The sequence below is a fragment of the Pelobates fuscus genome, chromosome 10, assembly GCF_036172605.1.
Source record: "Pelobates fuscus isolate aPelFus1 chromosome 10, aPelFus1.pri, whole genome shotgun sequence".
NCBI lineage: Eukaryota > Metazoa > Chordata > Amphibia > Anura > Pelobatidae > Pelobates > Pelobates fuscus.
Genome location: NC_086326.1, coordinates 30,665,606 through 30,724,208, shown reverse-complemented (window position 1 = coordinate 30,724,208; position 58,603 = coordinate 30,665,606). Strand labels below are relative to the sequence as shown.

The window sequence follows — 58,603 nt, the reverse complement described above, 5'->3', positions numbered from 1 at the left end:
TTTTTGGTTTCAGAACTTTGAAATGATGGTGCTAGTCTAAAGGAAGATTTACCGGTTCTATCTCGAGTATTCTGTCTCTCCCTTAGACGTTCGTCAATACGAGAGATAAAGGAAATTAAGTCCTCCAGATTCTCGGGAAGCTCTCTTGTCGCTACCTCATCAAGTATTACATCAGATAAACCATTTAAGAATACGTCTATATAGGCCTGTTCATTCCATTTTACCTCTGCCGCCAAAGACCTGAACTCTAGTGCGTAATCCACAAGTGTTTGGTTGTCTTGTCTAAGGCGCAACAGTAATCTGGCTGCATTGACCCTCCTGCCAGGAGGATCAAAAGTTCTTTTAAAAGCAGCTACAAAGGAATTATAGTTATAGACTAATGGATTATCATTCTCCCACAACGGATTAGCCCATCTCAGAGCTTTCTCAATGAGTAAGGTAATAATAAATCCCACTTTTGCCCTATCCGTATGTGGCGAAACCAGCTTCGCCACTGTGAACTGGAGAGGCCTGGCTGCTAGCCTCCTGCCCGCTGACTATGGCCCCTGGACATATTGCACTTTAAAGACTATATTTGGGCATGTACTAATTTATATTGCTGCTACTGGCCCTTTAAAATCAGCAATGGACATTTTGGGACTACTGTCCCTTTAAGACTGTGAAGCATATCCTATTGTACTGCCTGTATATTGTATATGTATTTATGTATGCAGTTAACCTGGGTTATATATATATATGCAGCCTTCATCTGATTGTTCGGTAGAATCACTCCATTCATTGTATTGAGGAAACTACCGAACAACCAGACCACCCAGGATTAAGTGTGCCTCCAATTACCGTTTGCAACAATGTTGCAAACGGGTAATTGGCAATCATGTAATGTGTTCTGTGTCCTCTGGGTGGCCGCCATTCAGGAAACAACCACGTGGCGGCGGCCATCTTTAACTACCGAACAGCGGTGTTTTGCCGTCGAGTGTCTGGAACTGAAATCGGACACTTGACTAGGCAAACACCGCTGAGACCTCCATACTTCCAGAAATTCGTATGGAAACTACCGAATGACCCCCCGTTCGGTAGAAAGAACCCCACAAACAAGGGAATTCATTCAAACCCTCTCCAGGCTCTATAACACAGGCAATTCGTCTGTTTTCATTCCCTTGTTTGTGACCGACCGCAGGGCCAAAATGCATGGAACTGATTTCGGATACTTTACCCATGCGGTCGGTCAATACTTTAAAGTTCCATAACTCCTGAACCATTTATCCGAATGGGCTGATTCTTGCATATGTTGTCCCCCTGAATAAGGGCTATCAGGGGATACCTGTTTTGGAGGTGTAGCATATGTATTTGGGGTACATCCAGGAATTGGGGAAAAAGGTGTACAGTATAATTGTGTTAAGTGTTAATCTAAGGGGAGGAAATGTGTGGGAGGTACATCCATGTGATTGGTTAATTTCATCCTCCCCCTGGGAGTGTCCTGTATGTACTTGTTGGTAATAAAAGCCAGACTGGGTGTCCCAGTCTTGAGTTCCTGCTTAACCCTCAAAATGAAGTGTCGTCTCGTTCTTGGGGGGGGATTGGATTGTAAGCTGACTGCCAAGAGTGTAAGCCGATTGTATGCTTTTCTTGTTCAGCTGTTCCAGTTCGGAGTGTTATTTCGCATCCAGCTCGTGAGTTCTGATGTTCTGCAGTAGCTGTGCCTGTCTATGGAAAAGGGGATTATCGCCTAAACGCATTTTTCCCCTTGTATGCTGAAACGGTCCGTTACAATTGGTGGCAAGCGGCGGGATTGTTCCCACAGCCAGAAGGACAGCTACAGAACACCAATTCCTTGGAGTTACAAATTGAGGGCAACGTTAGCATTCGTGCAGCGCCCCTGGCAGCAGAGGTATCCAGCGACTTGGAGCAGACAAGTATGGAAGGCTCTGACGCTGAAGATGATTTTATGGCCAAGGTGAGGCAGCAAGTGGCCCAGTATGGGGGTTATATATCCATGGACACATTCCAGGGGATCTGGAACCAGGTCATGGCTGAGCAAAACTCAAAGATGGACGAAGAGTATGATGAGCAGGAAGAGTGGTACAGCAGCAGAGTAGAGGCTGCATCCGAGGAGGTTAGCCGCCCCCCCCCCGAGGTGGCAGGAAGAACCCGAAGTAGGGGTCCTCATAGATTGGTCCTGTGAGGAACCACAACAGGCAGGTGGAGATGGGACCGAGGTCTCTCTACCGGCCCTACAGGGATGCTGGGCAGTCGGCCCAGATCCCCAGCGGCAGTGTGTAACCCAGGGAGCTGATGGTGTCGTCCATCCTCCCCAGCGGCAGAGTAAGTCCCGGGGAGCTAAAGGTGTCGTCCTTCCTCCCCAGCGGCAGATTGTATATCAGGGAGCTGAAGGTGCCGTCCTTCCTCCCCAGCGGCAGTGTGTGTCCCAGGGAGATGAAGGTGTCGTTCTTCCTCCCCAGCGGCAGGCTGAGTTACAGGGGGCAGAGGTTGTTGTTCCTGCCCCCCAGCAGAAAAGTGATATGCCAAAAAGGCAGTGTGAAGGGAAGGGAGAGGAGAGCAGCGTCCTCCCTCCCCAGCGGCAGTGTGTGTCTCCGGGAGCTGATGGTGTCGTCCATCCTCCCCAGCGGCAGGCTGAGTTACAGGGGGCAGAGGTTGTTGTTCCTGCCCCCCAGCAGCAAAGTGATATGCCAAGAAGGCAGTGTGAAGGGAAGGGAGAGGAGAGCAGCGTCCTCCCTCCCCAGCGGCAGTGTGTGCCCCAGGGAGCAGAAGGTGCAGTCCTTCCTCCCCAGCGGCAGTGTGTGTCTCCGGGAGCTGATGGTGTCGTCCATCCTCCCCAGCGGCAGGCTGAGTTACAGGGGGCAGAGGTTGTTGTTCCTGCCCCCCAGCAACAAAGTGATGTGCCAGGAAGGCAGTGTGAGGTGAAGGGAGAGGAGAGCAGCGTCCTCCCTCCCCAGCGGCAGTGGGTACCTCAGGGAGCAGAAGGTGCAATCCTTCCTCCCCAGCGGCAGTGTGTACCCCAGGGAGCAGAAGGTGCCATCCTTTCTCCCCAGCGGCAGTTTGCCATCCAGAGAGAGGAACTTGTTACACCCTCTCTCCCACGGCAACCTAACCCACCAAGGGGAGATGTTAAGCCCCACAACTGTGCAGATGGGACCGTAGTCTCTGCACTTACAGCACAAGGGATAGGGACGGTCGGTCCTGTTCCCCAGCCTCAGTGTGATGGATCCAAAGGGGAGACAGTCAGTCTCCCCCTCCGGCAGTCGAGCTGCGCACCTAAAGGGGAGACAGCCAGTCTCCAGCAACCAGACGCCCACCAGACTACTCCCGTGGTAGTGCTGGCAACAGGACAGAGTACCGCTGGTCTCTGCCCCCTCAGCAACCCACCAAGGCAGCCTACCCGTCTCCCACCCAGCAGTGGTGAAACACCAGAACTTGGACAAAATCCTTCCTCACCCAGATGTAGTAACCGGTTAGTGTGGGTGGGCTGCTCTGTTATTTCTGTTTTGTGGGTGGGTTGCTGGACTAACCAGGGCACTGACCGGCAGAAAGTCAGGTACCCTGTTAGTCTAATTGGCCAAGGGGAGAAATGTGGCGAAACCAGCTTCGCCACTGTGAACTGGAGAGGCCTGGCTGCTAGCCTCCTGCCCGCTGACTATGGCCCCTGGACATATTGCACTTTAAAGACTATATTTGGGCATGTACTAATTTATATTGCTGCTACTGGCCCTTTAAAATCAGCAATGGACATTTTGGGACTACTGTCCCTTTAAGACTGTGAAGCATATCCTATTGTACTGCCTGTATATTGTATATGTATTTATGTATGCAGTTAACCTGGGTTATATATATATATGCAGCCTTCATCTGATTGTTCGGTAGAATCACTCCATTCATTGTATTGAGGAAACTACCGAACAACCAGACCACCCAGGATTAAGTGTGCCTCCAATTACCGTTTGCAACAATGTTGCAAACGGGTAATTGGCAATCATGTAATGTGTTCTGTGTCCTCTGGGTGGCCGCCATTCAGGAAACAACCACGTGGCGGCGGCCATCTTTAACTACCGAACAGCGGTGTTTTGCCGTCGAGTGTCTGGAACTGAAATCGGACACTTGACTAGGCAAACACCGCTGAGACCTCCATACTTCCAGAAATTCGTATGGAAACTACCGAATGACCCCCCGTTCGGTAGAAAGAACCCCACAAACAAGGGAATTCATTCAAACCCTCTCCAGGCTCTATAACACAGGCAACTCGTCTGTTTTCATTCCCTTGTTTGTGACCGACCGCAGGGCCAAAATGCATGGAACTGATTTCGGATACTTTACCCATGCGGTCGGTCAATACTTTAAAGTTCCATAACTCCTGAACCATTTATCCGAATGGGCTGATTCTTGCATATGTTGTCCCCCTGAATAAGGGCTATCAGGGGATACCTGTTTTGGAGGTGTAGCATATGTATTTGGGGTACATCCAGGAATTGGGGAAAAAGGTGTACAGTATAATTGTGTTAAGTGTTAATCTAAGGGGAGGAAATGTGTGGGAGGTACATCCATGTGATTGGTTAATTTCATCCTCCCCCTGGGAGTGTCCTGTATGTACTTGTTGGTAATAAAAGCCAGACTGGGTGTCCCAGTCTTGAGTTCCTGCTTAACCCTCAAAATGAAGTGTCGTCTCGTTCTTGGGGGGGATTGGATTGTAAGCTGACTGCCAAGAGTGTAAGCCGATTGTATGCTTTTCTTGTTCAGCTGTTCCAGTTCGGAGTGTTATTTCGCATCCAGCTCGTGAGTTCTGATGTTCTGCAGTAGCTGTGCCTGTCTATGGAAAAGGGGATTATCGCCTAAACGCATTTTTCCCCTTGTATGCTGAAACGGTCCGTTACACCGTAGGGTATGAACGGGGCTGTAGCTCGAAATGAATACTGATCTGGTTCAAAAAGCCACGACACCTCTCAGGAGAACCAGCATAACGTACAGGTGGGGTAACTCGGGAAGAAGCACCTACAGTAGCTACCTCTAGCCCTGAACCCACAGAAGAGGCAGACATATTACGCATCTCCTCAGGTGGATTAATAGGGCGGGATAGCAGCGCCTGTAGTGCTAGGGCCATCTGATCCATCCTATGATCCATGGCGTCAAACCTAGGATCAGGAGAACCAAGCTGACAATTTGTACCTGCAGGATCCATGGCCCTGTCGTAATGTCAGGATCGGGTCAGGGATCCAACACGCAGAGTACAAAGAGTAGCTGATACGTATACCGGTCCTTAGAATGGCCGGACTTAAACGTATAACTACGATAGAATGGTCAGAGACAAGCCGAGGTCGAGGGAACGAGAAGACAGGTAAGCGAGAGACAAGCCGGGTCAAGGATAACAGAAAGACAGGAGAGTAAATACCAAAGCCGGGTCGGAACCAAAAGACAAGAGAATAACAAAGCACTGTGTGACTAGGCAGACTAGAACCACGACAGGGCAATGAGTGAATGAGAGAGCCACTGTTAAGTATCCTGGCTAGGGAGAGGAGACACGCCTCCAGCGAGTCCTGATTCGTCTCCCGAGATTTGAGTGACAGGACGTTCCGGGTTGGCGTCATGACGTCTACCTCCGGTCCTCCTGTTATAAAAGGAAGTGACTCCCTCGCGGCCGGCGTTAGCAAGACCGAGTAAACCGCGAGGGGCCGAGGAGACATGCCGTCCGGACGGAGAAACTTCTAAGTCTCTACCTCTCTCAGAGGTAGAGACCTCAGGTACCCTGACAGAAGGGTTGGGTGGGGGTGGCGCGGGCGTGATGGGGGCGCGAGTGGGAGGGGGGCGCCTGAATTTTGTCCTGACAAGGGCAGCACAAAACCAGGATACACCACTGTTAACACTATAGGATCAGGAATACATGTTTGTGTACCTGACCCTATAGTGATCCTTTAATGTATACCCATTTCAGGTAAAATTCATTTTAGAATACGGAATAACGTGTATGTCCATGAAACAATTATGGAAAGTTACTTGTGCTGACTATATACTGGAAAGTGGAAATTTATTGCATTACATAGGATTAGTGCCATATCGTCTAATTTATAATAAGGGTAGACTGCATATGTGGAGACCAGGATATTGGGGGAGGGGTATGTCCCAAAAGGACTAGGGGAAAGGCATCAGATTGTAGGGACTTTTAATCTACTTTCACAACTAAACCAAACTAAAACCATTCAGCTATTTCTCTGACCAGAAGGTATATCCCTTTAAGAGAAAGGGAATATTTTTATTGTATCTTTCTAACCTGACTTGCTTTCCATCCCATACAGTATACACCAGTCGCACACACAGCTCCGATACAGTATACACCAGTCTCACACACAGCTCCCATACAGTATACACCAGTCTCACACACAGCTCCCATACAGTATACACCAGTCGCACACACAGCTCCGATACAGTATACACCAGTCGCACACACAGCTCCGATACAGTATACACCAGTCGCACACACAGCTCCCATACAGTATACACCAGTCGCACACACAGCTCCCATACAGTATACACCAGTCGCACACACAGCTCCGATACAGTATACACCAGTCGCACACACAGCTCCCATACAGTATACACCAGTCGCACACACAGCTCCCATACAGTATACACCAGTCACACACACAGCTCCCATACAGTATACACCAGTCTTACACACAGCTCCCATACAGTATACACCAGTAACACACACAGCTCCCATACAGTATACACCAGTCACACACACAGCTCCCATACAGTATACACCAGTCGCACACACAGCTCCCATACAGTATACACCAGTCACACACACAGCTCCCATACAGTATACACCAGTCTTACACACAGCTCCCATACAGTATACACCAGTCACACACACAGCTCCCATACAGTATACACCAGTCGCACACACAGCTCCCATACAGTATACACCAGTCTTACACACAGCTCCCATACAGTATACACCAGTCACACACACAGCTCCCATACAGTATACACCAGTCGCACACACAGCTCCCATACAGTATACACCAGTCACACACACAGCTCCCATACAGTATACACCAGTCACACACACAGCTCCCATACAGTATACACCAGTCACACACACAGCTCCCATACAGTATACACCAGTCGCACACACAGCTCCCATACAGTATACACCAGTCACACACACAGCTCCCATACAGTATACACCAGTCACACACACAGCTCCCATACAGTATACACCAGTCGCACACACAGCTCCCATACAGTATACACCAGTCGCACACACAGCTCCCATACAGTATACACCAGTCACACACACAGCTCCCATACAGTATACACCAGTCGCACACACAGCTCCGATACAGTATACACCAGTCTCACACACAGCTCCCATAAACTATACACCAGTCTCACACACAGCTCCCATACAGTATACACCAGTCGCACACACAGCTCCCATACAGTATACACCAGTCACACACACAGCTCCCATACAGTATACACCAGTCTCACACACAGCTCCCATACAGTATACACCAGTCTTACACACAGCTCCCATACAGTATACACCAGTCTTACACACAGCTCCCATACAGTATACACCAGTCACACACACAGCTCCCATGCAGTATACACCAGTCACACACACAGCTCCCATACAGTATACACCAGTCACACACACAGCTCCCATACAGTATACACCAGTCGCACACACAGCTCCCATACAGTATACACCAGTCACACACACAGCTCCCATACAGTATACACCAGTCGCACACACAGCTCCCATACAGTATACACCGGTCACACACACAGCTCCCATGCAGTATACACCAGTCGCACACACAGCTCCGATACAGCATACACCAGTCGCACACACAGCTCCCATACAGTATACACCAGTCGCACACACAGCTCCCATACAGTATACACCAGTCGCACACACAGCTCCCATACAGTATACACCAGTCACACACACAGCTCCCATACAGTATACACCAGTCACACACAGCTCCCATACAGTATACACCAGTCGCACACACAGCTCCCATACAGTATACACCAGTCACACACACAGCTCCCATACAGTATACACCAGTCACACACACAGCTCCCATACAGTATACACCAGTCGCACACACAGCTCCCATACAGTATACACCAGTCACACACACAGCTCCCATACAGTATACACCGGTTACACACACAGCTCCCATACAGTATACACCAGTCACACACACAGCTCCCATACAGTATACACCAGTCACACACACAGCTCCCATACAGTATACACCAGTCACACACACAGCTCCCATACAGTATACACCGGTCACACACACAGCTCCCATACAGTATACACCAGTCACACACACAGCTCCCATACAGTATACACCAGTCACACACACAGCTCCCATACAGTATACACCAGTCACACACACAGCTCCCATACAGTATACACCAGTCACACACACAGCTCCCATACAGTATACACCAGTCGCACACACAGCTCCCATACAGTATACACCAGTCACACACACAGCTCCCATACAGTATACACCGGTCACACACACAGCTCCCATACAGTATACACCAGTCACACACACAGCTCCCATACAGTATACACCAGTCTCACACACAGCTCCCATAAACTATACACCAGTCTCACACACAGCTCCCATAAACTATACACCAGTCTCACACACAGCTCCCATAAACTATACACCAGTCTCACACACAGCTCCCATACAGTATACACCAGTCGCACACACAGCTCCCATACAGTATACACCAGTCGCACACACAGCTCCCATACAGTATACACCAGTCTCACACACAGCTCCCATAAACTATACACCAGTCTCACACACAGCTCCCATACAGTATACACCAGTCACACACACAGCTCCCATACAGTATACACCAGTCACACACACAGCTCCCATACAGTATACACCAGTCACACACACAGCTCCCATACAGTATACACCAGTCACACACACAGCTCCCATACAGTATACACCAGTCACACACACAGCTCCCATACAGTATACACCAGTCACACACACAGCTCCCATACAGTATACACCATTCGCACACACAGCTCCCATACAGTATACACCAGTCACACACACAGCTCCCATGCAGTATACACCAGTCACACACACAGCTCCCATACAGTATACACCAGTCTCACACACAGCTCCCATACAGTATACACCAGTCACACACACAGCTCCCATACAGTATACACCAGTCGCAAACACAGCTCCCATACAGTATACACCAGTCGCACACACAGCTCCCATACAGTATACACTAGTCACACACACAGCTCCCATACAGTATACACCAGTCACACACACAGCTCCCATACAGTATACACCAGTCTCACACACAGCTCCCATACAGTATACACCAGTCTTACACACAGCTCCCATACAGTATACACCAGTCGCGCACACAGCTCCCATACAGTATACACCAGTCTCACATAAGCAAGCTCCCATACAGTATACACCAGTCTCACACACAGCTCCCATAAACTATACACCAGTTTCACACACAGCTCCCATACAGTATACACCAGTCTTACACACAGCTCCCATACAGTATACACCAGTCTCACACACAGCTCCCATACAGTATACACCAGTCTTACACACAGCTCCCATACAGTATACACCAGTCTCACATAAGCAAGCTCCCATACAGTATACACCAGTCTCACACACAGCTCCCATAAACTATACACCAGTCTCACATACAGCTCCCATACAGTATACACCAGTCGCACACACAGCTCCCATACAGTATACACCAGTCGCACACACAGCTCCCATACAGTATACACCAGTCTCACACACAGCTCCCATAAACTATACACCAGTCACACACACAGCTCCCATACAGTATACACCAGTCTCACACACAGCTCCCATACAGTATACACCAGTCGCACACACAGCTCCCATACAGTATACACCAGTCACACACACAGCTCCCATACAGTATACACCAGTCTCACACACAGCTCCCATACAGTATACACCAGTCTTACACACAGCTCCCATACAGTATACACCAGTCGCACACACAGCTCCCATACAGTATACACCAGTCTCACACACAGCTCCCATACAGTATACACCAGTCACACACATAGCTCCCATAAACTATACACCAGTCTCACACACAGCTCCCATACAGTATACACCAGTCTCACACACAGCTCCCATACAGTATACACCAGTCACACACATAGCTCACATACAGTATACACCAGTCTCACACACAACTCCCATAAATTATACACCAGTCTCACACACAGCTCCCATACAGTATACACCAGTCTCACACACAGCTCCCATACAGTATACACCAGTCTCACACACAGCTCCCATACAGTATACACCAGTCTCACACACAGCTCCCATACAGTATACACCAGTCTCACAAACAGTATACACCAGTCTCACATACAGTATACACCAGTCTCACACACGGCTATCATGCAGTGCATACCGGTCTTACATCAGCTACCGAACATAGGGCTCTAATGCGGTATGTACTTATCTCCCAGCACTCATTTCACTTATCAACACAGAAGAAGGTGATAAGCAATTAAAAGGTCATCACCAAGCTAATTCACTGCATTTATCAAGACAAGGTCATTTTATATAAAAATACTTGAGAAACACTAATGTGCATAAAACGATTAATGACTAAAATGTATCAAAAACATTTGCAGGGGAATATGTTTTAAATCCTGGTTCTAAACATTAGTCCTAGACCATATGACGTCTGCCTCTAATAATACAGAAGTTCTAGAGTGTAAATAGAGTTTAGGCTGTGAATGGATCTTCTGTCTTCTCTCCTAGGATAGCCTTTTCTTGTAAACCAATAGCCAATAAACTGAAAATCCCATTGCAAAATTTAGGCTAAATTGGACAAGGGGTGACTATAGCGGAGTTGGAGAAATCTGATTTAAAAAGAAAACCCGATAGGTAAATTAAAAAAAAAAACAAAAAAACAACGTAACAAAAAATAGATCCATCTTCACCCCGCCATGGCTCCTATAGCAAGCCTTGAGAGAAGTCGTGATTGTGTCTGTTTTTATGCAATTCAAGTTTTTATTTTTTTATTTTCTCTAGTTGAATCACATTATCATGGATATTAACTTTACCTTTTTTGGAGCAGTAATCCCTCCACCCCCATACCAGTCCTACATTATTATTATTATCATCATCGCCATTTATATAGCGCCAACAAATTCCGTAGCTCTTTACAATATTATGAGAGGGGGGATTTAACTATAAATAGGACAATTATAAGAAAACTTACAGGAACGATAGGTTGAAGAGGATCCTGCTCAAACGAGCTTACAGTCTATAGGAGGTGGGGTGTAAAACACAATAGGACAGGACAGGAAATAATCAAACAAGGTGGGAGTGAAGCAGAGCTGGAGGAGAGAGTAGAGTGCTGCCCTTTAGGAGAGAGCAAGAGACAGATATGTGAGATAGAGGTTAGTCTGTGAGGCCGTATGCTTTCCTAAAGAAATGGGTTTTAAGTAGTGATGTCGCGAACATAAAATTTTCGGTTCACGAATGGCGAACACGAACTTCCGCAAATGTTCGCGAACGGGCGATCCCGGCGAACCGCCATAGACTTCAATAGGCAGGCGAATTTTAAAACCCACAGGGACTCTTTCTGGCCACAATAGTGATGGAAAAGTTGTTTCAAGGTGATTAACACCTGGACTGTGGCATGGCAGAGGGGGATCCATGGCAAAACTCCCATGGAAAATTACATAGTTGATGCAGAGTCTGGTTTTAATCCATAAAGGGCATAAATCACCTAACATTCTTAAATTGTTTGGAATAACGTGCTTTAAAACATCAGGTATGATGTTGTATCGATCAGGTAGTGTAAGGGTTACGCCCGCTTCACAGTGACAGACCAAACTCCCCGTTAAACGCACCGCAAACAACCGCAAACAGTCCATTTGCACAACCGCAAACTCCCCATTTGCACAAGGTTGGATACCAAGCTAGCCATGTCCCGTTCCTTGTCCTCACTGATGTCATTGAAGGTCTCTTCCTCCACCCAGCCACGTACAACACCAAGGGTCCCTGAAAGGTGACAACAAGCCCCCTGTAATTTTTTTTTTTTAAATGTACACGACTGTTACACCAGATATGAGTTGCACTGGTGTGACACTGTGCCCTGGCAGGCCCTGAAACGCACACGTGTGAAGGAAACTGACTGCTATTATATTACAGTCAAAAAAGTTTTTTTTTTTTTTTTAAATGCAAGCTATTGTGACACCAGATATGAGTGGTGGCACTGGGACCACCTTAAAAATATTGGATATCGCTAAAAATCATGATCACTATATACTTTCTCTACAAACTTCTAAAACGAACCAAACTACTCATCCATCCGCTATATCACTTTATCCCACCTAGAACTAGTGCCCAGTTAAAATACTTGACTCTTACTTGTCTACGTGTGGTTGAGAAAGAGAACGGCAAGGTGGGGAGAATTCTTTCCTTAGCTGTTCAATCTTGTCGGCAAAGTAGCATGCAAAGCTATCGGCTGTAAGGTTAGTTTGGGGGTGGCCACAGCAGGGTGAAGAAGCGAGTTTAATGGTGTCAAAGAGAAGCTTAGTATTGTGGGAGCATGAACTAATGAGAGAGGAAAAGTATGACTGTTTGGCGAGGGCATTGTATGAACACAATATGAACCTATAATGAAGAAAGTCTAACTGGGTGCGAGACTTCCTCCAGCAGCATTCAGCACAACGGGAGCATCTTTGCAGGTAGCGTGTTGATTTAGTGTGCCACGGCTGGGGGTGTGTCCTCCTCGAGGTACATGTTTGGAGTGGGGCTGCAGCGTTCAAGGCCGAGGTGAAAGTAGTGTTATATGTGGAGATGGCCAGTGAGGGACAGGAGAGGGAAGGGATGGATAGCAGTTGTGAATCAATATCGGCTGACAGCTGAAGGAGGTCAATAGAATTAAGGTTCCCCCTGAGTTAAGGGGATTAGGCTAAGGTTGTTGGGTGAGGGGGTACTTGAGAGCAAATAATAAGGATAAGAGGTGATGACCAGAGAGAGGAAATGTTGTGTGACAGTCTTTGTGTGTATAACTACCCTTTGGCAACATCACCACGGAGACAGTTCGAGCCCCTGCCTGGTCTGTGTGTGTGTTCTCCCTTCCATCTCTGCTCCTTAATGTCCCTAATGTCCCATCATTGCAGGGGGGCTGGTAATGCCTTTGTTAGCTGGTCTCCTCGAAATTCCTTTTGTCTGCTTCTGACAGTGTCCTTATTACAATTACCCCCCCCCCTTCTCCCCTCATATTCTCCTCCACCCCTTTGTGTTGATGCAGCCAAGCACAAATCATGATATAACGCTAATTATCATAACCTACAAATATTATTTTTAATATTGACAGCTTGTATTAATCACATGTTTAGAGTGTGTTTTTATTTTTGAATATTGCTGTATGCATGTAGGAGTATCCTGGGATCATAAGATGCTTGCAGGACAAAGGGCAGGGAACGACACATATATATCCTCTCACGAACGCAACACTCCGAGCACACAGTAGGTAAGTGTATGCTTTTACATTTTGTATGTAATCAGGCTTATTCTAATATATATTTAAGTAATAAGAATCACTTTTGTATGTGCACTTGACCCTCTGATTTCTCAATACAAGATCTTAATATAATGAAATTTTGTGTTTTTTGACATTTTTATTACGGTATTTTATATTTTGCTGCAAACAAAATGCTTTCCGTTTTATTGCTGGGATTTTATATTAGACTTGTGCATTCAGTTTCAAACTAACTGTGATCCGTCTGAATCTTGGGCCATCAGTGTTTTGTCTGAAACTCAAACTCCAAATCGCCATATGGACAAATCATGAAACATTTGAGAGGGGCATTACAAGAGCCATTTTTTGTTTTATAGCTGAATTCCATGAAATTCCGTGGTGACTTTTTAAAAAAATTTTAAAGCAGCTTGGTGGTAAGGGGACAGCCACTCAATTTTGATTTTATTCACACATTGAGGAGGAGGAGCAAAAAATAAATATCTATATTTATATACATTTATTTCAATGCCCTCTATTTTTTTCCTCTACTCAGGACCGCCATCAGAGGGTGACAACCATGACGGTTGTCACGGGCCTGGCCACCTGGGCCCCACTTGTAGCGGCGGAACTGCCGCCAGTGCAGTTGGACCGGGGCCTGCACACTGATAGGGCCCATCGGCTGGCCCAAGCATTTAGGGCCACCCGATGGGCCCTATATCCTCAGGGGCCCAGTCAGCGCTGCGGCCGTATAATAGCGCGATCGGGCCCCTTTTAAAAAAATTGCAGCCGCATGGGAGGGAGGAGGGAAAAGCCAGCCGACTCCCATCAACTCCTGCAACGAAAAGGTAAGAAACAGGAGGGTGGCTGAAAAATGTGATGTGTGTGTCAATGTATATGTATGTATGTCAGTATGCATGTATGTATGTGTGTATACATGTCAGTATGCATGTCTGTGTGTATGTCAATATGCATGTATGTCTGTCAGTATGTATGTATGCATGTATATCACTATGGATGTATGTCAGTATGTATGTATATCAGGATGTATGTATATGTTCCCTACTTATGCATATTCAGGTAAGTGCAGCCAGCCCCTGTTTTCTCATATACCGGTATATATTTAGGAGTCTAGCCAGCTCTTGGTTTTGCACCCCTCCCTGTCACAGGTGCCTCATCTCAGGGCCCTATTTAGACTTGTACTGCAGAGAACTTGAGATGGAATTTTAGCTCATAAGAGCAAGCATTAGGCTGGTAGAGTAGGACCTGCCAAAGATGGGGTACATTGACGTTGTGCCAGGCTGATGCAATGTATGATCATATAATGTAACTAGACCCCCATTATTTTTTTGCCTGGATTAGGTGTTTTAAAAAAAAAAAAAAAAAACTAAATCTGTCAGCACTGAAGTTGCTGTTTAGGGGATAATGGAGTGCGTGGATTTTCTGTTTTTATTGTATAAACTGGCTCCCAGCAGCACCCTACCTATGCATATTCAGGTGAGTGCAGCCAGCCCCCTGTTTTGTCGTATGCATGTATATATGGCAGTATGTATGTATGATGTCAGTATGTATGTCTGTATGAATGCATGTCTGTGTGTGTGTGTGTGTATGTATGTTAGTGTGTGTCTGTATATGTATGTATGCCTATATGTGTGTATGTCAGTTTCAGTATGTCTGTTAGTATGTTTGTGTGTGTGTGTGCGCGTGTATCTGTGTCCTTTTGTATCAGTGCGTGTGTTTGTGTCTGTGTGTATTCCTGTGGGCGTGCTTGGAGGCAGGCCCCCGGGGGCCCAGACCCTGAGCTCAGCTGTGTTAGGGGCTGCACACTTTCTGATGGCGGCCCTGCCTCTATTGGTTATTACTTCTTTTCACTTGACCTGTGAACCAATGGCATAAAAATGTGCCTGTTTGCGTATTGAAAATATATACATAATATTTATGGTTACGCAGCATGGTATTGTGATCAACAGAAAAACAAGGTGTACTCATATTTAAACTGTAACTGTGGCATGGCGCTGATTGAGGGCATAGGAAGAACCAACAGAACGCTGGCATGTGAAGCATTTTCCCCCTCCATGTGGCACTTAGTCATAGGACTTCCAGCTTCAGCTGTCTGTTGGTACGACATGATGTATCGCAGTGCTATGCCACTGTTACAGCTTTAACATTTATTTCAGTATATTTTGTCTTATCTGCCACGGATAGTATCATGCTGCATTGCTTGTTTTCTATAAGATGGCTTTGTGTTCTCAGACAATTCTTTTAGACAAATCACACTATTCTAGCAAGTAACAAAACTACAGTTTTTGCATAAAAGTGGGCAATCAATAGAAGCAAAACAAATAATAATAACACTTCTATTATTTATAAACGTACATGTCCATTTTACACCATTGAAGCAGAAAACCGAATATTATTAACACATTTCGCCAAACCATTGTCCGCAGCTATTGGTGCACGTTCAGTCAGTGAGTTCCCTCTGTTACTGTTAGAGCCTCCTTTTGTAGGTGGAGTTGGCACAGGGGATTTAGAATCCTGTTTGTCGATTTCTCGGATACAGTGACTGTCACTGTCCAGATAACGTTGATTCATGCCACGTCCAGTTAGGGAACATACACCTAACAGAGGACAGAACGTTTAAAAAAAAAAAAAAAAAAAATACATTTTACTCCATATTTTTTTATTTTATTTTTGCTTCTGTAAAAAACAGCTAATTTTAAGAAGAAAAATGTAGCGTCCCTTTAAGTGGAGTTGCTTTATTGGAGGTGTGTTTTTTTTGTCATGCCGAGTTATATGTGCAGTTAAATCTATACTTATCAGTTGGTTTACCATTACTAGAAAGTCAAAGTTCACCAGCCATACATCGAGTGGGAGGGGATTATGCGAGTAAAGTATAAGGGTATGATTCATCTCTTGTTCTCTTGAAATAGAAGCCTATAGACATTCACTGTAAAGGGCTTTGTAAAAAGAGTCTTGTTCTGTTGCAGCGTCGATGTCTGCGTTACATAAAATGCTTTAAGATTTTCCTAGAAAAAGGCATGCTTGAGAATATATTATCAGCCCAGAAACTACGAGGAGAAGATATCCCTCCGTGCTGAATATTCCTTTGAAAACCAGCCGTAACAAAAAAAGAGAAATCATTGCGTTGAATATTACGCTTGTAATTATCACTCATCTATTAACATGTCAAATCCCAGGTAATTTTTTGCATTTTTTTTAATTATTTACTGTTAATAAATATTTTGTTTCGATCAGTCTGAATAAAATTGAAAATAACAAAAAATCTCCTGATTTAGCTTCTATTTCAGGCTGTTTTTCCAAGATATTGTTTTGTATATTGTCTTAATTCATCTTGCAGTTTTATTCCTTTTTATTGCGTCCCATAAATGTGGTTACTTCACTTGCTCTGTAGAATTAGATTGTTACGATACCACAAATCATTCTCCCCTTCTTTGTGTTGGCTTAAATTTATGTAGATTTTTATTACTATTATAATTTTTTTAAATGTTACATTTTTGTTGTGCAGAGAATAGCACACACGTATGTATACACATGTAAACTTGGATATATACGTCAAGAAAAAGTACCCAACTTGATGTGTTGTCGTGTGCACTTATATTTATTTTACTTTAAACAAGCATTAAAGTATCACGCTGTAGACCTTCGTTATATTTTTGTTTTGTTTCTGCTCGATGTATATTATACAAAGACATCTTGGACATACAAATTCTAAAGACGAAAGGATAGCGTATAGACAGGGCCGGATTAAGAGCCCACTGGGCCTGGTGCTGACAATTATGATGGGCCTAATTACGGAATCTTATTGACCAAAAACACTAAACCAGTCATACGTCCCAAGCGTCATGTATCTGATAGAGATGGTGCTGGAGGGAAACTCATAGGATGCGGCTATAAGAAAACACATACTCTATTCTAATCTCTCTCTAATTTTTGCTTTCATATTTCAAGTAAATCCATAACCCCTAACAGCAGTGTCCAGTGAAGCAGGAAGTCAATGGGCGGGGTAAAAGGTGGGCCACTGGTGCGAATCACGTGACTAGACCTGCCAAAAGGGGAGAACATGCCCACAAAGGGGGCATGTCTGTCCAAAGAATTTGAAGGACAGCCTGGCATGAATGCATGTCAGGCTGCCCGCCAATCCTGCAGGCTGTCCAACTAAGGACATACTATCCAGGCAGTACCCTGAGCTTGACATAAATGCGTCTAATGTTGCGCTCACTCCATGCTTTCTAAGGACTGTCCCCTAGCACTCACATGTCCACTTTTCTCATTATTGTCTTATTAGCACTTATTACCACTCCTTAGATGGCTGCTAGAGGTGCTTCCTTGGGCAGTACTGCCTAGTGTGCAGCACTGTCATTCAGTGTCTCCACCCTCTGCATGCAGACACTGAACTTTCCTCATACAGATGCATTGATTCAATTTATCTTTATGAGGAGATGCTGATTGGAATTGTGCTGGCTCTGCCCCTGATCTGCCTAGTTGACAGTCTCAGCCAATCCTATGGGGAAGTATTGTAATTTGCTCAGACCACCACTTCTGATGATGTCAGCAGACAGTCAGTTCAGAGGCATAGCCAGCAGCTGCAGACTTGAATACAAGTTATATTTTACTATACTTAGGGAGGCAAGAAGGGGCCAACGTGCTGGTTTTAACATAATAGGGTCAGAAATACATGATTGTGTTCCTGATCCTATGGTGCTCCTTTAAGCAAGAGTATGTGAAGAGTAGTTAGGGTTGCCACCTTTATTGGAAAAAAATACCAGTCTTAATCATTTGTTTAATCACAAGGAGTGACATCAGAGAAAATTCTGTAAAATCACTAACAAACTACTCACAGTTTGATTCTGCTGTATAGATGGATTGCTCCCAGTGTCTCAGTCTCGCAAGTCACCCAGTGTCTCAGTGTCCCTATATATAACAGTGTCAGTGTCCCCATGTTGCCCAGTCCCCTAGTCTCTCAGTGTCCCCATTTCTCCCAGTGTCCCAATGTCTCAGTGTGTCCCCATGTCACTAGAATACTGGGGACACTGAGAGACATGGGGACACAGAGACCCGGGGACACAGAGACATGGGGACACTGAAACATTTAGGGAAACTGGGAGAAATGGGGACACTGAGACACTAGGGACACAGACACTGGGAGACATGGGGACACTAAGACATGTGAACACAGACACTGGGAGACTAGGGGACACTGGGAGACTAGGGGACACTGGGAGACTAGGGGACACTGGGAGACTAGGGGACACTGGGAGACTAGGGGACACTGGGAGACTAGGGGACACTGGGACATATAGGGACACTGGGAGACATGGGGACACTAGGCACACTGAGACACTAGGAACACAGACACTGGGAGAAATGGGGACACTGAAAAATGTAGGGACACTAAGACACTAGGGACAAAGTGACATGGGGACACTGGGAGACTATGGGACACTGGGAGACATGGGGACAGTTGTGGACATAGACATGGGGACACTGGGACATAAAGGGACACTGGGACACATGGGGACACTAGGCACACTGAGAGACATGGGACACTGGATGGGGGACATGGGGACACTGGGAGAAATGGGGACATAGTGTCTCTGTGTCCCAATGTCTCAGTGTCTCCCAATGTCCCTATGTTTCACAGCATCCCCATGTGTCCCCTAGTGTCTCAGTGTCCCCATGTTTTCCAGTGTCCCCAAGTGTCTCAGTGTTTCCAGGTCTCCCAGTGTCTGTGTCCCCATGTGTCCTAGTGTCAGTGTCCCCTAGTGTCTGTGTCCCCATTTGTCCCCTAGTGTCTGTGTCCCCTAGTGTCTCAGTGTCCATATATGTCCCCTAGTGTCCCATAGTGTATCAGTGTCCCCATGTGTCCCTGCTGCCTTTCCCCCCATCCCTCTCTTACATGAGCTATAGAGCTGCTGTCTGGACTCTGCTGTGTTGCTGCTCCCTCACGGATCAGTAAGTAGTAGAGAGAGGCAGGGATATGCTGTAACTTCCTATCCCTGCCTCTCTCCACACACAGTGACCCCTACTGGCCGGTGCTGGTATTGCAGAGTAATCTCCATTTATTCTGAGAAAAATACCTGCATTTGTATTGCCGGTATTACTGCAATACTGGCACAGCCAGGCAGCCTCAAATACCAGTCAGGTGGAAAACCAGTAAAATACCAGTCAGGTGGCATACCTAAGAGTAGTGTGTGTGTAAAAAAAAAAAAAAAAATTTTTTTTTTTTTTTTTTTTTTTAAATGGGCCTATTCCATGGGCCTGGGCCTGGAGCTGCAGCTCCATCAGCCCCTATGTTAATCCGGCCCTGCGTATAGAGCGAACTGGATGTAGTGGCAAACGAAAACTAGATAAACACATGTACCACTGGTCGCTCCCCTTTATTAATCAACGCACGCGCTCATTGTTTACATAATTGGCGACCAACATTTTTTATGGCTCTCTTTTCCCATACATGATTTCTATTTAATGCTCTGTCTCTGGTATGGTAAATCATTACATAATTTCATAATTTAAAATGATGTAACTGTGAGGGTCAGTTGAATGTTATTGGGGAAATCTGTGATTGAGGTTTTTTTTTTGTTTCTCAAAATGACAATTTGTACTAATGACAAAATGACAAATAACGCCTCCATTTGCAGATTTTCTAAACTTGGGGCTAACGGCTGGTTAGAACAGTGTAATTGTCACCGCCTTACAACCAATCCGCCATATCTAAAAACTTCATAGATTGTGAGCTCATAGCTCATGTCCTCTTTCTTTAAATGTAGAGCGTGGCAGAATACGTTGGTGCTATATAAATGATGACGATAATAATAATGAAAGTAAATCAGACCTAGGGCTTTGCAAGATTCCAACTCTGGATCCAGTCATGGTCAGGCCTTCCCTCCTTCAGCAACAGCTGTGTCTCCCACTGACTGGAAAATTCATGGAATTCCATAACAGTTATAGAAACATGTTGCTCTCAAAGATTTACCGACATTCAATTTTACTGCACAACCTTCTGCTGTTATTGAAAAGGTTTGGACCAGACTATTCTAATTATAATAGTGAAAGTTAAGTGACATTGGTGAGACGCCGGTACTACCTTAGTCAAGTTCATGCTAGGGTTTCTACAACCCTCAGAAGATGCACTTTTACAGAAGGCTTCATGCCTTACGAACTTATCTTCAGATTACTGTGCAAGACAGAGAGTGAACTCCGTATAGACAACTTAATAAACGAAAAGCGAAAACACAAAATAAAATAAAACCCAGAGATTACATTTACAAGTCTCCTATTGATCATTGACCTACGTGAAAGAGATATTTACTGCGGTACATAAAGGTTTAATCATTAAAGGAACAGTATAGGGTCAGGAAAACATTGCTGATACTATAGTGTTAAAATCACTATCTAGCCCTCTGGGCTCCCCTTCCTCGCTAAATATAGTAAAATCTTACCTTTTATTCCAGTCTGCTGGTGCTGGCTCTGCCCCTCATTTGCCTCCTTGGCTGACATCATCAGAAGTTATTATATCAGTCTATCACAATGGTTTCCCATAGGAAAGCATTGGATTGGCTGAGATTGTCAATTCTGATGATCTCAGCCGAGGAGGCGGACAGGGTGGCGGAGCCAAACGCCACCCTGGCCAATGAGCATCTCCTCATAGAGATGCATTGAATCAATGCATCTCTATGAGGAAAGTTCAGTGTCTCCATGCAGAGGGTTGGCAGCTTTGCCTAAGTAAAATGGCAACCCTATTGTGTTTGCACAAGGAACTAGAGAGGTAGGCTCTGTTGTGTGTGTATATATAATCAATTAATTTTATCTTGGCAAATTTGGATATGTGCATCTCTTGGACGAAGGCTATATCCGACTTTGATCTTTTAATTTCTCTGAGGAGGAGTCTGCATTTTCGAGGACTGTTAAGCCCCTTTGCGTCGATGTTTAGCATAATGGATGGTGCCATTTTGAAAGGGAAGAATTAAGCTGAAAAATATGGTGAGCCAGTGGGACCAAGGCAGGCAGTAGTCTCTCTAGAGGCCTCAGGTATGTAGGCTGTTGAGTTTGGTGACTACTTAAAAAGAGCTTGAGCTCCTCTCTGATTCCAGTGGCCTTGCAGTGGGGCCGATTGGATAGGCCCTCTGCCACCCCTTCAAGCTGCTTAGTTTTGCAGTCTGCCAGGTAGTTATGGGTGTCTGCCATCGTTTCCACTTTGCTGCCCCATCGCACGCACTTCCACTGTAATTTCCAGGGTGCATTTGGAGATGGTCCTGGTGATATATGATTTGAGTTTTCCCATGTGGTGGAGAAAGTGCTTTGTTACACATGATGGGAAATGGGAGTCTTCAAGGTCCATTCCAGTGCCGCCGCCATGTTGGCTGGTCCTATGTGGCCTGTGGGTCGGGTTAAAAAGCCTTAAACCCTTTGTTTCTTTTTTTGAGGTGTTTTAGTGGACATCTGAGTGGGGGTCTCCGGGAGTGGGTTTGGCGCCTGAATGCTGATTACTTGTGCTTGGGACAGAGCCCCTCAATCAAGCTGCCATTTAGCTTGATGCTCAAGGCACGCCCCCAAGTACTTACTTTTTTCCTTCACCACGCTAGTCTCTGCCCTTTTGCCACCCCTCACTGGCTGAGATCATCGGGATCGTTGATCTCAACCAATCCAATACTTTCCCATAGGAAAGAATTGCGAGGCTAATGCGCATGTACTGCAAAACTCTATGCACAAATTAGACAATCTCTCCAAGACCATCTGATTGGAAACCCATATAGTGGCTGTCTGTTCTTGCAGGCAATGTTTTTAGCTGCGGGTTAAAACGTGGCTGACATTGAGAAGACGTGGCTGGATACCCACAGTGTCCCTATAAGGAGTGAGATAGAAGCCTCTACCAATGGGAAGAGTTTTAATGAAGTTGCTTGTTTTTTTTTTTTTTTTAGATATTTTAGTCATTATTATATTCAAATTTCAGAATGAGTTTCCAAGTTAATTTCACACTAGAAGAATCGGTCGTCCCAAGCTATATAAATCAGATCCTGCTTAAAATCCCTAAATGGAAGAGTAATCTGGAGTTCTTCTCTGAATGTAGAATGGCTGATTTAAGGGGTTTTTGAAGAAACGAATTGTCACAATTTTTTTTATTTTTTTTTAACAGTTCTGGCAAATCTGACTCCAGCTCACTCCAAACCTACGATGACGTCAAGGTAAAATTTACATTTCTTTACAAAAGTTATTTAAAATAGTTTAATTGCTGAATTTTCAAACACATTTATTTGCTTTGGAAATGTAACACAATATTCAGATTTTCTTAAGATTTGTGTGTTACAGCTCATTCTGGAGAAGTAATTGGGTCACTTCTGATATTTCTGAAATTTTGATTTGTGCTTTCTGCCAATCGCAAAATCTCAATCGCAGATGTTTAGTTTTTTTTTTTTTTTTTTTTTACTTTCATTCTAAGATGTTGGCGCCTACTTGTAAGAATTGCTACTATGCTACACCACAGAGTATCTTTGGAAAGCACCGAACCTGCTCCTTTAATTGTATATTTAAGTTTTGTGATTTATTGGGCCTTAGTATGTTTTTAATTTTATAACTCTGACAAAACAAACTTCCCTCTTAGTCCAGCGTTTCTAGGAGAGAAAAAAAAGTGTGGCCAATCCAAAAATGCCCTAAGAGAGTGATTTTATGTCATCCTTGCAACGGATTTAAAAGGAAAAAAAGTTTTCTGAAAATCTAATAAAAGCAGGGCAAATAAAAAAAATGTCCTGAATTTCACATGGCATGCGCAACTTGTAAGGATTGCTCCAAGCACCACGAGTACCGCAGTGATTGGAAGTAGTCATGGTAACTGGAGTCCTTATATACAGTGTTTAACTACTCTGCTGCCAGAGGTGTAACTCCACCCCAAGCACTGTCATTGGAGGGGCATTTGCCAGCCAGTAACAAGAGTCCCAGGTGCCTAATGTAAATTCTGAGCATGTTGGATGTCTGACGTCAACACACAGCATGCTGGCGAAGGGAAGAATAGGGCTAAAGGGAAAACTTGGCTGGATTTATGTGAGTTTTAGCTATATTTTTTCAATTTTGGGGGAAGGGTGGCCAGCACAGCAAGTGTTACTCTAATTCTATTTGGATTTATGAAAATTCTGTTTTCTGGTTGGAGTGACCATTGAATAAAGAGAAAGGTTGTGATGTGTGAAAGGGCTACCAGAGCTGGGATAGACCGTCAGGCCTTTCAGTTGAAATATTGTATTTGTATTGTTTATGTATATATATTATTATTAATTTTTTTTTTTTATTCAATAGGAGTATTATGGAAAATGTCTGAGTGATACAAAGGATTTGAAAACCAGTGCATGTGCTGCTCCTACAAAGCCTCTGCCAAAACACCTAAGAGATGCTTTGCAGGACATTCATGAAGACGTGTCATCAAGGTATGGAATTGACAAAATCAACATAGCATCGTGTAATGTACAATGCTCGACACCAACTTAGACATCACTAATCAACATTTCTCTACACCACACTCTAGGAAGGCTATTTCTACATGTGAGATATTCTACCATTTTCTGGACTTACGTATAGTTTATTTAGACATTTGCATGGCGCTGCCCTCCTATCTTTTTTATCCTTCTGTATTTATAATATAATATATATATTTTCTTGTTATTTTGTTCTGATATCAATATCTTTTTTTTTTTTATAATTCTTTATTTTAGTAAGGCATACGTGAGGGATACAGAACGAAGATAGGGAAATGCAGGTATAAGTTACATCGTAGGGTTAATACATCAAAACATTTAGTCAATTACACTTCCAGATTGTAAATGCCTCCAGTTTTTATTTTTTATTTTGAGGTGTCGATTAACGCTAGCATATTATAGCCAAGCTGAAGTGGATGATAGTGAGTCGAGTGTGAGGCTGGTGCCTCGCTGTCGTACTATGTCGCTTGGGCCCGTTTAAAGTATTGCACGGTGTGCTATTCCCATTGTGTGTGCTATTGTTATTATTAAGGTATGGCTGATGCTCTGCAGGTTAGTCTGTGGGCTTGTCGCTGTGAGTCATGCTACATTGGCATGATTGTGGGAAAGACAGGAGTTTAAAACATTAACATCATGCATTTATTCATGAACCGGTTCAGCTATCGCTGGCAAATATAAAAAACAAACGGGTTAGACAGATAATACTAATGGAGTTGTCAGACACTCCCCTCCTTTACCCCTCTAAAGGTAGGTATAACAGTGGGCTAGTGAATTATCAGGCTGTAATGCATGTCAATAATGGGGTGTCCCTTCATCTCCCCTAAGCCCTATACTTGCTTCAGCTGTCTCAGTAGGTTTAGTGTCCGTACAAGAATATAACCAACAGTATTAGAACAAGGACAGAGATGGGGTGTTAAGGGAAAACAGGGAGTGCATCACACTATGTTAGCTGAAATGATCTATAATAACGTAAAAGAAAAGAAAAACAGAATATTATAACATTAGCTTATCAGACTTTATGCACTTCAGGAGCATGACTATGACAGCCAGGCTGCTGCATAATTCCTAAGGGTCTGATGCCTAAGGGTAGTGAGCCGCTTGGTCTGCGCCCCTCTGTGTGTCGGTAGCGCGTGAGTGTAGTCCATAGGGCTATTCAGCCGATGCTCATGGATGGGAGGCTGGTTGGATTTCCCTTCATTCCATACCCAGCAGAGGGAAGAGCGTTGTGGGGGATGCTCAGCTTCCGCCAGAGTGTTATGGGTGGTCGGCTGTGGTGGAGGGTTCGGCAACAGTGGAGGAGCGCCGGTCTCGGAGGGCCAGGGAGTCAGCCAATGCCCTTAATGGGCCACGTTTTGCAGGCTCTGTCCAGGTCAGCTATGGAGCGTGCGCGGTGGGTCAAGCCTCTGGGGGCTTCAGGTCTCTCTGCCGAGTGGAGTTGAGGCAAGGAGGCTCCCTGGTCCCAAGCCCGTGCCACGGTTTGCCTCTGTGTGCTGTTGACTGGGGGCCCTGCAAAGTCCCAGACTGGGCCCATCAAGGGAAAGTAGGGTCGGGTCGTGGTCTTTCTGCGCCTTGCGAGCAATTTGCTCCGCTTGCGTGGTCGCTGCCGGGGAGCCGGTCTGTCGGTAATTCCCTGCCCTGGAAGGCGGTTGTCGCTTTTGGCGGGTGCTGGACGCTGTTGGGTGCCGTTTTGTAATCTGCGGCCCTTTCTTGCCTCTTGTCTCTGGTCTGTCGCTTGGGGGTCCCGGCTGGGATTTGCCGCTCTTGCCGCCAGCTTCGCCCAGAAGGCCCCTAGGATAGCATCGAGTTTTGCCTCTAGGCTCTCCTGGGCCTCCGGTCCGCATTGCGTGTTTAATAGCCTGGTGTGGCTATGGCAGGGGAGTACGGCCGCCATCTTGTGTGTCGAGTTTCTCTTCGCAGTGTCACTGTGTGATTTGTCCGGGCCCATCCACTCCGTAGGCATTGGAGTGTGGACCGGGATATCCCCCCCGGCCCAAAGGGGGGGGGGGAATGGGATTCTGTGTGTTCCCGCCGGGGGAAGAGACAGGGGACGGGAGATCGGCCGTTTCTCCCGCCTGACGTCCCCTCTAGGCCGCAACCGCTCTGTCAGGTTTTTGATGGCCGGCATCCCGGTTTTCTGGACCGGAGCACTCCAGCCGTTGTCTGTGATAGTTAAGTCCCTTTGTGGGTCAAGTTGTGAGCGGCAGGAGTTTCACTTCGATGCTTGGTCAGAGTTTTGCTCGGGAGCTCCTGCAAGTTGCGACCATCCACCATGCTGGTCAGGCCCCGCCCCGATATCAATATCTTAAATGAAAAATGTAACTATCTTGATTTAGGTATTTAGTTTGCTATGTCATAATCGGTAAGTATTGTAAAATAGTTTTGCTTACCTGCATTTACATATAATTATGTGTCATAAAGGAAAATAAATCATAACTTTAATAACTTTGGTTCAGGATTAGAAAGTTATCATGAAGGATTAATTAAACAATGCTTATATAAAAAATATATTATTAAAATACCTGCATTTGATATATACAGTATTTCTTACATTCATTTGTTTTTTTTTATCTGCAGGTATTATGGATGTGGACTCTCCGCACCAGAATACTTGGAGAACTGTAGCATTTTGGACCTAGGTAGTGGAAGTGGGAGGGACTGCTACATGTTGAGCAAGCTGGTTGGAGAGAATGGACGTGTTACTGGAATTGACATGACGGAAGAGCAGGTCTTGTACACATACGATTAAATGTACAGTAGATTTAATATTTAGGTGTTCTTTCTGTGCTCTGTAATTCAACTTTTAAGAGGAACGTGTATGTACTCCATTCAGCATAGAGAGAAATACCTTTAATGTCGCATTGTTAATAAAGTATCTTAATTTTATTCAGTTCACAACACTATGCCTACCTTTATAAAATGTGGTCTTGATTTGACCAAATTACCAACCAGGCGTAGGGTCTGGACCTCCATAGGATTTCATTCATGAAGTTACCCCTCTTCCTCCCCCACATTTCCCCTCCAGAGCATTCTCATGCTGGTTAACTGTAACTTAATGATTACAGATCGTATGCTCTGAATTAACTTTTCTACAGTTTTTTTCTAAATTACTTAATACTGATCTTACACCTCATATGATTTTTTTTTGGTTCAGTTTTATAAGTATCCCTGTCTAAAATGAAAGAACGTAAGAAGAATTCCATGATTTTATACCATAAAAGCAAACTTTGAGATGTAAGGCATACACTCTAATATTTAGCTAAAGTATTCCACAATAAAAGTTATATTACCAGTCGATTTGTTGGTTTATGTGATGATAGTTCCTTTTAGCACTGAGCCCCAGAATAACACATGCTTTTCTTTGACAAATCTCCTGATTTACAAATATATTAAGATATTTTTAGAGCATTATAAAATGTTAGTTATGAACTTAAACCAGTAGTGGTTGTAGCAGAATGATCTTGTAAAAAAATAAAGTACTTTTATAAAAGAATTATGGAAAGTAACCACTAGGGGTCACCAGATGACTGTGATTTAGGAATTGTTCAGTTGTTTAGAAAATATCCAGTAACTTAGATTTAATAAAGTCATAATCACTTTAATCTGGTTTAAGGCATCATGCATTAACCAGTCTAAAACCTATTTGAACAAAACAATTTTAACATTTCTGAATATATGCTAATTGATATGTTCTAGCTAAAGGCAACAATTATTTTAGTTAATGCCATAAAAGAGCTGTAGCAGCTACCCTGTTAGTTTAAGATGATCAAAGTACTCTGAGTACTCTTACTAATAGCCCAGACAAAACCAGGGGAACAAGTGTCCACAGTAAGGTGTGAGTTACACCACAGCTGGTCACGTTTAAAGTGTCTCTCAAGATAATGTCGAGAAAAAATATTTACCTAAATAACATCTGCCCTTAGTGGGAACGTAAGCAATGCGCATGGAGCTGCTTAAGGTTCAGATTTAAATAAACGTTCAAAAAAGTATAAAATATACATAAGAAGTTTGTTCACTATACACTGAATTTTAGTTAATTAAAAACTTAAGTGTAAGCTAAAATTGCAAATACTTTGACTACGCCAAATTGGCTATTTTTGTCTAATTATTGCCATTTGGATTTTTTATTCATTAGAATTTAGGTAAATTAAACTTTTTGTTGTTGTTTTGTTTTTGCAGGTGGAAGTGTCGAGCAGGTATATTGATCATCACACAAAGACGTTTGGTTACCAACAGCCCAATGTCAATTTTGTCCTTGGATATATTGAGAATCTTAAATCCGCTGACTTACAGGATGGAAGTTTTGATATCATAATGTAAGAGAATATTTTATAAGACAAATTCTGTATAAAATGTGTAAATTTTAGTAGGTTAATATTGGTTGCCTACTTATACAGTTCCTGAAAAAAAGTATAATTTTTTTTTTTTAGCTTCCCTTTTGTACGGTGCATTTAATTCAGAGGTTTTTATCTTCTGCTCTGTTAATAAACCACACATATGAGCAGATCCGGACTGGTCATCGGCCAAGCCAGGCAAATGCAGATAGGTCGCCGTGATCCGAGGCAAACAGGGGAGATCAAGGGATCTCCGCAGCTGGTCCAGAGAACAGGATCCATGGCCACATGGATGCTGAGAGGGAGGAGGGAGAACCTGGCTCCCTCCTTCTGCAGTATTAAGCGTTGCCATGCATTACTGCAACAATACATATACATTACCCATTTATTTCCCCTATCCCCCTACCTAAAGCCCCTATCCACCTTATCTCTGTCTCTATCGCCCTATCACAGCCTCTAACACTTACATTACTGCCCTGTTCCCCCCTCCACACACACACACACACAATCATACAAGCAGAGCACCGCAGCTAGTCTACCCCACAGAACACTAGAAGCAACCTAACCCCAAACATGCAACGTCACAAGCAGTCTCTAAACACATACAAACACATCTCTCCTATATACACACAAACCACAAGCTCTTCCAGCCCTGTCCCTATTGTGTCCTCTGATATTCCACTTATAGGGACACAAGAGATACGTCATCCGCAAACACAGAACAAGCATTCCATTAAATCCGTGTGCACTGTGCTAACCAAACACGGGACATTTCCCTTATCCTAGAGCTCTGCGCATGCGCTGCCCTGGAGGGGCATCAAACTGACAGGCCTACTTTGGGACGTGTGCATGTCATTGATAACGATACAACACACTGCAATTTGGCTCCGTATTGGGCCGCACTGCCTTTAAATACCAAGGTTGAATTTGTGTACCAGTCAGGCCCTACTAATGAGGCTCATTCAGGCTCTAGCACAGCATGCTGTTAATAGCAGGAAATGCTGAATTAAATGCACTGTCTAATAAGGAAAGCTAAACATAAATACTATTTTTAGGCCGTGTGTATGGAGGCTGTAAGAGTCACAGCAAGGGGAGGTGTGGCTGGAGCTGTATAAACAAAGTGACTTAACTCGTAATTAGCAGAGAATTAATCAGTGAGACTGCAGGGGCATGGTCTATACACCAAAACTGCTTCACTCAGCTAAAGTTGTTTTGGTGCTTAGTGTCCCTCTATATGTAGACTCCTTTATCTCTTTATCCTTTAGCTGGGTGCCTCCATCTTAGTCAGCCATTGATCTAAGATTTGTCTGTTGCAGTCAAGAGGCGAAATGAAACAATGTTTACGTTTCTGCATCTTATTTGCATCGTATGCCTTGTCTGTGCCTGGACTAAACTGGATTGTGATGTTGCCAAATATTTAATTACAATAGGAAAAATGGAGCCTCATATGGAGGAGGGGAAGGGGACGTTACTATAAGTTATAAGCAGTTTTACATGTTTTATTAACTGGTGTAATTTCCAGACAATTACAAATTCTGTTTTAAAATATAATTATTGAGGTAGATTTTATAGCTCTAGATTTTGCTGGTAATTCAAACCAGGATTATATTACAAAACTGTCAGTGAATTCTATTTTAACATATTTGCAGTATTTTTCTTTATCTTGATTCATACACCGCTGTTTTGCATGTCTTATGAAAGAAAAGTTGTAAATGCAAAGAGTTAGCCCTCAGAGTTGTTATTATTTGTATTAATTCCAGATCCAACTGTGTGATAAACCTTTCACCTGATAAGAGGGCTGTGCTGCGGGAAGCATATAGAGTGCTGAAGGTAAATTCACCCCACCCCTTGTTTAATTTTCTGCCAAAGGGTTAAAAAAGCTCATTTGGAATTTATTCACTAAACTGGACTTTACAAGGGAAATGCAAATGCTCGGCTAAAACGTAATGAGCTGAGAACCAAATAGCAAAATTCAGTCTAATCAATGACTATTAGCTGATGGCGTTAAAGGGAACCTATAGTCCCCAAAAATAATCGTTTTGTGGAAGTGAATCCCCATATTTATTTGTTTGAGATAGTTTTACATTTTACAAGGCTACGTAAATTTTTTTATTTATTTTTTTGTGTACCAGCACCACCACTTTTGAAGGCATGTTCCGGATGTGCCCCCCAATTCCCCTTTTTGAATAGGTTCTTTTCAAACCCCCTTTGGTAATAAAAAAAAAAATGAAAGTTCAGTAAAGTTTACTCACCTCGTTTCCTCCGCCACAGCTCCCACTCCACTTTTGAAGACATCCACGTACTTGCGAAAAAATTTCACGATCTGCTCCAATCCAATGCTTTTCATGGAAACAATGGATTGTAATAAGGCCATGCTCCTTGAGTCCAATGCTGCTATCCACAGTTTCACACAGTTTTGGAGGAAGAAGCGCCTCTAACGGCTGTCAGGAGGATTTTTTTATCCCGGTCGTTGAGATGAAGTGGTCTGGATGAATTCAGTGGCCCTTTAATTGTCATGATTTAGTTTACAGTTCACTAAAATTTGGTGTTCAGAGAATAAACTCTATCGGTTTTGGTAGTTTGGACACTGTCACCAGCCGATGGCAGATTAGTGTCTATTTGACGGCTCATAGATTGTTTTTTGTTGTTGTATGTAAATAATATTTACTTTAGAATATTATTCTGTTTCCCAGGACGGAGGAGAAATGTACTTTAGCGATATGTATATTAACAAACCTCTTTCTCCGGAACTGAAGAAAAACAAAGTGCTGTGGGGTAAGTACAGGAAATTCTATTTTCACATAGTCTCTGATACACAACAGATTACACTATGTTCTTTTCAAGGAACCTACGAACAGTTGTGTATTTTTTTCAATGAGCAGTATGTTTAAACCCAAACACTGCCAATAACAGTCAGATTGTTATAAGTAGCCATGTTTTCAGGACCATATGCTGTTTGCGTTTTCTTTTATTCTTACTTCCACGGTCATTCGATAAAGTTGCGAATTTAAGGCCAATTTAGCAGAACTGGAACCATAGCGGCTACAAACAGATTGTTTGTAATCAAAGGAGGAACTACTGCCAGTTCAGCCGCATGCTGGTGGAGGGGCGGCATCAGGTGGCCCGTGCATTTAGAGCCACCCAATGGGTGTTGCTGAACAGGAGCCAGATCGGCCTCTATGGCCCTTTGAGAGCGCCACCTGGTCCCTATAGTATCAGCTGCTGGGGGGAAGTGGGAGCCGGTAGCTTCTTCCAATTTTATATAGAGCGCTGTGTGGGAGGGAGGAAGAGGCGGACACACAGGCAGCAGGGGAGAAAGGAAGGATAGGACAGTGAGTTGCTGCAGATCCTTCACTCGCTCCCATCAGCCTCAGCCAGCAGCTTAAGCAGGCCCCTAAGCAAGCCACCATCCTGCACACAAAAGATAAGCTAGCAGGAAGGTGGCTGCAAATATTTAAAAAAAAAATACATATATATGTGTCATATTGTGTGTAACTGTCAGTTTGTGTTTCTGTATGTCAAGGTGTGTGTGTATCTGTGTCAAGGTGTATGTGTTAGAGTGTTTATATGTATGTTAATGTGTATGTATATCTGTTTATGTATGTGGCAGTGTGTGTGCATACGACACATCAATTAAACACCAACACAAGATGCCAACACGACCCAGCAATCAAACACTAAATACAAACACAAACACTACACACATGTACACCACTGCATTCCAATGGCAACACTATATACAAATACACTCCTACGTGCACAAATACTCTATACAAACATTCTTACATTCAAATGTTACGTTCTTACATTCCAACTCACAAACACAACCCTGCAAGGATGGACAAATGGTAGATCCCCAGCTGGCATCGCATCGTTGGAGTTGTGCGACAGATGGGGATCTACCTTTTGGCCACTCTTGTGCTAAAGTGGGGTCCAAAAATCTTTCTTGCACCAGGGACCTCTCTACATAAGTTCCGCCACAGTTTCTAGTTCAGCTATTTTGGCCTTAAATTTTATATTCTTTTTGATGTTTTGAAAATTCTCACTATTGTAAATAACCCTGCCTGGGTAGTATTACATCACCAGGGGTCCCACTTACTGAGAGTAAGTTTTAGTGAATGCAGACTTGGCTTTTTCTCAGCTTTGCTAATTTGGTTGGATACTTTTTCGACTTCATTTTATAAATATTTATTTACCCCTGAGTATATTAAACGAAGAAGACACGCAAAATCATACAACTGCTCCACATGTTTGCAAACACTTTTATAAAATCTTGGATCCAGGTCTCAGGTATCAGTGGCTCCACTATCCTAATTCAATCTTCCCTTACGTTTTTCTTCTTGCCTCCTTCTGCAACAATTCATAGGAGTCTTTCCAATTGCCCATGTGAATGTAGGGTCACTACAGCCACAAATTTACTGTGAGCAGTTGCAAGGACCTGATGAATTGAATGTGATGTACCAATTTTTACAGTCATGGACCCACTGAAATGACCTGGAGAACTAATTTTGGATCTCAAACCAGGGTTATAATCCACCGTCTTAATCTGGGATACAATAATCCCCAGATCAAAAATAAAAGGAAAATGTTAAATATTCTAATGTTCTATAAGATCTACTATCCGTTCATTGCCTCTCTGGTGCTTTGTGTTATAGGAGAAGGTATTGGAGGAGCGTTACTTTGGAAGGATCTGTTCCAGATCACAGAGGAGATTGGATTCACCATCCCACGACTAGTCACAGCCAGATACATCTCTGTCAACACCGAGCTAGAAAGTCTTGTTGGTAAGTTCTGCTGGTAGACACCTAACCCTCCAGGAATCATTTGCTAAATAATGAATTCTAGTGGTTTGACCGCATAGTTGAAAAATGATACTATTCGTAAAATCTAAAAAAAAAAAAAACAACAACAAAAAAAACGGTTACAAAATCTCCAATTCAGCTAAGCTGGAGGGTTTAATTCATTTTTACATTGCAAACTTGTCTTTTTCCTGTTTATTGCTCTAAATAACTCCCCAAAAGCTAGAATTGCTTTGAATTATTATATATTTTGTATTATCCTGCAATTTAGATATTAATGTTAATTTGGAGGGCTTCCCAATGGAAACCACATGTGGGCTTATCCTGATTGGTCCAATATTTAAAAGTCTGCCCCGGATTAGCCCTATAAAATGAATATGTCATCAACACATGAAATACTTTCATCTACTTAGATATAGCAATCACGTGTTGCAAAGAGGGCATAAACCCACCTTTTCAGGAGATATTTGGATCGGCCATAACTTTTTTCTCTCTCTCTGTAAGAGTTATAAAGCTCCACAGTGTTGTTTATAGTATGGCAGTGTTGTTTTTAGTATAAATATTCTACATCTGGTCTTTTTTTTTGGGTGTGGTGGGAGGTGGATAATTCAAGGATATAAATGCATAGGAACAGTTTGTTTATTCAATATAGTTTTTCCATTTTTTTTGCAGCACGAATGGCGAACACTTTCTTCGTTGCGTTAACAGTAATACAGCAGCGGACTTGATTACGCACGAGTTGTAGTGAATTGAAATCGAAGTTGCCAAGTTTAGACATAGAAAGCCAAGCCGTTACTATAGTAGAGTTGGATGATTTTTCTAAATCTGCTTTTTCGGTCTATATTTTGCAGTTCAGTTCTCAATTCATTACAGTTGGCTGTTTAGGGATAATCCCCAATGTTTCAAAGTGAAACATATAGATACTAGCAAGGTGTATGAGAAAGGTTTGCATATTTAAAGAGAATTCTAATGTTTAATAAAACAAGTTATTTTATAGCCACGCACAATGTGATACACGGGCAGAGCTATCCGCCCATTATATGTATTTAATGTAACCATAACTACTGCATATTTTAGGTGACTACAAGTGTGTTTCTGCCACTTTCCGTCTCTTCAAACTGCCACGGGACGCAGTGAAGGAAAATAATGTAGTCATTTACAGAGGAGGAATCACAGGGTGCGAGAAAGAAATGCCGTTTGATGCTAATTTTACACTTAAGGTAAAATGAAATATAAATATTAAAATTTGAATGACCCATTTCAGCACTTTGATAACTTGGTTGGTATTCCCTATATAAACAAAATAACAAGTGAAAAGAAGGCGCTTCAAAAATATAATTCAAGAATCACCTCTACAGTGCCATAACCCATCAAGCAAACAAACACCTACAAAAAATAAAAGAAATACCAATAAGGCGCGGTGTGTCTTTAGAAGACAAATGACGTGTCTAAGGGCAATATAAAAACTGATTTTGAATATCAAAGTGCAATATTTAGTAGAATGCAATACAAATACTATTAGTGCAATTTACAAACCCTTACAGTAAACTGCCAAAAACACTCAATGAGGATATGCCATGAAAAAAGAAAGAAAAAACAATATATAGTGTAATACTGTTTGAAATGATACATACAATTATCCCAGGCAAAGTTCTAGAAGTGGAACGTTTCTGTGGAGTTGCTTCACTTTAAGAACTTTGATCCAGAATTGTTCTGTATAAATCAGTGACTTTGTGTGCTTTAAATAAATGTTTTATTTAGTTATTCAAAATGCTTCGTATTTACCCTGCTTAAAAATGGGGAAAACAATCTACCACACAGTTTATTAAAGGTACACTCCGAGCACCATAACCACTATGGGACACTGTGGCAGTTATGGTGCTAGGAGTGCCCTGGCATTCACCTATTGGAAGTAGTCAAACCATTTTAAATTGACTTCTTACCTGCGGTCCACTGGGCGCTGCTCCCAACCTCCACTACCATCAGCCGAGAGTCGGAAGTTCCCAAGCAGGGCTTGGCTGAGAGCATTTGTTAATTGCTCTCAGCCAATGAGCTAGGTCATGCATTGGGAACATCTAGCTTTGGGCTGATGGTAGTGGAGTGGTGCCCGGTGTACCCCAGAAAGTCACCATAATCGCTGCTACACACTGTAGTTGTTATGGTTCTTGGTGTGCTCTTTTAAAACAAGATGATAGAGTTTGGCTTAGCTGTATGGCTCCTAACTCCCAGAGCCGGATTAAGGTTTCCCAGGATATTAGATTGGTGCTCCCACCTTGGCCCATGGAGCCTGGAAAAAGTGATATATATATATATATATATATATATATATATATATATGTGTATATATGTGTATATATATATATATGTTTAAGGCCGTAGGCCTGTATTTGTGGGAGGAGTTAAGCGTTCCATATAAACGCTACTCCCCCCTTCCTACCTGCCGTGCGCACGCTGTTCACTGGTCCCCCTCGATGACCTCGCACTTCCGGTTTACGGCCGCACGTCCCGCCAGTTCAGAGCTTCCCCCTCCGTTTGGGGAAACTCAGCCGAAGCACTTCAGCGCCGGTACGCTGAATGAATGTCCAGTCGAACATCCGGGTCTCTCCTCCACTCCCCCTCTCCTCCAAACAAACACTCGAATGGGCCAACAGGCGAATGCTGTTACGATTATTCATTCGCAAGCAGAAATTCGGTACTGTTTTCCTATGTGTGGTATCAAAATATATATATGATGGTAGATTTTGTTCATTTTACAGTTAACCCCATGAGTGATTTTCTGTATGATACCATGGTATGCGTTATGGCAGTGATTGTTCATGTACTTCCTGCAACATCTGTGCTATTATATTTTTCTCTTTTGTACATAATGGAAACCCTTAATACAAATTATACATGGAAAGGGTACTGACATTTTTTAAGGTGATTGACCCTCTCTGATAAAAATGGAGTATTTTAATTGTATTAAGTTATTATCCCGATCGCAGTGTGATCCAGTAGATGTTTACAATGCCTGCAATTAATACATTTAGTATCAGTGGCGTACACACAACCCATGGGGCCCCGGTGCGAAAACTGATCCGTGGGCCCCCCCCCCCGCGCTTACTCTGCGCGGGCTGGGGCCGCAACACATGGCGGCGGGCACCTGGTAGCAGGGCTGCGACCCGTGCGACCGCGGTATGTACGCCAGTGCATGCATAAACACATACACTTAAAGGACCACTACAGACACCCAGATCAAATCAGCTCAATGAAGTGGTCTGGGTGCCAGGTCTCTCTAGTTTTAACCCTGCAGCTGAAAACATAGCAGTTCAGAGAAACTGCTATGTTTCACTGAGAGTTAATCCAGCCTCTAGTGGCTGTCTCATTGACAGCCGCTAGAGGATTTTCTGCGATTCTCACTGTGAAAATCACAGTGAGAAGACGCTGAACGTCCATAGGAAAGCATTGAGTAATGCTTTCCTATGGGCGGTTTGAATGCGCGCGTGGCTCTTGCCACACATGTGCATTCGGAGCTGAGAGGCGGATCGGGACGGAGAGATCCCCAGCGCCAAGGGAGCCCGGCGCTGGAGAAAGGTAAGTGCTTTAGACACACACACACACACACACTCTCATGAACAGACTCACACATTTACTGACAGACAGACGCACACAAACATACTCAGTAACAGACACACACACTAACACACTCACTAACACACACTCACTAACACACACACACACACACTCACTAACACACACACACTCACTAACACACACACACACTCACACTAACACACACACTAACACACTCACTAACACACACACACTCACTAACACACACACTCACTAACACACTCACTAACACTAACACACTCACTAACACACACACACACACACACTCACACTAACACACTCACTAACACTAACACACTCACTAACACTAACACACACACACTCACACTAACACACTCACTAACACTCACACTAACACACTCACACTAACACACTCACTAACACACACACACTCACACTAACACACTCACTAACACTCACACTAACACACTCACACTAACACACTCACTAACACTAACACACTCACTAACACACTCACTAACACAATCACTCACACTAACACACTCACACAATCACTCACACTAACACTAACACACTCACACAATCACTCACACTAACACAATCACTCACACTAACACACTCACTAACACAATCACTCACACTAACACACTCACTAACACACTCACTAACACAATCACTCACACTAACACAATCACACGTTTTGTTTTATTTTGTTTTAAATTTAATCCCCCCAGCCTCCTTACCTGTGTGAGAGCTGGGGGGATTCCCTGGGGTCCAGTGGTGTTGCTGGTCACCCGGCTGGCTGGCAGGCGCGCGAGGGAGCACTGTCCCCTGGGTGCTCCCTCTTCAGCTCCCTCGCGCGCCGCGTACTGATACTGGAGCCGGAAGATGACGTCATCTTCCGGCTCCGGTTTCAGTGCGGTGCGCGAGGGAGCTGAAGAGGGAGCACCCAGGGGACAGTGCTCCCTCGCGCGCCTGCCAGCCAGCCGGGTGACAGCAGGGCCAGCCTCGGGGGGCCCGGAGGTGGCCGGCTCCTGGGCCCCCCAGCAGAAGAGGCTGGCCCTGTGGGTACATACCTGGGTCGCAGGGCGGCCGGGCCCCCTGGTGGGCCGGGCCCGGTCGCAGCCGCGACCCCTGCGACCCCGGTATGTACGCCACTGTTTAGTATATATATCGCTGTACATGACGGTTATGATGTTTGTGTTTAACCCCTTAAGGACACATGACGTGTGTGGCATGTCATGATTCCCTTTTATTCCAGAAGTTTGGTCCTTAAGGGGTTAAAGGCTTACAGCCTAAAAATGACAGGGCATATCAGTTAAGTTCTAATTCTTTCCTTTTGTGAAAGTATTCCCTACTATTTTTTTTTTTTTTTTGTCAATCATTTTTTATTGATGTACAGAATCGCATGGGGTACAGAAAGAAGATTGGGATACAGTACATATTATACATAGCAGGTGTAGTCTAGTACATTGCATATCAACCCCAGTCTCTCATAGATCATATAATGCAATAAACATGTGGAGCTAAAACGCAGTAATATGTCTTAATATTGAGTTCGGCCGATCTCTCGGTTGAGGGATTATTTAGCTGTTCGTTATCCTAGGTTCTTTCTTTTTTCTTTTATGTTCTCCTATGTTAGTGTCTTTCCTTCCCCTCTCCTCCCACTCTCACCTCTCCCCTCTCCCTCTCACTCCCCTCCCATATCCACTCCCCCCCTCAGCTCCCCCCTCCTCCATGCCCCCTCTCCCTTCCATAGAAAGTGCCATCCCTGTGGAGTAATGCGTTCATGTGTGGTAGTGACCGAGGCCGTGTGTGCAGGGGTAGATTTTTTTCGTTCAGGTGATTAGTGAGCAGCTTGTGTGTAGGACTAGTGTTCCTCCCCGTGATCTAACCCCTCCCCTCCCCCCCCCTCTTGGGGGGGAGGGGGGGAGGGGATGCCGCTCCTCCGACCGTTCCGGCAAGAGTGCACCCATGATGAGAGATCTCGCCACGGCCCGAGCGTGCCACAGGTGAGGAGCGTCGTCAGGTGTATGTGGGTGACGACTGGGACGTGTCAAGGCCGTCCCCTGGTGCGTGTCACTACAGGGCTGTGTGCGTGTTAGGTCCAGGGCGATTACCCGATAAGTTACTGTCGCTCGTTCCAGTCGTCCATCCCAGGTGTCCCCACCGGGTGCACCCTGTCCCCACCGCACGGATCACATTTTCACGTCTGCTCAGGTCATGAGCTCCCCTCTCGCTCCATATCTCCGTCTCGGCTCCACCGGGCTCCTATCCCTCCAATAGTGGGGGGGGGGGGGGGCTGGGAAGCGGGGTGGGTGAGCGGGGCCACAGAGGAGGGAGAAAAAAAAAAAAGGGGGGGGGGGGGGGAAAGGAGGAAAAAGAGGAAGAAAAATACGGTGTCTCCCTAGATCTTGACGTCTAGGCGGTAGCCGTCCCTGCGGCCATGTTCTGCCTCTGGGCCATGAAGGTACACCAGGGGAGCCACGTGATGGCGCATTTGTCTCCTGTTCCGTGTAGCGATGCCGTAAGGGATTCCATACTATATATATCTTCTACCCTGGTCATCCACTGTTCCACTGTCGGCGACTCCGTCGAGCGCCATTTAAGTGGGATGAGAGACTTGGCTGCATTAAGCAGATGTTTGGTGAGGGAGCGTTTATAGGTGGCAATGGGGCGTGTGGTGTGGTGGAGTAACATTGGCAGAGGCTGCAACGGGAGTTCCGGCTCTGCAATGTTCGTGATTTTGGAGTGGATTTGTTTCCAGTACTGCTGAATTTTGGGACACGACCACCAGATGTGGATGTCTGTCCCCCCTTCGGCTCCACATCGCCAGCAGGTGTCTGGGAGCTCGCTATTCATGCGGTGTAGTCTTGCAGGGGTCCTGTACCAGTTGACCATAATTTTATAATTAAGCTCCTGGAGTTTTGAGCATACTGTGCCTTGGTGTGCGAGGACATGAATCTTCTCCCACTGTTGCTCCGTTATCGACTGTTCCGTGACTCGCTCCCAGTGGGACATGTATTTCGGTGGCGCCCGTGGTGTGGTCGTGATCATCATGGTGTAGAGGAGGGTGATCCCCTTCAGCGGTCTCTCTCTGGCTGCGCACATATGTTCGAAAGTGGTGAGCTCTCTGTGAAACAGGTGTTTGCCTGCCGTGGTTCGGTAGTAATGTTGTATCTGGAGGTATCGGAATCTGTCCATTAATGAGGTGGTGCCTTCCGGTCCCAGCTCCCTGAGTGGCTTCAGCCCTGTCGCGGAGCATAGGTGCCTCATGTAAGTCCAGTCCATGCCCCCGAGACCCGTCACGTCTGCTGGTCGCAGGCCGTCAGCGATTTCCGGGTTATGGGTGATAGCCGTCAGGGGGCCCGGCGTCGTGGTAAGCCTGTCTGTCAGTCGGGTGGTGATCCATATCTGCATCGTGGCCCGGATAAACGGGTTTCGGGTCGTGGCGAGGCATTTTAGAGGGTATCTCGTCCACACCGCGGACGGTAGTTTATGGTTCGTTTGGTCGTCTTCTAGTTTCCGCCAAATTTTGTCAGATGTTGGGACGTGCCAGTCCACCAGACGTAGTAGATGGGTTGCTCTATAGTAGTGTATTATGGATGGGAGACCCAGTCCCCCCATTCGTTTGGGTAGGGACAGGAGCGTCCCGCTAACCCTGGGCCTACTCGTTTTCCATACAAATCGTATTATATCGGTGTTAAGCGTCCGAAAGAAGGCTCTGGGTATCATGATCGGGATCGCTTGAAATAGATAGAGGAGTCTCGGGAGCAGGTTTAACTTCAGTGCATTGATTCTCCCGAACCAGGAGATACATAGGCTACCCCAGGTCGCCATATCTTTTTGCAGTGTGCGGAGGATAGGTATGAAATTTTCTTGATAAAGGCGAGTCGTGTCTCTGGTGAGCCAGATCCCTAAATATTTGATCTTGTCCGCGCACCATCTAAAGGGGTACTGCGTTTGAATGTGGGCTGTGTCCGAGGTGGGTAGATGGAGTGGGCATGCTTCTGATTTATCAGTATTGAGCTTTAGATTGGACAGGGTTCCATATTCTCGGAACCTAGCGAGGAGGTTCGGGAGTGAGACGAGTGGGTTGGCCAGGAAAAAGAGGAGGTCGTCCGCGTAGGCCGCCACCCTCTGTTCCATGCCATGGCAGTTGAGGCCCGTCACTCCCCCATCCCGTCTGACCGCCCCCAGGAAGGGTTCCAGGGAGAGGGCAAACAGGAGGGGGGATAGAGGACACCCCTGCCTCGTGCCATTGCGGATGTTGAACGGTTGTGATAAGGCGCCGTTGATGCGCAAACGGGCCGTGGGAGTTGTATAGAGGGAGGCAATCCAAGTTAACATGTGCGGTCCGAATCCCACCGCACGGAGTGTCGCCAGCATGAATCGCCAGTCCACCCGATCAAACGCCTTTTCGGCGTCGGTCGAGAGGAGCAGGATCCCCCTCCAGTCGTCCCCTGCCATGTGGATCACATTGAGGGCTCGGATTGTATTATCACGCGCCTCTCTCCCAGGGACAAATCCCACCTGATCCGGGTGCACCAGATCCGGCAGCACCCGTCCGACCCTCAACGCCAATACCTTAGTGAACAGTTTCAGATCGGCATTGAGTAAGGAAATCGGCCTGTAGCTGGAACAATTCGTCAAGTCCTTTCCTTCCTTTGGGATTAGCGAGATGGTGGCTGCCAGTGTGTCCCGTGGGAGGGCGCCGCCCTCAAGCAGGTGATTGAGGCTACTTAGTAGATGTGGCAGCAGGATATCTTGAAATTTTTTATAGTAAGCTGCGGTGAGGCCATCCGGGCCTGGTGCTTTGTGGGCTTTGGTGATCTTGAGGGCGTGCTTGAGCTCTCCTAGGGAGATCGACTCCTCCAATGCCGACCTCTGATCTTCTGTTAAGGTCCGGGACACGTGTTGGTCCAAGTAGGATGCTATTTTGGTCTCGCGTCGTGCCTGCGCAGAGGCCCCCTGGGTCGTTGGTATATTATAGAGTTCCGTATAGTAGTGGTGGAAGGCCTTCGCAATCCCATCAGGCATTTGAACAAGTGTACCGGTTCGGTCCCGAATTTTAGTTATGTGTGAGAGTCTCCGCTCCCGTTGCAGTCTTCTGGCCAGGAGCCTCCCGCATTTGTCAGAGTATTCGTAGAAATGTCTACGCGATTTGCGGACGGTCCGGAGGAGGCCCTGTGAAAGCAGCTGCTTGAGGTTCCGTCGCGCCTCCAGGAGTTCTTTATAGGTGTCTTCCGACAGCGTGGTCTTATGGAGAGCTTCCAGGGATGCTACTTGCAGCGCCAGTTGCGTGGTCTCTTGTCGCATGGCCTTCTTACGGTGAGTGCCGTGACGCACCAGGAAGCCTCGGATCAGGCACTTGTGTGCCTCCCATACCGTCTGGGGTGCTACGTCTGGGGTGGTATTCTCCTCGAAGTACTTCTGCAGTGCGTCTCTCATCTCCATGGTCGTTGCTAGTTCTTCCAAGACTTGTTCATTGAGTCTCCACTGTCTCTCCCGGGGCTTATAGAGCGGAGAGGCGATGTTAGTCCGGACCGGCGCATGGTCGGACCAGGTGGCCGTCTGGATCTCGCTGGATAGCAGAAGCGAGAGGAACTCTACAGGAAGGAAAATGTAGTCCAATCTGCTATAACGGTTGTGGATAGTTGAGTAATACGAGTAGTCCCTTTCTGCTGGGTGGGCTACTCTCCACGAGTCCGCCAGTCCTGAGCTCCTGAGCGCCGCTAGGGCTTTACGTTGGTAAGATGCCGGGAGCGAGCTAGATCCTAGGGATGTGTCAAGTCGTGGATCTAGTGCTAGGTTAAGATCACCTGCTAGTATTAATATGCCCTCCCTAAAGCGTTCCAGGGTGCGCAGCGTGCGTACCAGGAATTTATGTTGCGCCGTGTTAGGTGCGTAAACGCATGCCAGGGTGTAAAGTTGTCCAGCGATCGTGCCCTTCACAAATATATATCGGCCTTCCGGGTCTGCCATCTCGTCCTGGCTCTGGAAGGGTATCGTGTGGGCAATGAGGACCGCCACCCCTGCCTTTTTCGCGTGTGGATGGTTAGCAAAGTACCCGGTAGGGAAGCGAGAGTCTCGCAATGCCGGAGCGTTATGTCCCTGGAAGTGTGTTTCCTGAATAAATGCTATTGACGTACGTGTGGACCAGAGCGTGCGTAAAAGATGAGAGCGCCTTTCCGGCATATTCAGACCTCTGGCATTGTGGGACCAGAGGCTGATCTCTGCCGGTGCGAAGTTGCCGGCCATGTTACCGGAAGTCCGAGGTGGGAAGGAGAAGAGACGGAGAGGAAGAGAAGAGAGAGGGAAGAGAGAGAGAGAGAGAGAGAAGGAGAAAAAAAAAAAAAAAAAAAAAATTTAAAGGGGGGGGGAAGCTTTAGGGGGAGGAAGGGAAGGGGAGCGAGAGGAGCCCGGCGAGGCGCCCGACCTGAGTAAAGTCTGGGTTACGCGGTCCGGCCTGTCCCGTAAGTCCTCCTACCTCTCACTACCCCTCCGGTCCGTGTGATTCTCCCGATTCGGGAGGTGTCGAGTGTAGAACTCAACGCACTGGGCAGACCTAGGGGCCGCGAATCCAGCGAGTGCCGGGCGCCCCTAGATCCTGCCGTGTGTACCTATGTAGGTGTGCGTCTGTTATTAGGGCGTGGTCACCGCCCAGAAACCGTCACACTGTGTACCTAGTGTGGTCTGGTGTGTTAGTGTATTCCAGTCGGTGTGTCGTCCGCATCCTTCAACCGTCACCGTCTCTCGAGAGTGCTTACTACCCTCCTATGTAGCCTATTGTAGTGCGTTTAGCTTGTATGATCCAGAGAAAGATGCCAGTAGGTACTCTGTGTCCCGTGTGTACCTCCCGCCTCTATGCATTGCCATGGTGGTTGTTCTATGGGCCGGACTCATAGGGGGGGAAAAGGCCAGGCGGCCATGTATTCATGTGTCACGCCACCCAAGTGATATGCAGGTCCTCCATCTCCAGTACCCGGGGGGGGGGGGGGGGGGGGGGTTTCGTTGTGCCTGCGGTAATAAGACATCGAGCCGTGCCACAGCGGCACATAAGAACTCAGGTCCCACACAACTTGAAATAGCTAAGACTTGTAGGTACCAGCACATTTTAAAGATATTGTGATCAAGATAGGCTAACCTGTCTATGTATGGTTCTCAGCCGGTTAAGTTGATTATGATGCTATTATTCCCGTATACAACATGACATGTAGGAGTTAAACACTTAAACATTGGCACAATCTCCGCTTTGCTGTCTAGGTATGACATTCTCCTGGTGGGTCAAGGGTTAGTGTGTGGGTGCGGACTAAGTGTAAGTATAAGGATAAGTTTGCGGTGTTTGCAGATATGCGTATATACCTAGATAAAGCCTGCAGGCTTGGGGTAAGTCATGCTACACATTTACTTAGATTCCAAACTGGCGATAGGTGCCTACATCCAATCCTGCCGGCTTGGCCGTATAGTAGCGACACAGCTCATCAACGTTTTAGGCTACATAAACCTGAGTGTAAACATGGAAACCTAACCCAAACTACCCCTCACAGTTCCAGAAGCAAACGGTGATAGTACCATGGAGGTTGACCAGACACAGGCGTTTAGCGGCGAGATAGGTTTGTGCCGCCATGGTGTCAGAACATCTAGCAAGTTATAGTTTTACCCATAGGCTATACATCGTGTCATATCAGTGCATTTAAGCGGGTTCCTGACATTCAACCTAACGGTTATTCGTCGTAGTTAGCGTGTGTCTATAGTGCAGTTTGAAATAACTATGGCATGTAGGCAACACCCTGTTTTTAAAATATTATGATCTGGATAGGCAATCATGTCTATGAATGGTTCTCAGCTAGTTAAGTTAGTGAGATTCCAGTTTTTGTTTTTTTGTTTTTTTTGTTTTTCTTTCGCCCCCATCTATAACATATTAAACATATTAAACATATAAACATATCAACATTGGTATAATCTACGTCTTGCTATCTAGGCATGCAATTCTCATGCTGAGGCAATGGTTAGTCCGTGGTTACTAGCTAAGTGTGAGTATATGGACTAGTTTGCAATGGTTGCAGAAACATGCAGATGGAGCCAGCAGGCTTGATATATATCGTGCTATACATTGGCTTAAAGTCCACATTAGCGATAGGTAGTTGCCTTCCTCCAATTAAACGATGTAGGCTATTGAAACATTAGTGTAAAAGTGTAAACAGGTGTCCTTTCACGGTCCCAAAATTAAACGATAACAGTACCTTGGAGGTGGACCAGATATAGGCGTTTAGGAGCTAGGCCTCAACATAGGCAGTCTTGTGTCTCCATGGTGTCAGAACTTGGGGGGGTACCTTCAATCATGCGGTGAGGTCATGGAGGCACCGGTCAGAGTCACTGTTTACTCCTCCGCCCCCGCTGGTCCTCCCCAGCGGCGCGGCGGCGACATGCGGCTCAGGCTGGTGGCGGAAGGCTGTAGGCCCACATCTTCGCCTCTTCTGTGGCCCACTGGTTCCTCCAGGAGCCAGTTGCGGATCCGTGTGTGCGGCAGGTGGAGTGCACGGAGAAATCGAGCTGTGTCATCCGGCATCTTAATCGTGTGCCACGTAGTTCCCTGACGGGCTTGGAGACTGAAGGGGAATCCCCATTCATATGGGATTCCCTTGTCGCGGAGGGCCGTGGTGATAGGCCGCAAAGCCCTTCTGGCATCAAGTGTGAGGCCGGATAGATCTTGAAAGAGCGCCAGCTCGGCCCCCCGGAACTTGATGGTTGTCAGCGTCCTAGCTGCCTGCATGATCTGCTCCTTCAGTGGGAAGGATTGAAGGCAGCACACCACATCCCTGGGCCTGCCGTCCGGCCTGGCCTGCCCCAGTGCTCGATGGGCCCGGTCGAGGTTGATGTCGGATGGTGCATCTGGGCCCAGGATCTGGCGAAAGAGTATTACCAGGGAGTCCGCCAGGGGTTCGGTGTCCGGTTCTGGCAGGCCCCGGATCCTGATATTGTGTCTTCTGCTCCGGTTCTCCAAGTCCTCGACCTGGCGCCTTAGGGTGAGTAGCATGTTGCCTTGACGGGTGGCCGCTGTCTCTGCCGCTCGGTGCTGCTGGCAGCTGAGCCGCGCCTCTGCTTCAACCGCTTCTACTCTTGTTTCCAGCGCGGTGAGGTCTGAGCGGAGGCCCTGTAGGTCCTCCCGGACCGCCTCTCGTATTTCCTTCACGAGTGCCCCAGTGTCTGCCTTGGTCAGCATGTTGCTCCCGATTCGGGAGAGTTCCGCCCTGATAGAATGGAGGGCATCGTCTGGTCCACAGTCCGGAATGGAGTCTCCTCCGCTTGTTGCGCTGGGCGAGACTGCCGCCATGATGTCTGACGGCGGGCTGTTTCGGGATCCCGCTGGGGTGCTGATAAAGTCGTCCAGCGTGCCCGTGCATCTCCTTGGTGAGCCTGGTATTGTGCTCCCAGCTCCATTGTGCTTCTTTGTCCGCACCATCTTTGTGAAATGAGGGTGTAGTGCTAATTATGGCGGTTCAGGCCTAGGAGCTCGCCTAGTGTGCGACCGTCTCCATGAACAGTTAGGCTACGCCCCCTCTATTCCCTACTATTAAGCCTAGCATGAATCGCCAATGCGTTGACAAATTTGTTGTCGGACGATTCAAACTAATCGGTTTAGACTTTGCAATTAGTCAATCTCTATTACTATTGTACATTAGTTTCGCTAAATACTATTAATGTTGCATATTGCCATTTGTTATCACTAGACAATCACTACTTCGCTATTGTCGCCTGTTTCTATCAGGTACAAATAAGTTTCGTTCACTTTTCAAACAACTGCCTCGACAAGGTCACGTTGTTACACGATGGGATATTGGGGTACGGGGGCTTGATTCCTGCCTTGCCTCGTCAGGCCACGGCTACGCTCGATAACTCGTCATACGTTCATTCATGCTCGCTATCCGTAACAATCGTCTTGTTACTCACTACCTTGCTAATTTCTCCCTCCTCTCTCCGTCAGGTTCTACCACGTTTTCTTGGCACTACGCCTTCATACATCTCCCTTCAGGAATAGGGTCTAAGTATACTGTGCTATCAACTATATCTCCAAGAACTGCGCTTTACTGCATTTAATATTCTTTCTATCCTCTCCCTTGACCAAGGTTCCTTTCCTCTTCTTTCTTCCTCCTCCCCCCCCCTTTTTTCTCTTTTTCCGACTGGAAATCTCCAGGTACCTATCACAAACCACAACTTGGGTTCTCCAAACTCGTTGCATTATCCCCTTATCAAGCCCCCGTCTAGGGTCAGAGAACTGGCTATCTAGGGTTAGGAGCTGGCCTTAGTGGTTCAACGTAGCTGGTCCCGCGAGGCCAACCCCCCAATCTCAACACGGAGATTTCGCCCCTCGGCCCAAATCATAGTTAGTGCCTCGCATTCACCCACCTATCGGGTTTATAGTTAGGGCCTCACCTGACACGGCCACACGTTCTGGGATCTTTTACTGTCACCGAGAGGCCGCCACCCCACCACCACGCTAGTGGCTCGAGCCCCACGCCCAAATCATAGGTAGAGCCTCTCTCCAGCCGCTTGGCAACTAGCAGGGCCTCACTTGTCACGGGGTAGTGAGCTTTTCGCTTCGGTACTAGTTAGCCAGCCAGTTCTATATTGCTTAACCATATTGTTGTTATTTGTGTTCATTGTTGTTGTCATGTTCTTTTTCAGGAATTCTAAGAAGGCTACATCGGACAAGGGATTGCAGCATTTCATATCTATTTAGGGTCTACTAGCCAAGAGTCACTCAGTCTCGTACCTCACCCTAGTCGCAACACTCGCGCATTATCTGCATTTCAGCATCCCCTTCCGGTCACTCGGCTATTGGGGCTCGACACGAGTGATCATCTAGAACGTTATTTGTTGCTCTAAGACACTTATACAGAGTTGTCACATTCTTACAAGACTCAGTGGACCACGACATCCACAGGCATACTGTGCACCCAGTAGTTTTTTTTTTTTCTATTTTTTTGCCACCTTTTATTCAAACCTTCATACGCACACAATCGCACTATACCGAACTGACATACACGTTTCTGACAAGCCTTTCAAACCATACCCCATATTAACATAAGGTATCAAAGATAAATAGTTGGTCTCACTCCACAGTACGTTCGTACACAGACGGGAATACTGGGCAGTATCAGTCTCCCTAAACTGCATTCGCGCCACACAACCAAGTCTTAAATCAATGTGCCTGCAAACATGCAAGGGTTCTGGAACCCTACAACTCCACGATCACAACTAATCAGACTAGTAAATCATGTCTCCTCAAGGAAATTTAAGAAGGTACAAACACTACATCGTGTCACGCCAACATTCAAACCAGACAATCAATATACTTGATCTACTAATCATTCCCTACTACTTACAAATACGATTCTTCATTCGCACTCCTGTCATTAGAGTAGATAGGTTCACTGGCTCCTATTCTTCACGTCCTTTCCATAAGCACGACATCCAGTAGCAGTACACCGGTACCGACAATTAGAGGCACAAGGAATCAGCACATTATTCAGGAACATTCCCAACGCATAAGTAGTAAGACGGATTGATAATTATAGTGCTATAAGTGGGTTTTCTGGCATTTCCTTTTGCCCTCTTTTTCAGGCCTACCCTCTACGTCGGTTCCGGCACACCACACCGACTTGATTCCAATTACAAGATATTTCACCATACGATATATTAGCCGACCACAAGTTTAAGGCCGTAGGCCTGTATTTGTGGGAGGAGTTAAGCATTCCATATAAACGCTACTCCCCCCTTCCTACCTGCCGTGCGCACGCTGTTCACCCCACCCACCTCTCCCTCTTATACAATTCGTTCAGGGAGGTCCTCTTTTTCAGGCCTACCCTCTACGTCGGTTCCGGCACACCACACCGACTTGATTCCAATTACAAGATATTTCACCATACAATATATTAGCCGACCACAAATATATATATTTTTTTTAAATGCACATGGGCAGGAGGACCTGAATGCAGGTAGGGACAGGCCACTATAACGTTAGAAATACAAATCAATCCTAATGCTATAGTGTTCCTTTACTTAGCTCTGTGGGCAACGTTCCATCTCCAGGCTCTATCCGTGAGACTGACATAAAATGCCCAAGGTCTAAACTCCTCCACCCCATATATCTGATACGGCAGCCTGTCTTAGTCACAGTTGTAACTAGACCGCTAAATGTCAATGAGCAGTTGTCCGGTCTAACTGTTTCTAACACTGGCTGCCTCAAGGCAAAGCGGTTTGACGTGGTTATTCAGTAAACTGGTAATTGTGGAGAATTGACAAGACAATTGCCAATCTTAGGCCAAAATAGCAGAGTGGGGAAATCATTCCAGTTAAACTAGTTTGGCCTGAAATTTGCTATTTTTTTGGTCAATTCTCTACAATTCACAATTTCCACTTTAGTGGTGATCTGGCTGTAGTATTTTTACAGTAAACACAGTTTAGTGCTCTTTACATCATTTTATAGAATCTGACAATGGAAATTATTGTTGGTGGAGATTAAAACGTAAACTGTTACTCTGAGCACCATGGCCACTTCAGAGATTTGAAACAGTCATCGTGGCGGGAGTCTGTATGGGCAGCACTGCGCTTTCATGAGAGCTTCAACATTGTTTTTCTTTTTCATTTTGGGGAAAGCCTAGGAAAGGTAACACCCCAAAAAAGTGTTTTTTTAAAACACTGGTTTACACCGTTCCAGGTGTGATGATCATGGGTCCCTTTATTAGCTCTATGAGTCTTGAAATACGTAATGGCACTCGCCAAGGCTGTCCTCTGGCTCCCCTTCTTTATGTCCTTACAATTTAAATATTGGCTGCTCTATTGAGAAAAAACATTGAATATCACAGGTATAAGGATAGGAAACCAAGACCATTTAATATCCCTATATGCAGAAGATGTTCTGCTAACACTGTCCTCCTCTAGCTCCTTGTTCTATGCAGTATTAGAATTACTACAAATATAGTTTGTATTCTAATTATAAAATAAATCTTTATAAAACTCAAATTATTCAATTTTACTTATCGGACTTAGAAATCCACAACTTGAAAGAGTTTGAAACACTAGATTGGAATAATAAAGAGATCCAATATTTGGGAATTAAACTCTGTACTAAACCTGGGAATTTGATCTCCAGAAATTATTCAGGTCTGATTATAGATCTTAAAGATTGTATTTATCGATGGAAGGGCCTAGAGATATCGTGGTTAGGAATGATAAATATTATCAAAGCCTATCTAGTCCCTAAAGTTCTCTACCTTTTCAGAGCCATCCCGATTCCAGTCCCCTTGGCCATAATAAGCAAGATTGAGATTCTTTTTTCTGCTTTATGTATGGGGATCTAAGAAACTAAGAATTCCAGGAGATACTCTTAAAAGAAAGAGAGATGCAGGTGGGTTGGGATATCCCGACTTACATAAAATCCAAGAAGCATGTATGCTTTCACACTTATTTACGTTAAATATAAAAAGAAACAACACATTAGCTGTAGAGAGTTTCATCCTAATTATTTAACGAGTGCCAGTCCCATCATAGCCCTGTCCATACACCTTGAAAACCTGAATATTTCTCAATGGCAACCTTATAATATAAAAATAATATCAGACATATATGACAATAGCGTGTTACACTCTAAAATTCAACCTACCATCTCGTGAGCTATTTAATTATATTAGGATTAAACATTTTCTCTCTTTAGATTTATCCTTTGAGTCAGATATAATGGATATTATAGATTATTTACAACTTTCTCCAAAACCGGTTGCCACAATAGGTAAAGTTCTTGATAGAAAATCTTGTCTAAATAAATCGAAAGCGGTCTTGAGATGGGAGCTAGAACTGGGTTTTTCTACACCTTTACAGACCTGGCATTATGATTGGTGCCTAACTAGAAGGGCCATGCATTGCATTAATTTACATGAGCAATATTTTAAAGTAGTCCAAAGATGTTATTTGGTCCCGGCCCGGCTCTCAAAAATGTATTCCACTGAAGCGAATCAATGGTGGAGATGTCAAAAACCTGTAGGTTCTCACGCACGTATCTGGTGGGAATGTCCTATACTTCTCTCTCTCCTAGGTGATTTAGAGGAACAGATCAGATCTTTCGGTATACAATATAGGCTGGCCTCTCAGGATTTCCTATTCCACATTGATCTCACGTCATTTGATAAGTACAAGAAATATCTCTATATTAATATCTTTGCAGCAGCAAAAATCCCATTAGCCAGATATTGGAGAAATCCAGTTACTCCAACATGGGCTGAAATACAAACACAAATACATTTCCAATGTGATGCAGAAAAGCATTTATTTGAAAGAGCTACAAAGTCAACACAGTTATATAAGAATATTAATATATAATTAAAATTAAAAACAAACCCACCGGTTTACATTTGGAGTAACCCTTTCATTTATCCAACATAACACATGCCTGCTTTGAAATGACATTCTATTTGTAGTGGTTCTTGAGGAGATAGTGATGAGCGTTCGAGAGCCAGGCAGATATTGCTGGACTTTAACTCAAGCTGCTCAGACATGCCCTGATACCTGGATTTCTTACTGAGAGGACATTGCTCTGTTTTTTTTAGGAAGGTGAGCCAGTGGAGGTGGATGAAGAGTTGAACGCTATACTTAAGAATTCAAGATTTGCACAGAAGTTTTTGTTCCCTTCACAAGACGAGAGATCTGCTCCTGGGAGCTGCCACATTCCAAAGGTTTGAAACGAATACAAAATGTGTACTGTGGGGATGCTTTAAAGGGACAGCCAGGCTGGGCTACAGGTGGCCAGGGATATCTGTTCAGTTTAACACTGAAAGGTGGGCCAGTGCAAGTGGCTTCAGGCATTATAACCAAATAGAGCATTATAAATACTTTAATGAGATAAAGTGGCTCTACCAGTGCCTACAGTGTCAGAAATGTATTCGGAGTACCAAATAAACAGCAGTCCCTACTATTCATGCCAATACATTTTGTTGAGGTTGGTTCCCCCCAGAGATCTTTTAAAGGGACACTATAGGCACTCAGACCACTTCAGCTCATTGAAGTGGTCTGGGTGCAGTGTCCCAACATCCTTAACGCTACCAGACAGGCACTAGAGAGACTTCCAGATCATTAGGCAACTTAGGTCGCCTGACACGGGACGTCCTCACGTTGTGCATGAGGACATCCAGCATCAACTGAAACCCAATAGGAAAGCAAGCATTATAAAATGCTTTTCTATGGTGGAAATCCTAATGTGAGCAAGGCGACTGCAGAGCTTTACTATGGGGAAAGTCCTAATGAGGAGCGGATGAGGAGCCGGAACCAGCACTGAGGGACATCGGTGCTGGAATCAGGAAAGTTACAGAAAGGGGGCACTATAGCAATTTTTAGTGCCAGGAAAAAAACTTTGTTCCCTGGCACAATAGTTTCCCTCTAACTGATCCCTCAGGAACCTGCATGCACACTTGCTGCAGAGAGCTGGTTAATGAGGTCTTAGAAGGTACATAAAGACATGTTTTCAGTGAATGTTTAAGGCTGGACTTTTTTTTTACATAATTAAAAAAAATGCAGATTTCAATAGAAATTGGTGCTTTTATGAATTAAACGTTTATCTCCTCCCCACCCCCCACCCCCTTCCCCGGATCTCAGACAACAGGTCCTGTTACTTCCTGGTTTGGTTAGCTCAGTGGAGCTAAACTCAGGAGACAGACAATTGCCAAGAGCACCAAATACCTCTCATTGAGCTGCATTGGGAAGTCTGTGATTTGACGGCCACAGAAAGTCTGGGCGGGATTAGAAGGGGAGATCTGCAGTTTTTTTTAATTATATGCCTACATGGTTTTTATTGGGGGTATATTAGCTCACAAATTATTTATATATTTATATATATATTTTTTTTTGTTTGTTTTTATTGGGGCAGTGGTGTGATCTTTAACACAAAACCTTTAATGAACCCGTATCTTTACATACTATGGAAGACTAAGCTGCGCAGCACAGCCAGTAGATATGCAGGTTCCCAAGAGCTCAAATAAGACCACTATTTGACATCCTATGCCACAATGAAGACTCGCTATGAAAATAATAGTTGTGTTTCAACATAATACTTGGAGTGGTGGAGCTGGCCCATGCACTTAGGGCCACCCGATGGCAACCCGGTCAACGTTGCAGCCCTTTAATAGTGCGACCGGGCCCCTGTGATGATGTCAGTACTGGGAGGGAGTGACAGCCGACCACTTCCTCCCAGCTAACAAATCAAGCCGTGCGGGAGGAAGGGAGCGGAGTGTGAGAATCGCCAACTCCCGTCTCAGACAGCCTATTGGACTCCAGGGAAACCATCCTCCTGCACCCAAAAGATAGGAAACGGGAGGGTGGCTTAAAATGTAATTTTTTACATGCATGTCTGTATGTGTAACTTGTGTCTGTGTATATGTCTGTCTGAATGCGTATCTCGTTGTCTCTGTTTGTGTGTATCTATCTGCATGTGTGTTGTTAGGAGTGTGTGTGTGTATCTATATGTGTCAGTGTGTGCACTTATGTGTCTGTAAATGTGTGTGTATCCGTATGTGAATGAGGCTATGTATATGTGCAAATACCTCAGCTTTCAAAGGCAAACACTACACACAAGTAAACCACTGCTTAAAACTGGCTACAGTACATACAAACACACTAAACTAAACACAAGCTCCTACATTCACACACACATACTCTATACAAAAACATGCTTGCATTCAAACACACATACACTGCTCCGTGCTAAATACAACCCTGCAAGGATATGCAAATGGTAGATCCCCAGCTGGCAAAGCATTGTGGGAGTTGTATGACCGATGGCAATCTACCTTTTGGCCACCACTGTGATAGAGTAGGGCCCAAAAAATTCTTGCACCAGGTCCTTCTCTTCTCTAGTTTTGCCACTAGCTGTAGCTGAGGTGGAAAATGGCAAATTTTATAAAACAAATACCCCTTTGGCTGATTGAATTGCCACAGAGTTCAAGCATTAAAGTCCCCACGGGTTACTTTTTCAAGAATATAGATCAATTCATTATTATATATATATATATAATATATATATAATCTCTGAAAAGCTAAGCTACCTTGAACTTTTGCACTCTGTCTATATTTTTTCTCTATTCAATTATGACAAACAAAAGAAAGTTGGAAAAGTATGATATAACACTACTATATCTGACAGCATGGTGGCGCCATTGCACTGTTATCCAGAGACTATAAACGCTGCTGTTTTAGGATATTAAAGGGAAACGAACCACCATAACCACTGAAGCACACAGAAGTGGTTATGGTAGGTTGTTTGATATTTACTTGGCTCTGTCGGGTGTCCTCAATTCTTCTGGTTTGAGCCAGCATGCTAAAGATGATATTTAAGCGGTTTCTTTCCATGAGCCGTTCTTATATGAAATAAGAACTAACGATGTCAGGTGTTCTGTGCAGGCTCTATTTGGCTATATAGTCTGATATGGTTCTTCACAGACAATGACAGCGTGTGTGTACCACACTGCTCTATCGCACTGTAACGATTACCATTGTATTAACTTTAACATGCTGCATTAACATTTGCCCATTTTTACCTCATCGTCACCTTGCCGCAATATCACATCCTGCTTTCATGGACACCATTAGATTGTTAGTTCTTATTTCATATAAGAACGGCTCATGGAAAGAAACCGCTTAAATATCATCTTTAGCATGCTGGCTCAAACCAGGAGAATACATGCCTTACATGCAAATGTACACAAAGGGATAAACCACCAAATCCTATATAAAATGAAAGCGATAATGGTGTAGCACCCGCAAAAAAACACCACAACTTGTGTGCATAAACTCGCATTCACAAACACAAGTATTAGAGGGAATTTACCATAAATCCATTTTTCTTCAGCAGAATAAAGATAGAAACCTTAACAGAATGAAATGACATCCAAATAGTGCAAGGTGCTAAAGAAATAAAATAAACAGCACATTTATTATTAAGCTGTTTATCGCTTTTGTTTGTTTGTGCATATTGTATCTACCTGGGAGTTCATGGGAAACAGTAATTCCTGATAAGTATATACTTACATTACTTAGTGTGAACCACCGTGATCCTTAGATTTTCTTGTTACATGCAAATTTGCATGTTGTTTTTAATGACACAAATCCCCGATTTAGTGAACAAACGTAAACTTTTTGTTAAATTTGTATTTTATTGGGTTTTGTACACACAGTATACATTTTTCCATTGCATGGGTTTTTGAATGGGTTATAACAAGATCATGTAGCAATTCGTTGGGTTACAAACATAACAATAATAACGGTATTAGTGAAATATGTACAGTAGCATTGCGAGGTACCAAATTGCATATTTATACTTTTATACGGGGACCCCTGCTTAGTGAGGTCGCGTAAGTTTAGCATTCTCTACTAACTCATTCTATGTATGTGAAGTCAGGTGGTTAGGGCACATGCATGGAGTAGTAGGTTAGGATTATGAAAAAGCTCCCAAGAACTATATACACATATAAACACATGAATTACAGTGTTATAATAACTAAGTGTTGCAATAACTAAGTGTTGCGTTTCTCAGTTCGCTTGCTGTGCCCGTTGGCTAGCATGCCTAGCTTTTTGAGGAAAGTCTCTGGGTCTTCCCCTGAGGTCAAAGTGAGTACGTCGGTGCCCTGTTGCACCACCAGTGAACAGTCTGTGCCCCATCGGTATCGGACGGAGTGCTCTCTCAGTCTCTTGGTGACCGGTATCAGTTGTCTCCTTGCAGCAAGCGCAGCGAAAGGGAGGTCACTGTACATGGCTACCTCGCATCCCTCAAATTTCACCGACCCCAGTGGTCTAGATCCGGCCATGATGGCGGCTTTCACCGCTATGTCTCTGGTGGTAGCTATCGTGTCTCTGGGGGCACCTGTGGGTGCTGCTGGCGATTTGCGTACCCGGAAGGTGGATAGTGTCAGTGGGGTGTCTGAGTTACACCTGAGGCCCATTGAGGAGGTAAGTCGCCGAACATAGGGCAGCAGGTCTTCTCCGCCTACTGTTTCAGGGATGCCCCTGAGGCGTATGTTGCGGCGGCGGTGTCTGGTCTCAAGTGTTACCACCGTTCCCTGTAAGTGCCGGACCTGCTCAGGAAGTCCGTCCACTTGCTGCTTGGTGTCTTGGAGTTGGTTATCCCTGGATTTTTCTCTGGTCTCTACCTCCTGGACTCTCTGCTGTAAGACCCCTATTTCAGCTTGTGTCTCCTTTAAATCGGCCTTCCAGACCTGTCTTAGGTCTGTCAGCAGCTTTCTGATGTCCCCTTTTGTGGATGGGGAGTCATCCTCCTCAGGGCCGGCGCCACCTGTAAGGCGACCTAGGCAGCCGCCTAGGGCGCACCTTAGCAGGGGGCGCTGGATCCCTGTGACCGGAGTCCCCGCTGCGGCTCCTCATGCTGCGCCGCCTGAGCGCTTTAGCAAGCCCCAGGCGGCGCAGCACTGCTGTGTGGAGGGCGGCCGGGTTTGAGTGACCGGCATGAGGGAGGCGCAGAGCGCTCCCTCCTGCCGGTCTCTTAATGTAGCGTGGCCGGGCGGGGGGGTAAGGACCATGAAGGGAGGGGGGGGGTAAGGACCACTAGGGGAGGGGGGGAGTAAGGACCACTAGGGGAGGGGGGGAGTAAGGACCACTAGGGGAGCGGGGGAGTAAGGACCACTAGGGGAGGGGGGGGAGTAAGGACCACTAGGGGAGGGGGGAGTAAGGACCACTAGGGGAGGGGGGGAGTAAGGACCACTAGGGGAGGGGGGGGGGAGTAAGGACCACTAGGGGAGGGGGGGGGAGTAAGGACCACTAGGGGAGGGGGGGGGGGAGTAAGGACCACTAGGGGAGGGGGGGGGGAGTAAGGACCACTAGGGGAGGGGGGGGGAGAGTAAGGACCACTAGGGGAGGGGGGGGGAGTAAGGACCACTAAGGGGTTTGGGAGAGGGAGGACCACTAAGTGGGAGAGGGGGGAGTGAGAAGACCACCAAGGGGGACTGCAGAGGAACAGGGGGCCAAGGGAGAGCACTAAGGGACAGAAGGGGAGAACACGGAGGGACAGGAGGGAAGGGGAAATCAATAACTGACAGGAGGGGAGAGCACTATGAATTTTTTTAAAAAAATAAAGAGCTGCTCCCCTCTCAGTCCCTATCCTACCCCACAAACCGTCTCTTTTACACTACACACATACATACTGCATCCCCCCCCCCACACACACACAGAAATATACAATGCATTCCAACTCACACACAGACACACCCGAAACACACAATGCATCCCTTACGTTCACACAAACACTCATTCTCTTACACACAGAAACAAAATGCATCTCTTACACAATCAATGCAGCCCTTACAGACACACACTGCATTCAATTACATACACAGAAACACACTTTGCACCCCTTACACACACACACACACAGAAACATACAATGCATTCCTTACACGCAAACACACACTGCATCCCCTATAAACATACTACATCCCTAACACAAATTGGTATCCCTATACACTACATTCCATAAGAACACACACACACATTGCATCCTCTACAATAACACATAAAACATCCCCTACACACATACACTCCACTTCCTGTGAGAGAACTCATGGGTGGGCCATGTAGGTATTTATTGGTGGGCATTGTAGGCATACTCACGGTCAAGCCCTGGGGGCCCAGACCTTGAGCTGTGTAATGGGCCCTGTTTGTTAATTGTTGTCTCCAGAGAGCCTCTTCTACACCAGACATGTGGAGCCAGACTGAGCCCATTATCAGCCTCTTGTCCTCATCTGGTGGTAAGTAGGCAATCCAATATATTATTAGTGGCACTAATCTCTAATTTACCTCACATTAAATGGATACTATAGTCACCAGAAGCACTACAGCATAATGTAGTGGTTCTGGTGTCTATAGCCTGTGCAGAGCATATGGGCGGGGCATTGTGATGTCACATGGTGGGCAGGACATATAGGGGGGAGGCGGCAACATTTTTTTTGCCTAGGGCGGCAAAAATCCTTGCACCGGCCCTGATCCTCCTCCGAGTCAGACCTGTGAGTGGGGCCTGGGAGTAAGGCTTGGGAGTCATCAGATGTCTCCAACTCACTCTGCGGTTCCGGCGCCATCTTGGCGGGCCGAGCCTGTGTAGGCCTCTGGAATGCAAGCCTAATGTCTGGTGCCGCGGGTCGCTCCGTGTAGGTTTGTTTTTTATGTTTGCGCCCCATGTTGTCAGCTGTCGGGTGGCAGGTAAGCTATGTAGTTTTGGAGCGGATTTCTCTGCTTTAGGACTCTGTGGGGCAGAAGCGGAGCTCCTCAGATGTGCGACTGTTCAGCTCCGTAGTCGGCCACGCCACAAACTTAAACTTTTAAAATCTTTATCTACATTTCTCTTTCTTTTTATAGAATATCACCCAAGACCCGTTTGAACTTGCAGAAAAGTTGAGCAGAGAGAACGGGAAACCTGGTTCTGACTGCTGTTCTGGACCAAAGGCTTGTTCCTAAGGGGTCTAGATGACCATTGGAGTGACGTCATCACATTACCACATAGACCACAGCCTGGCACTGCCGCTTTCATTTCTAGAGGTGAACTTCCAAATATTCCATCATTTCATGGGGCAGAGCACCATCGTCAAGTCCTTTGATTTTCCAAATAAGGCCCAAATAAATACATCCGCACATATTTCTAAAACTTCCAAATGTGTATCCCTAGTTTTTGTATTCCGTGATAATTGGCAAAATATATTACCACCTGCGCAATCCATGGCAAGGCTCTAGATTTTTCAACATAGGAGTTAATGGTACCAAAAACACCCCCAAGCACAGACCG

The 58,603-nt window shown here is 45.3% G+C and overlaps 1 protein-coding gene across 2 annotated transcripts; it reads left to right on the top strand.

Moving 5' to 3' along the window:
* The first annotated feature begins 13,574 nt into the window (after positions 1 to 13,574).
* Positions 13,575 to 58,400, top strand: LOC134575714 (arsenite methyltransferase-like). Of its 2 annotated transcripts, none has more exons than XM_063435092.1 (12): positions 13,575 to 13,599; positions 16,572 to 16,781; positions 22,739 to 22,787; positions 23,890 to 24,017; positions 26,640 to 26,790; positions 28,242 to 28,378; positions 30,157 to 30,226; positions 31,090 to 31,171; positions 33,052 to 33,180; positions 34,273 to 34,415; positions 51,378 to 51,503; positions 58,180 to 58,400. In XM_063435092.1, exons 2-12 carry the CDS (start codon positions 16,768 to 16,770, stop codon positions 58,276 to 58,278), a joined length of 1,128 nt encoding a protein of 375 aa, XP_063291162.1. In that variant the 5' UTR covers positions 13,575 to 13,599; positions 16,572 to 16,767; the 3' UTR covers positions 58,279 to 58,400. The 2 variants fall into 2 exon arrangements, with proteins under 2 accessions (XP_063291162.1, XP_063291163.1); XM_063435093.1 differs by lacking the exon at positions 13,575 to 13,599 and adding an exon at positions 16,466 to 16,483.
* The last annotated feature ends 203 nt before the right edge of the window (positions 58,401 to 58,603 follow it).

What these genes read in the sequence shown, in the direction of transcription:
- LOC134575714 (XM_063435092.1), top strand. An exon ending in CATGAAGACGTGTCATCAAG is followed by an intron (nt 24,018 to 26,639) that starts GTATGGAATTGA and finishes TTTTATCTGCAG; the next exon opens with GTATTATGGATGTGGACTCT. An exon ending in CGAGCTAGAAAGTCTTGTTG is followed by an intron (nt 33,181 to 34,272) that starts GTAAGTTCTGCT and finishes TGCATATTTTAG; the next exon opens with GTGACTACAAGTGTGTTTCT.